This window comes from Haliotis asinina, chromosome 10, assembly GCF_037392515.1.
Source record: "Haliotis asinina isolate JCU_RB_2024 chromosome 10, JCU_Hal_asi_v2, whole genome shotgun sequence".
In the NCBI taxonomy this organism is placed as follows: domain Eukaryota; kingdom Metazoa; phylum Mollusca; class Gastropoda; order Lepetellida; family Haliotidae; genus Haliotis; species Haliotis asinina.
Window position 1 is genome coordinate 3815250 of NC_090289.1, and position 60948 is coordinate 3876197.

A 60948-nucleotide genomic window follows, 5' to 3' on the forward strand; every position below is an offset into this window, starting at 1 on the left:
GGAGGACATTGCTAATAAGCTTCACAATCAAGGGGTCGGAACTGTAACGCGATTTTCCAAAAAGAAAGACGATGGCGCCATAATCAAACTCAACACATATTTGTTCACTTTTTCACATTCCGTCCTTCAAAAGTCTGTAAAAGCTGGATGCTTCAATATCGGGATGGAGGTATATGTACCATACTTAGCCTCATCTAAATCATGTCCTTCCTATGAACGTGAGACAAAAATTCAACAAATCAAACACACTAACAATATTTCGTATTCTGCTGCAAGAAAGCTGGTACCCCTTTCTAACACTTCAGCACTGGGCACTTCATCTCCAGCTCCTGTTTCCAGACCTCCTATGACATCAACCTCATGTAAAAAATCCTTATCTTGGGTCACTCAACAAGTGACACTATTCAGGCATCTCAGGTTCTGATTGATGTATCTATATCAACTTCTCAGACAGAGGCTGTAGCATCACTGCCGTCGGTAGATGTGTCTTTAGAAGCACAATATATCGCGGAGGGATCACAGAGTCAGATCAAATCTTCAAAAAATAGAAAAAAAGGAAAAGAAACAATCCAAAAGGACCAGAACCATCCAGCATTTGGAAGAGCCTTCCTCGGAGTCTTCCCCTGTCACGGTTCACAACCAGTTTGAACCTTTAGAGATGGAGGTCAATCCGTCACTCCCAGTCATTGGAGGTAGACCCCACTCCAGATCACGAACTCCAGTTGAACCTCCATGAGCCGCTCAACCAACATCATCCAGTGGAATTGTAGAGGACTAAGGAACAATTTAAATGATTTACAGTTACTGATACATGGCTTCAAACCATCGGCATTTTGCTTGCAAGAAACCTATTTCAGAGATACTGACCTTATGGATATAAGGCAATATGATTCTTATAATTATTATTTTCCTCCAGGATCTAGAGCTAGAGGGTTTTCTTTCAATTTTGGTGAGGCAGGGTGTCATACATAGCCCTGTCCCCCTGAATACACCACTTCAAGCTGTTGCTCTCAGACTGACTTTAAATATTGTTTTCACTTTGTGCTCAATTTATGTATCACCATCTTTAACTCTTCAACAAACAGATATTCAGGATCTTCATGACCAACTCCCTAAGCCATGTATCACTGTGACTTTAACGGCCATGGCCATAATCCACTTTCGGGTAGTTCTCATACAAACAGAAATGGAAAGATATTAGACTATGAAACTAGACAATGAACTATGTATAGTCAACGTATTTACATCCTAACTGGCCTTTGTTCAATCTACTTTGCAAGGAGAAATTAATTCCTGATCGTTTTATTGATGTTCCTGATTCAGTACAATTATTATCTGATGAGCTCAACAACAAAGCCGATGAATGTTTTCCAAAGTCCTCTATAAATCCATACATACGTAAACCATGGTTTACTAATGACTGTAAACAAGCTAGGAAAGCAAGAAAAAAGCTGAACATTACTTCCGCCGCCACACAATGGTGCTTAATTTAAATAAATATAAAGTGTTAAATGCTAAAGCCGGGCGCACATTTAAGCAAAACAAGCGCCAGTCTTGGCAAAAATGTGTTTCGAAATTAAATTCCAGAACGCCGATGTCCAAGGTATGGAACATGATCCAGAGAATAAAAGGTACCAAATCAAGCATACATCATCTCAAAAATGGGGATCAGTTGTTAACAGATAAATCTGATATTGCAGACAAACAGGGAGAAACTCTTGCAAAACACTCTTCCTCGTCTAATTATGTTCCCAAATTTCAAAAATATCAACAAAAGAACCCAAAAAAAACAGCAGGTAAAGAACAAAATCAATTTTCATTCAGATAATGGGGAAGATTATAATGAAATATTTTCTATTCATGAGCTCCATACTGCTCTTGAACAATCTCACGATACAGCTACAGGAGCTGATAACATTCATTCTCAACTCTCGAAACATTTACCTGAGTCCTGTTGAGAGACACTATTGAATATTTTTTATGACATTTGGACATCTCGTAAATTTCCTCCATCCTGGCGTATTTGCCATTATTGTACCCATACCTAAACCTGGCCGTGACCATACAGATCCCTCTAATTATAGACCCATTTCCTTCACTAGCTGCGTTTGCAAAACCATGGAATATATGGTCAATGACCGATTAACTTGGTACTTAGAATCAAATAATGTAATCACAAATATACAATGTGGTTTTCGTACAAGTCGCAGTACCATCGATCATTTAATTCGATTGGAGTCATTCGTTAAGAATGCCCTCATTAACAAGCAACATGCAGTGCCAATCGTTTTTCATTTAGGAAAAGCTTATGACACGACATGGAAGCATGGCATTTTAAAAGATTTACATCATTTTGATTTACGGGGCCGTTTGCCTCAATTCATATCCGAGTTTTTAACTGACAGACAATTTCAGGTTCGCGTGGGTTCTACCCTGCCTGACCACTATACTCACGATCAGGACCAGGGCGTAGCACAGGGCAGTATTTTGTCTGTCACACTCTTTACTATCAAAATTAACAGTCTATGAAAGGCTTTGAATGATTCAATTAATGGATCACTCTTTGTGGATGATTTTAATATTTCTTGTCGTGGGAAAATATGCATACTATTGAAAGACAACTGCAGTTGTGTTTAAATAAAATAGGTAAATGGTGTCTCGAAAACGGCTTTAAATGTACGTCGAGGCTGATGAACCATCTCTTGAACAGAGACGTATAAAATTAGCTTTAGAGTATGTAACAAAACTAGATTCCAATGAGTCAAACCCTGCATATAACTGTGTCTTCAATCCTCTGTATGAGGATTTATACAATAAGAAAACTTCTCTTGGTCCGCTTCTTGGTTTACCATTTATTTCTGCTGCCAGCATTGAGCTGGATAATATAGCTCCTTCCCGTCTCCTTTCTTCTCCTGCTTCGTAATTGGTTAGGCCCCACGTGGACCTAACATTGACTACATTTGAAAACTCAGAAACGAATGAATTACAGTATAAACAAGAATATAATCAATTGAAACATAAATATAGCAATTATAAATCCTTATTTACAGACTGAAACAAGGACGGGGCGCAGTAGCTTTGTACGACTGTCATTGGATCCAGAACAATATCTTCTAGAATACCAGATATAACAGCTCTATTTTTACTGCAGAAGCTAACGCCATTTTAACAGCTCTTAAATATATTCAAAGACACCCTAAACATAAACAATGCATAAACCTTTCTGGCTCTCTTTCGTGCCTTTAGGCAATTAAAGACCTATCATGTAAACATCCACTTTTAATAGAAATTATTGAATTGTATAATTATCTTGCGACTGACCAATACGACATCGTCTTCTGTTGATTACCCAGCCATGCTGGAATCTCTGGTAACACTTTGGCTGACCTTGCTGCTAAGGCAGCACTCAACAAATCTGTGACACCACTTCTTATTCCCTATACTGATTATAAAGCTACCATTAGATCTTACACCCGTGATCTGATGCAGATGAAGTGGAACACCCAAGTAGGTATCAATACATTACATGCAATAAAACCATATGTTGGTTACACCTACTTGGGTAGCCGGTCCAGATTTGAAGAGGTCATTATACGACGATGTCGTATTGGCCACACAAGGTATACGCATGAATATCTTTTGAAAGGTGAGGATCCTCCGTTCTTCATCCCTTGTGATGAAATCATCACGGTCAAGCATGTCATGCTTGACTGTGATGAATATTCCATCACAAGGGACAATTATTTCAAATCAAGAACTATGAAGGACCTTTTCAGTAACGTAAGTTCTCATTTAATTATTGCATTTTAAAAAGAATTGGATTTATTGACTGACTTGTAAATAAATATTTTATGATTGGAAGTTGAATTAGTAACTGAGATTGTTAGTGGCTGTATCATCGAGGGGGGTTAAAGTAAAGTACAATTATTGTCCTCCTGAGAGGGTACGTAAGTCCCAAAACATTGGAAGTCAAATTTAGTCTTCCATTTTTCTTAGCCGTAGTATTTCTGTCATTTTAATTTGAGGTTAATCTTGCATACACTCGCCAGCAGCTGAGGGGATGGCGTAAGTACTGTAAGTCCCCATGGCCTCTATCTACCTTCAGTTGTTGGTAATCTATAGCCTGTGTTTATATTGTATTGTCTGAATAGTGATATTAGTTTTAACTTTAACTAGTTTTAACTAGTTTTAATTCTTATTGTGATACTCTGGTTGTTTTACTCTCCTTCGTCGACAGTTTTTTTTCCATATACATAAATTCCCTTTTCCAAGAATGTTCTCGTCACGATGTGGCTGCAATATTGCCGTTGTGGCGTTAAATATTAACTCACTCACTCACTTGTTGGTGTATATCCTTAGCGTGTTGAAGGACGGGGTGTACAGATATTTAACTCCAAAGTGTATCCTTCTGTACCATTGGGAAGAGGCCAACTAGAGTCCCCCACTTTAAACACGAATCAGCGCACAAAAGGTCAATATTCTTGGGTGATAATCGGAGGCTGTGATTCATTATGTGTAGCAGATGCGTTTGATGGTAATTTGTCCTCAAAGTCATAATCTGGATTGGTCAGAAAGATTAATCAGGGAGTCTATAGTATTGGGGCAGACTGACAAGATAGGAAGTCCCAAGTAACTGGTGGCTGAAGGCTTTGCAGATTTCGCATCACGGGCGGGCAATGACCTGTCAGATATCAGCAAGTATGGTGAATCTTTCAGGTACACAACATCTCCTGGTTTTATGGATATGTCACGGGGAACATGTCCACTGAGCAACTGTTTTAGGCCGCCTTGCATGTTCCTCGTCATTTAGATCGGAATCTGAGGATCTGAGATAGGAAATTGAAATTTCTAAAATTGGTCGCGCTGAAGCAACATGTCTTGAGAGGACAGGCATTGAGTTGAGTCGTAAGACAGCTATAACGAGAGCGAGCTGGCAGCATGTCCTTGGGGGTCCTGATTGAGTATTTCTAATTCCAATTGATGGATGTACGTTTCTCCTCTAGGACTCTTTATTAATAATTTTAACCCTTGCCAATGTTGTAATATTAGTTGGTGAAAAAACTATAATCCCGATGCAAGATCTAGGCATGATGCTGCCCAGTGGTGGAAATAGAGGAAAACAAAGTTTTCACACAATGTCACATGTTTCCATAGAGATGCTTTGTGTATCACTCCAGTTGATAGCCACAATGACTATAGCACACACACACACACAAACACACATACACACACACACACAGAGAGAGAGAGAGAGAGTGAGAGAGAGTAAGAGAGAGAGTACTTTTTATACTTTTAACTCATGGTGAAATAGTCAGCAATTCTGGCAGAACAAGATGTAGTCAGTAATAACTGACAGACCCTGATACAAATCCTCAGGGCGTTCATCAGGTTACAGACGAATGTCACAAAGGCCTTGAAAGTAACCTCCTGTTGTCTGAAGATTAAACATGTGGCGGGTAACTTGCCTTGTGCCTCTTATTTGCAGTCTCACTTAACATTAGCTGTGGCATGCAGACCTTTTGCCTAGGCACATTTTCACCATCGTCTTCAAATCTCCGTATGGGGTATTCATGAGAACGTTTCCGCCAAGTGACACTATGGATAAGAGGTGGCGGGGAAGGTAGGGTCGAGCGATAGCGTATAGAATACTTTCTGTCTCCAGGTATCGAAGGTAGTAACTGTTTTAGACGTCATTGTAGATAGGTCAATGTCTATTTGAATACCTGTCCTGTCAGGTTCACACGTTCTGGATACATGGCGGTCTCGTCGGAGGAAATCCCGCTGACACCCCGTCTAGACGACATAAACCAGTGACGATAGTCTTGTTGTTTATCGTCGAACGACAAACACACAGGTAACACCGAGAACAGAAAGTGAGTGAGTGAGTGAGTGGGTGGATGAGTGAGTGAGTGAGTGAGTGAGTGAGTGAGTGAGTGAGTGGGTGGGTGAGTGAGTGAGTGGGTGAGTGAGTGAGTGGGTGAGTGAGTGAGTGGGTGAGTGAGTGAGTGAGTGAGTGGGTGGGTGAATGAGTGAGTGGGTGTGTGGGTGTGTGGGTGAGTGAGTGAGTGAGTGAGTGAGTGAGTGGGTGAGTGAGTGAGTGAGTGAGTGGGTGAGTGGGTGAGTGGGTGGGTGGGTGAGTGAGTGAGTGGGTGGGTGGGTGGGTGAGTGAGTGAGTGAGTGAGTGAGTGAGTGAGTGAGTGAGTGAGTGAGTGAGTGAGTGAGTGAGTAAGTGCGGCTTTACGCCACCTTTTGTAATATTCCAGCAGTATCACGACCGGGGACACCAGACTTAATACATTGAACCCATGTGGGGAATCGAACCTGGGTCTTCAGCGTGACGAGCTTATGCGTGACAAGGTTATCCCATCGCCCCGACAACAAAGAGATGGCGGAAAACGAATTATAGCTAAACATGACTGAAATGGCACCGTGACTTGTGTCCTCGGTTTATGTCACCTGAGGAGAACAGGAAGTGTTTATGTTTAGGTATACAGTTAACTAAATTAAAGACATTATCTCAGGGTTCAAATTTACCGACAGGTTAACTGAGTTGAATACGATCACGGGTAAACGAAGTTGTATCTTACAAACATGGCCTGCGGGGTATGGTAATGGCCCTGGATCAACCTGGCTCTGGATTTCGTCGAAATCATTGCAAACCTCTTTCAAGTATCACGTTCTCGGTATGATAAATCTCTGCTAATTGATCCGTTAGGTTAACATGACTGTTAATTAATAAGGTCTGATCGTCTTTGGTCGAGAAATGCAACTGCCTTATTCGTAAATCGTTAATACAGTTGTATCCCTTATATCAGAAGGGAAATAGTCAGATCTGAAGCCTTTCTATTACCACCTATAGTTATGCTTCACATATAGTTGCTGAAGTTTCTTTCCATGGAATATTGAAAGGCCGGTGCATTCACTCTTTCAATATGTAGAGCCAGGGATTTTTCCTTGGAATCACTACAGTGACACTATCCTGACAGTGTCGACTTATAAAATACAAAAATACAAGAAGTGGGTCGCTACTGTTATGTGAAACAAGGACTCTTGAAGAATCTGTGCCTTCATAAGAGCAATTTCAAACTTGCAATGGAATGAGTGTCAAATTCTTTAGACAAATCATGAGAGATGAAGATTGCCATTGCAAAACAATCTGTCCAGCAAAGACAAAATATAACATTTTTTACATAAAACCATAAAATCGCATACTCGCGCACACGCAGGCAAATATATATTTGGTGGTACTGAACTGTAACCAAGAGTAATTTTGCTTTTGAGGATATTAGAGATCGACACAAGTACGATGGATGAAGATATTTCTCCATGTCTGACATGCCACTGTAAGTAACATCGACTCCATGAAGTGGCTACCGAAACATTACCAAAGAGGCATGAGTTGCATGAAAAGAAGCTTCTGGGTGATTAACGAGATTTAACGCTGTCTCACGAGACTTGAGTCGACATAAACTTGAACGATTGAGATGGAGGCCTTATAGAGTAACGACAAAGCCCTCTCGTCCTCAGCTTAGAAATTGCGAAGCCCAGTTTTTGCAACATTTCTCTTCGTCGAAAGGATCAATGTCACCTTCCTTGCAATCTTAAACACGGTTCTTTTTTTTCTTCGATAGTGTTCCTCCAGTAATTTGCTCATACGCTGAATTTTAGAGTTTATACAGTGACACTTAAGTGTCTATAAGGGGCACTCTATGTCAACGGTGTATTTCAGTTTAATTTATATGACTTCTTTGTTGCCATTGCTGATAAGCACACGGAAAGTAAATTTCAGTTAATCTTAGCCGAATTGGTTTCTTAGCATTTTCATCACTTTAATTCTTACACAATTCAGTGTTGTAAAAGGCAGTCCGATTTATGCGGATATTTTCTTAAATATCCATGTTTGGTTTGAGTTCTCATGTATTACGTAATGTGAATAACCAGGTTAAAGGTAATACGATTTAAATTGTTTGCATACGGGCCTGAAGCGGTTTAATATCGAACTTAGAGTTCGTGTCCATAGCGCCACTGGAACTGTCGTGAGTCGAGGATCTCTTATCAGATGATTGTACAGTGACAAACACCTAAGGACTGTTTAACGTCGAGTGTTTTTTTTTTTTTTTTCAAATATATCCCACTTCGTGTTATATCTGGTAAAGGCACGTGTACTTCCAGCCGGTTGTGAGGAGCCGCAACATTATGACTGCAGCGTTGATAGAACTGCCTCATTTTCATATATGATTGGACCTTGTAGCTCTAGAATAATCATACTTCGGTATTCAATCGAACATATTACCAAAGTCCGTCGAGATTACTCTATCACAATGCGTCGCTGATATGGTTTCACTACATAAGAGGCATCGAAAATTGCAAATCAAGAAGACATCTTCTGTCATGTTACCAAGAGCAGTGCAAATGAACGGAAACAGGACGCCCAAAAACTATCAATAAGAAGAAGCATGGTCATCTTTCATGTACAAGATCTTAAATGTCAGAGATTTTGAACGTACGAGTTATCAGAGATCAAGCAAAGGTCCAAAGAAGGATGATTTAGCTCAGCATCAAATTTCTTTGATGGTGTTTTTACTCAGTAACAAGTCAACCTGACCCTTGAGATGAGATATACGACTTCAATACGCTCGTGGTTAAATACGTGCGTCATACGTATCAGAATTATCTTACAAATTAAACTGTAACCGAAACATCGACTCGTAGATTTACCTAAGATCGTGTAAATAGGAAATAGGATCTTCACGAAAACTACAGATGAACATTGATAAGTTGTCAAGCACATTCTGCACATGTTCTGTTTGAGGCACAGATGTGCCCCCGATCGAGTAAGTGTTTTTCCTCTTTTCAAGAAAACGTATTAACAACTTGATAAATGTCTCTTCAATCTAAACATATGTGTGTAACTTGTACCTTTCAGTTGTTGTTACATGTTGATTCACTTGTTTTGTTGAGATGTGTTTAGACAATGTGTTTTCCTAGGCTAGTCTGAATATCTAAATGTTTACCCAGTGATAAATACTTAGGAGTATGACACCTTATACCCGTGTTGAAATCGAGTTTCAATCTGAAAGACAGGAAGACAAAGGTTCTTTCTATGTCATCAGTTGTAAATAGAGGATAATACAATAAACCTTTCTCTTCAAAGCAACATAAACCTGACCGGAACATTGTCTTGGAATGTGGAACATGTACTCGTGAAATACCTGTTGGCCAACAGAACACCTGTTCTTTATAACTTTAGATTCACAATTAATTTGAACAATGACTAAAGGGTGAGACCTTTTAACACTTTAAGACTTGGGCATTGTAAAGTTTCCTTTGAAATGCAATGTCACCGCAAAAACCACCCCACCCCCTAATAAAAACAAATAAAACACACACACACACCCCGAAAAAAACCCACAAAAAAACCAACCAACCAACCAACCAAAAAAAAACCACCACCACCACCACCAACAACAACAACAACAACAACAACAACAACAAACAAACAAACAAACAAACAAAAAACGAGAACCAAAACCAAAACAACAACCGAAAACAACCAAAAAGAAAAAAAAAGAAGTATCAGGGTCTTTTCCAAATAAGACTCATTTCTCCACTTATCTCTCATAACTGAAGTCCTTGTTGTTACGTTTCGTATCTGAGACTGTAGTCAGACCGAACTTTGTTTAACATCATATATTTTCTCATATCAACCACATAAATTACAGATATGAATGTGAAAAACCCCAACAAACATAAGCAGCAGCTTTCAACACAGATTGGGTAAGTGAGTGAGTTTGCGTCTACGCCGCGTTTTGCTATATTCCAACAAGAAGTGGGCTTCAAACATTTTACACATGTGCGGAATCGATTCGGTGTGACGAGCGAGCACTTTAACCAGTAGGCTACCACGTCCCTAGGGGTGTTTGGAATTGCGCCACTGTAATCAGTACTCAGCAACATGGGCAAAAACACATAGACGCTGACAGTCAGGTCGTAGACCTTCACCCGAGAGTGTGGTACTGACAGACAAAGGATTATGGTCATTACAAATCAAATGTAAACTGATCCTGGCGTTACACAGTGGTGCCATTGAGCACACCGCAATGTACAGATCCGTGTCAACCAACAGTCAGATGGTGGCCTACAGTGTTTTCTTTGGCAACGCCAACATGTAACAAAGCAGATTTTTACACTACTGCTTTGCAAGGAAGGGTGACAATACATGGATTACAGCCGTTACAACATTGCAAATTAACAATATGCTAAAATAACAAGAAGAAAAAAAATCTGAACTTGCACGAAAAGGACAACATAACCACACCATTAAAAGAAAACAATGTACAATGCCCGTCAGTGCTCTGGTATGGTCATTGTCTGGCGTCAAACACAAAAGCGACATCAGCTGAAATTAAACCGAAAAAAGATTTGCCTCAACTTGCATTTTTTAAGCTTCGAAGAGGCTTGTTTCCTTAGCAACCATAAAAAGTTGCAATTATATCAAGCAACTAAAGGTAATCGGTGACGTAAAGACATAACACTTGGCTGAAACCATAGCTCCAGGTTTAGAACGAACCAGCTGAACACACAGGAACTGCTTCAGGAAACGGATTGATGGAAAGAATGAACTTGCTGCTAGTTTTTCATTACAGCCATGATCAATATTTAACAATGTTTTAAGCTGGGTTTATGTAGAATTAATGAAATCTTTTCTAAGAATGACTTACTGATTTACACATTAACATGTTACCAAAAGGTTCTCTTCCTGTGTATCACTACCTATACGTATGGTCTTCACCCATGTTTAGGGAAACAACGTTCAGGAATGGATAACATTTTTGCACAGCATAATTATATTTGCGCGATCCTCGAAACATTTTTCTCTCTTAGTTTTAATGAGACAGTGTAATACGAGACTGTTATCTGATGTCTGCAGATATAGTCATCACTAAAACTGTAGTTAAGACGGAAATTGAGATTGCTAGTTCAGGTTTAGTTTCAAACATCCACATTACCTTTATGATGGTTCAGAAAGACACTTGGTTTAAAGCATTTCCTTCAGATGGTACAAAGACGTGACTTTCTAAACATATTAATAGACGGAATGAATGATGAAATATTTGTAAAATGGATTTTAGAAAATGCATTGATTTGAAAAGTAAATAGGTGAAAAATCGGAAACACTACAGTATTAGATGTGTTCTCTATGTTAATACTAATGCTTGATAGTAATTCCGTAATGGCGGCTATGGTTGTTGCTGACTTGGTTGACAAATGGCATCAGTTCCCAATCGTGCAGAACGATGTTCATGTTGTTGATCACTGGACTGGATGGTCGATTATTTAGAGACCTCCACCGTATAGCTAGAATATTGCTGAGTGCGGCGTAAAACGTAACCCACACATTTACTCAATTCCGTATTGTGTCGTAAAAGCGAGATAAAATCATACTCATCCACCTTCTTGTGCCCAGGGGATCTCTTACATGCATGGACTGATAGCCCGCAAACCTCACTTTCAAGTGGCGAGATGGCTGTTTGCCATGAAAAGTGGATCAGAGAGGTAATGCTGATCAAAGAAGCCAGTGTAGTTGGAAAATAAACACAAGAGACGGTCTTGGAAAGCCGCGGGAAGACGTACGTGTACCAAGACGATTCTTAATTAAGTCTAGCCCCCAGCAGGAGGAGATCGTTCCTTGTACAAGCCTCCGATACATCAGTCACACTCCAGAGTTCAACCTCATCCACCTACTTCCCCGTGGCCTTTCAATGTGGGACAGTTTTGTAGCGCGATCTGTAGAGCATGGTGTCGGCTTCTGCAAGCAATACAATTTATAAAATACTGATTCACTCTTTGACCTAGCGTTCTATTGCCGGTTACTTTGCTAAAACCACACTCACTATGTCAACCCTATATACCGTGAATAAAAAGTTAACCGCAACCCAGTATTTCTTTCAAAAATAGGCACATAGGAAATGTTTAAGAAATTTGGTTTAGTACGTTTAGTTTAAAGACAAAACCATTATGGAAATCATGTTTTACTTTCAACAGGATGCATGCGCTTTTGGAAAACATGCATTTTTTCTTCAAAAAGGTTACCTTCTTTTGAAAAGTGAACATCAGTAATGACTGTTATATGGTCACATGATCGTCACTTTTAACGAGTGAAACATAAATATAATAGTCTTGTATAAGCACAACAGGAATAGTTATTTGATTTAAAAAACAGTGTCATCGTATCTGTAAGAATATTTCCTTTAATTGTAAATCCAAATGATTATGACATCGCTGAAACAGTTACCGGATGAACCCTCTCTACCAGATGAACCCCCTCTACCGGATGAACCCTCTCTAAATATGGATTGGTCTTCCCAATACATTCAGTCTAACATTACTACAGCTTCACATCTTAGTTTTGAAATAGGCTGGCGCTTAACTCTTTAGTCTCGGTATAAAATGCTCAGTTATGATATATCAGTGTATTCATACTAATGATTCCTTTAACCATAGATACCTATCTGTCTAGTCTCTGTTCCATCTGCCCGCCAACACATCTATATCCCTTCTCCCCTAATGACATTAATTTGTCTCCGCCAATCGCACAAGAGCTGACCTTTATCTCGTCTTCCAAGCCTATCTCTGTTAGTCCCTTGTTTGGAATTACTCAATCCTGGCTGGTGATGACAGGGGAGAGAGTTGACAACCTACCCTATAGACATTATGCTATTGATTTCTATACGTCTCGCTACAATCCGCCTTTGATGTATCCCTGTGGTGGAGCCTGTCAACGCTCAGATCTAGCGATTGTAATGACATGGACCTGGACTTGATTGGGCTCAGGGTTGACTCGCCAACAGTCGCCATGCTGGACAAGGGTTTCTAAATGCGGTGGAGTAAACATAGTAAATCCCAAACACAGTTGCAGACATAATGTAACAAGGCATTGTTTGGCCATAGTTTCCTTGGAGATTTGACAGTCTCCCGCTGAACCTACATACGTTTAACCTGAATAACATGTAATTAGCCTGTGTCCACGGGCAAGTCTTCCACTCAAGTATCTAGAAATAAACATCTGGATCACGAGGAGGAGAGTAATGGCTTCATTGATTGTCTTGATTAAAAACTATTTGTGTATCTTTCCGTCTGTCTGTTGATAAAACTTGTTTGACACAATGCTTCTTGCATGTTCTTTAATCACTAATGAGTGAGTGAGTGAGTGAGTGAGTGATGTCGGATGTTCGCCAATTACTGTGGAGAAAGATAGGACAGTGGCCATCCATTGGAGTATCTCTTTAGGAACTACCTTCGTGACATTTAAATGTGTTTGTAGGTGGACGTCTTTGATCCATCCAGGATCTGACACCTGGTGTTTTCATGTCCGTTGAATGGAAAACATTTTTGTTAAAGTCACGGTGTCAGAGTGGTTAGTGCGTATGCAATCAAATGACTCTGTGAGTGTGGTTTCGAATCCCGAACAGAAGTGCAAGCCCCAGCATAAAATGTTGCATTTGACCACTTTCTAAAAGGCAGCATGCAATATATATAATAGTTTAGTCATTTAAAGGCAGGTATATCGCAGGTCTTAGAGGTGTTCCTCTGTGGTGACACATAGTGGTAAAGGCGTTCGCTTGTGACGCCCAAGATCCGGGTTCGATTCCCCATATAGCTCAGTATTATGGGCAAACACAACACAAGCTATAATAAATTATGTCCACTCAAATCCTATGTCAGTAAATCTGCTGATGTCTGCAGAATACCGGAGATAAGGGTGTAATCAAATAAATCAGTCTGCCCATGTAAGGATGACACCCCGTAATATGCCTGATAGAATGTTCGCTCGCACTCGGTCATTACGAACATACTGAATCTTGTAGAGATGTGATTGTGTTTAAATATGGTCAGCGTAAACTTGAATGACCCCAACGACACCACAGAATGCCCAGTGGGCTAACATCTTAAAAGGGAAAAATGACATGACATTATCAAGTGTCTGATTCCTCGAGGACATAACATGATTACTATCAGAATGTTAGTGCCAGTGTCAATCAATGAACTAGGTCTTCGTCCTGTCTCCCTGGTGTGTTGTTTATCTGTCTGTAGTTTACATATCTTTTAACATTTATTAGTCCTTCACCCATTCATTTGTTGGACAGGTCATGCTATTGTGCGGCAATATATATAGTCTATTATCCAGTGTATTAGAATTAATGTGAATCTAAAAACTAAATAACCAACATCCATTGCTGTTAATACGCCATAAGACCTTTTTCTTTTAGTTTACAGTATGTTGGCAGTTGGCTACCGTGGCCATTTTGGAAGCCCTCGCCAGTCCTGTTTCGAACATAACATGATGTACACGCCTTGGCTTTAAGAAGGCAACCATTTTTTTTAATGACACGATGCTAAAATAGACGTCTCATACATGTTTTGACATTATCAGCGTTCGACTTTGAGTGTTTCGTGTCGTCTCATAACCCACTGTTCCAACGCACTTACCTTCCTCCATCTGTCTTGGTTCTCAAGTTTCTAAAACCACATTAGAAATACTCTTCGATTACTATATCAGTGTACGCTTTGACAAGACCGAAGTTTGAGTGTGGATCGATGGTGAAGTCACGTTTAGAATATGCATTGCTTGTTCATGAAGTTGAGGATGTGTGAGAATGATCAGAGATGAAAGTGGTAATATTCACTTAACAGACGACGCAAAGTCTCTTTCAAGATTATTTTGCCGCTGTAGCTAGCATGATGGTGCTGGGCAGCCGTTACTAATCCGGAATTACAACAGTTGCTTGTAAGTCAGAATGTAGGAATCTGATGCGTATGTGTGTGTAAATAACTTTAACTGAAACTTAGACACAGAAATGCTAATATTATCGTGTGAACTATTATGACGCATTGAGAGACAAAAGACATCAAAGAGTAAAATATGTGGTGTGGCCTGCAGGCAGAAAATGGTTGCATTCATTTCAAGTCGACCCTCAACACTATCTTATCCAGAAGCTCTATCTGCATCGTTTTGCCTCGTTCATCTGACGAGAATCTATCCTTGTAGGATCCACTACACAACGGTTACATGACGAAGTACGTGCGTCATTATTGACCGGAAATAGATTCGAGGATCAGAACAGCTACAATTTAAACCATCACTTTCTTTGCTGATCATACATGTCCGCTACTTGGCCGATGCGCCGGAGATGATGGGTTACTGAGCAACATAATATGCTTCTTTTACATCATTGTGTCTTTCGCCTAACTAGGCATCATGGATATGTTAGATCTGAGACTGAATGGTTGCTCGGTATATAGAGCACCTGCCTGGAGAGCGGAGGATTGGGGGTCCAACGCCTGGTGGGGCCTTACCGGAATAAATTAAAAGATAGCACCTGTTGCCATCCTTAACATTAGGATAATGATCTTGGTGTATGAATGGGATATTGAGAGAGACACGCACACGCGCGTACACACACATACCCGCACGCACCTCACTGTACAAGTGTAATGATCTAGAACGCAACGTGAGACATATTTTATATCACCTTAGAGACAAGCAGATGCCAAAGCCACCAGACTGATTGTTCCTGTGTCTAAGAACGTCCTGTATTTCTGTCAGGACACGTTACTGACTTGACAAACCCTTGGACAGCCATTGTGAATAGATAGATGTGTAGACTGGGATAATGAGCCACAGTAATACTCCCTTCCAGGGAGGTTGGAGCAGAAAACATTAATTCTGATTCGAGCGATGTACACAACACGGCCGTTTTCGCTAACACCTGAAGTCACTGTAAAATAACCTATCCATTCATGAATGTCATTCACAGCCTTGTCTTTTACATACAAAGGAAATCTGAAATTATACTTAAATGCCGTTAAGTAAGCGAATGACTCACTTTGAAACTAGCAGGATAAAAGACCTTTGAGTAACATTAATAATTAAGATTTTATGTGTAAGTATAAGCGGCAAGTCCATGTTTGTAGATTAATGCAACACTCAACTATGTGCCATTTTAATTTTTTTTATAATTATCATGGTTTTTATCCTTGTTTTGCCGTGTCTCATAGTCCTACCTAAAGAGGCCGGATCCTGCACTTGGGATGTGACACATTGTAATAAACAATTTCTTCTATTTTTTCAGTGATTGACATCGTATGACAGAGCATCTGTCATCGTGGACACCCGTTATGAACATATGCCAAGATTCAGGAACGAATGGTAGAAGTCAAAGTAGGGAACCACATCGGACATCACTTTGTTTGTTATTTTGTCACTGAAACATCACAGTCTAACATAAGCATCTTGAAAGCTTTCCTTTAGCCCGGAATGTTATTACTTTGGTAGAACCACTTCTGAGCAGGAATCATCTGTGAAAGTGTATGCTCGACTGTACTCCAAAAGTTGTGGAACGTGATTATCAATCAAAGGCTGTACAGCTGGAACATTACTCGAAATGAAGAGGACACCAGAAACTGTACTAGTTTGTTGAATCGAACCGAACGAGCGAACTCTTTAAACAAAAGAACCTACCACCCCTTTTGTCATATAACTATGTTGAGAGATTTTGACACTCCGAATCCTACGGCATAGCACTAAATATGAAACGCACGAGTGGTTCATTTGTTTCCTCTATGTCAAGATGGGTAAACCACTGTAACGACATTCCATCTTCGGTAAACCCGAACGTTAAGTTAAACGTTTGAATATGAAGGTAACTGAGGCACGGTACTGTAGGTGCTCCAACACCGTTTCAGTGGAGATATCAAAACATCTATTAACGATTGAATCCAAATCTGATTATCTGATGTCTGATTATCGCCACCTTGTTGCCATCAGTTCGCAATCTGTATAATCAGTGAATGCCTAAATCGTAAGAAATCTCAATTGTCAGAAGTCTCGATTGTGCTATACTCTCCGCATTAGGATTCAGTATTAAGGCACGTCAAACGGACCAAGACGTACACAGGGCTACAATAGTCACAGATGCTGAGAAGACGATTCAGTCAATGGGACCTGGGCGTCAGAACCAGCATAATCCCTACTGTAAGAAATATAGCCTGTCCCATCTGCCTTGATGGTCTATTCCTGTGAATGACGGTCTAATAACGCCGTCCTTTGGTCGTGAGAAATATTTGCGAACATAGACTTAACTAGGTTTGAACTTCGACTTTTCTGCATGTGTTCACCTTGACCTGAGCTACGCTACATATGCATTACCTGAGCAGCCAAATGTGACAAACGGCAGGTCGAGTTAACTTCATTAAATAGGGGAGCAGAGAATGTTCTTATTGATGCGTTCTTGCGAAACATCTATACATGGATTCGTTACAGAGCTTCTCCCGGAAAACAACTCATCTGAAAACAAAAAGAATTACATGTTTTGATTGAACTGTTTTTACAGCCACAAGCTATCTAGTTTGGTTTACTAAAGTCAGTTACTTTCACAATCCGATTCACTGCTGCCTAAAAGAACGAATAGGAAACATTAAACCATCTGTAAGGAATGGTTTAAGGAAAGGGAGGACATTGCTGACGATTTCTCGACGCTGAGATGTCAAACGGCGAGCTCGGTGACTCGGCTGTTCGGTCACAAGGGTTCTGCGTGGAATATGTGTTTGAACAATAATTTTAAAAAATTAAAGTCTAGGCTTTTGCAAATGTTATGATTAACACGTGTTTCTAATTTGAACGAAATTGGTGAAGAAATGAATATTTTAGAAAATTCTATGGCTACAGGTATTGCATAAAACACAACTATGCAGTGAAATATATGTTAATCATAACATATAAAAACAGTATACTATTGCAAATGTTTTTATTTTTAAGAATGATTGTCCTGTGTGTTCGGACATGCTGACAATCAGCTAACAAAGGCATACCCCTTCACAGTAATAGACCCAACCAGTTGTGACACGGTCACGCAATGTATTTGTATTCACTTGATCAAGTCAAGCTGGAAAACCTGTAGTATGTTTTCATTGTGGGGATTGGCTGTGTTTGTTCAGGACTGGCCATTGCTTGGATAAGCCATATTTCAAAAGTAATTTCTATACTGTAATCCCGAAGGGTAGTATGTATAGATATTACTGACCACCTCTCGCAACACTTATAACAGGAACCATTCAAGAAAATGGAACAGGCATTTTCGTCCCTTTGTAAACCACAATCGTCAAGTCTTGGTTGTTTCTGCAACTACGGGATTTCAATATACGAGTGAGTGAGTTTAGTTTTACGCCGCACTAGGCATATTCCAGCTATATGGTCTGTAAATAATCCAGTCTGGATCAGACAGTCCAGTGACCAACAACATGAACATCGATCTGAGCAATTGGGAACTGATGACATGTGTCAACCAAGTCAGCGAGCCTGACCACCCGATCACGTTAGTCGCTTAATATGACAAGCATAGTCACCTTTTATGATAAGCATGGGTTGCTGAAGGCCTATGCTACCCTGGGACCTTCACGGGTCTTCAATATACACTTAACCCGTTTCCGGATCACCAGAAAGACCAGGACTGACTACCGCTACGATACACAGTTTAACAAGATGCGTCTTAATGGAATCGAGTGAGGAGTTCTAACTTATAACAACAATGACGAGAGCTGTCTCTGTGAACATGTCTACATCGTACCATTAGCAGATCAGCAAAATACTCGATATCAAAAACACATTAATCCCCATATGCCAGTTGATGTGTGACCCAGAACAGAACAGATCTGTGCATTTGTACACGAATACATGTATATCTAAATAAATAACTCCAATGTCAGTTTACAGTGCTACGACGAGGGCTAGACAAACACGACTCACAGTATGGATGTATGAGATAAGTCTTCTATAGATTGCCGTATTCCATGTAACCCACTAGGCACCAATGGAAGCTGCGAAGCAGGGAGCACGTCATTATTGATCACCAAAGTCCATACACCACGCTTATGAGGCGACCACCGCTACGACTCTGATAATGCGGACGGTGAAAATTATTCGGAATAATACATGTCTAGATCAAAACTGGGCGTAACAAGAAGTATATAGCATCAAGTATATACAACATGATAGTATTTGACCATTTTATACGCTAAGATGCAATGATGGGTTGTTGGTTGTTTGGCGTTACCAGACATACGCGATTCATCGTTAACAATAAGGATTCATTCAAAGGTCGTTCAAGAGATTAGGGTGTTCATATATCATTATAGAAAATATTTTGTTGTACGTCTAGCTGTATCATAAAAAGATGTATTTAGCTGTAGTTACAATAAAACCACAAGTTGTACCTGTGTATGCACAGAGAGAATTATATCAAATACCACACGTGGCTGCCTGTATAGTGTGTAAAATATTGAATATAAACCTCAGAAACTTCAAATAGACACAATAATGTAAAATATATTGTTTGTATGTAAACGTCGACTTGCAACTTGTAAAACGGTTCGCTATTGCCCAGTAAGTTTATAAATCTGTTTCAAATGTTCTCCACTAAAGGCAACACATCCAACCCACCCTCTTCGAATTGTAAATCAAAAGTCACAGTGTTTTGTTGTCTGCGGTTCCAAATGAATTCCCGTGCTTCGAATACTCAATAACAGCCGGAAATTAACACATGATGTTTAGCTCCTAAATAGATCATTCTTCATCGTTATGATGAAATCTGACAATGCCACACCAGAGGGAGGTAGGGGGTTCTTACAACCGTACGTTGTAGGGTGACGTAAACACCGTGTGGAATTAACGAAACAACAACCACGTAAGACGTCATCCCCGTTGTGCGCACGAAATACAGATTAGAACCACTCGACTTCGACCTACATTACGTCACTATTTGTCGGACGGCGCATCTGCAGCCGTCGTGCAGGTGGCCAGTGCTAACGACAGATCATCTAAGGTCAATGTCCAGATAGCCGACTAGCCTGGTCGTGGACAACACTTCTTTCAAGAAGGGTTCTCTTCACTTGATGTGTCATGTTTTCTCCTTCGTTGACTTGATGACTGGGCACGTGTTGCGGTGTCAAGGGGAACGTTACCTCAAGGCAGTTGCTGTTCAAGTCGATCGTTTTGAAAGTAGTTGCGCGATTATCTGACATGAAACCGTCACTGATGGACTCCAGCAATGGTGATTGATGATAAATACTGCGAGATACCGGGAAACAATTTTGCAAACAACAATGCAATACAATTACGTCAGTCCACATGCTGCTACGGTTGTGCTGCATTATCGAACAATGTCAACGTGTTTTCTTTGGATACAGAATTCTGTTATCTGTCAGCTGTGTGAATGGAGCAGCGTGTGCGACGACTTCCAAATTCTAACGCTGTGGGAACTCCGACGTTTCCTTCCTAACACCAAGGATACAAGTCCTCGTGTATAGTGTGCCAAATAGTTTCCAAATTTTGCTAGTCTGTCGAGCTAGCAATGCCTGCCAGTTACTACTGCGTGACAAGTATAAGATGAGCCAGCACAGTGAACGCGTTTGTGACAAGCAGGCGGAGCAAGTAATCTGGACGAATACACTTGGTTGCTACAGGTAGATTGCCCATTAAGCACGTGCAATAACTGGCGTGAAATCAGTACCGCTGCTGTTTAACACGTGTCTCGTAGAGCGACACAACTCGCAAGGGGAAATTGAACTTTTTAGTATTTAGACGACAACCCGTTTCCATCTCGTTTCAAATGGAATGTTCTGGAGGGCGTTCCCATATATGCAACTTGTGGTCATTTGTCAGGTCGTGGCTCATCTAGTATTTGTCAAGCAGTAGACCATGAAATAATTAACTAGTCTTAAATTTGAATGCATACTCGGGCTTCATTCATAACTTAACAAGTCGGGGAGAGGGAGTTATATATTCACAGAATGATCCCATGACAATTCACTAGCCATTCGGGCCAGTGACTATAGCGATATACTGGTCCGACTGAATTTTTACTGCCACGGGCTGGCGGGCCGGCAGAATACAAAATTGATATGACAACAAAGCCCGTGTATATGCCTCCTACACGCACCAGAATTATGAACAGAAGCTTTTGATATTTGCGAGACCTTTGAAACTTCGATATATTAATTGATGAATGCATAATTGTCTAGTTTTCGATCATGTAGCCATATTTCTGTGATGCACCTTTACATGTTATATACATGGGAGGCTGGATAGCAAACTGGGGCTCAGTTTATCGATACTGTGACCCGCAGTGGGGGCCTAACGTAACACAGCCTGTCCGTGTTACCACCTGTTGATAGGACATTCCAGTCCTGTCCATCTGTCATCTACAAATGTACGGGGGATCTGGTCACTCCCCAGGACCACATCACTCATTCACCCATGAGGTTCGTTTTAGGGTAGTGAGGAAATTCGCATGTTATGTTTCTAAACAACCTTTGGCATGGTTCTGCTCCCGTTGCTTCTGAAGGCACTTTCGCAAATTATAGAGGCATGTCAACAGCAAGCACTTACACATTGCTACCCTGTACATCGTCTGTATTGTGAGACAGGAATGGACCAGAATGCCGAGTGCAGAACCTTCTCTTATTTACTCATCTGTTATCTAATCTAGGCAAGGACGCAAACACAGACTTCAGTAAGTACACCATCTTGTTGCACCACCCGTGATCAAGTCCATTTGTAAGAAGAACCTCAAAACCTGGAGCAGACACTTCAGTCGCCGTTTGCGGACATAGAGTATTGACATGTATAAGGACGATGCCGCCTTTCAAAGAGTTTGGGTGATTAAGCATTCTCTGTTTGAATCTGACGGGTGGAACCGGTAGTATAAGAAATGCTCAACTTTCGGCGGCCGCCTGGCACCATCACTATATGATTCTGGTTCATAAACACACGCTCATGAACACTGACCAATTTAGGAGCGTGTTTTGCGAGTGGGTAGGTGGGTGAGTGAAGGAGCGAGGGAGTGAAGATTTAAAGTCAAGTCGGCAATATTTCAGCGATACCGTGTCTAAAACAAGTCATATATCGATAATATATACAGGTAGATCAAGAAACATGTCCACAAAAGACAGAAACAAAAGTACTTGTGATAAAAGCTTCAGTATCTGATTAGTGATGAGATATGTATCAACATCTGTTGTTAAAGAAATGTGCCGCATGTAAGTTAGGTGATGATCATCTTGCTAAAACGTTTTGAATAAAAGCGTATGCCGCATGTGTTGTGGGAAAGTGTACTTCTTCATTCTTCTACTTACTTATATTTTAGAAGCTGCTTATCTTCATTTTGATACAAACAGTAGGTAGGTTGCTATCTAGTTACTTCTTTATACAAGACTGGCTTTGAGGTGCAGTGATTTGTACCTGTTAGTTGTTAGCGAGCAAACCCAGTCCTTCATCACTCCGAGGATGTGGTTACAATGTTGAAAGCCCGTTTGTGGTTCCCCCGACATCTCGTTGCTGGAATATTCCTGAAAGTGGCGTAAAACCCCCACACACCCATTCACTTGGATTTCGCCCACCACTCATAGGAATCACGCTTCGTCTGGATCCGCTCATATGAGAATTACAAGGCAAACCCAAAACAAATATGGCGGTGGTCGATTTTTCAAATCATGGTGCTCCTATTAGGTATAATTACCATCATTGTGAGAGACGATTGTTTCTACTAACAATTGAATGAAAATGGTGAACGGATGGAGAATACATTAAAACCTGTAGTAAGAATGTGTGAGAAGACAGTGTTCATCACAGACTGTGAAACGTTGAATGTGTTGGCCATCATATGCTGACTTATTCATGCACCTTGTCTTGAGATGCTCCGTGGATGGGAGACGCTGAGGCGACAGATCATACACAGACAGTGAACCACAATAGTATTGAATCAACAATACTGACAGAAAAATAATATTCCACAGCCTCTCCTGAAAGTGACAAAATCACAAGTGATAACTGCAAACATTAGGGTGTATATTGTGTTTCCCTTTTTGCCGATAGACAGGTGCTTGGCTGGAATGTTGCTACTCAGCTTTATAAGTCAGTATTAACAGTTATTTTTCATGTATCTATGAAGTGTTCTCGGGTTACACGGCTTACTGTTACTTATGGACTATCACTTTGCCACTGCTGCTCCAGGTGTTGTGTAGGTAGCGTGAGTACCGCGCTTTCCATAATCTCGGTGTGTGGAATCTGGAATATTGCTACAAGTAGCGTTAAGCTGTACTCTTCGCACACAGCAATAGTTGGGCACATCGGCAGAAGTTAAACAAATCCTCAGTTTCTTGCTTTCCTCGTAGTGGGGCAAGTCTGAAAACGGCGATGAGAAAAAAATCTTCATCAGCTGAGTGGGTTTACGCCGCGTTAAGCAGAATTACAGATGGTTTACAGTCAGTTAGCTTCAAGCTGGAGCGATTAGCAGGTAACAGACGTTTACAAACTCGGTCAACCCACGAGGGACGCCATTGCGCAAACAAGGTCATTTCGAGGCGAATAGTGGGATTGAAATGCAATAGACAGTAGGTGACAGGAGAGTCTTCCACTTCTTTTCTGCCAGAAGTCTGAACTGAAAAATGCTGGCGCAATAATAATTCTACGGCACCTACTTTATCCATGGACAATCAATGAGGCCGTACATTTTCACTGCTGCAAGGTTGTTTCAATTGCGTGGGTGGTATTACGTCACATGTATGTGTGTCAGCCTCAAACCACGGCATATGGTCGGTGAGAAATGTCTTCCTGATGCTGAGCCAGAAGCCTTACAGACACACCACAGGATCCATTGAAGCAAGCCTGTCGTGAAGTCAGAACCATTTGCTTTCGTAAACGAGTTTTGATTTAATTAAAGATGTACAGAGCAAACCAGAACTGACAGTTTAAGCTGTAGGTGTGAGGGATGATGCTCCTTGTTGAGCAACAATCCACGAATGTTTGAGCGCGGAACTCAACGAATGGTCTGAACATAATACACGGTGGCCTAAATCGGAAATTTAAAGGCTTTAACAACCTGAGCAGGCCTGGGTCCATTTTGAGAAATTCGAACCCGGTAAAAGAAAACTCAATCGAGATCAATGGAGCTGGAGTCACCATTGAAAACCGTTTGACCATTCAGTCACATCACTGTGGCAGCTGTTTTGTGGGTATGTACGGTTTGGGCACCGACAAATTGTCTGTTTCCAGTGATCTGGGGGGATGTAGAACATCGTCACCCGAAGATCGATGCTTCAAGAGATGAGATGGTCTGCCACGTCCGAACATGACCATGTTCTTCCGAATGCTGGAATCTTGCGGTTTCAAACAACACTGACTCAGTTTGCTATCAGTGTTAAGTGTATTATTTACCACAGTATTTCCAATGATGATGTGCAATTGTAAGTCCTTTCATAGCGGCGGGAGAGGAATAAACCTGAAAAGCTGTATGCATTATGGGAATTGAACCAAAATAATCAACTGGACGAAAGAACACGTTCACTGCCTGGACACATACGTCCTTTCAGGACAACTAGGCGTGAAGCACTCGGCTATACTCGTCTCCTTCCGCTACCTAAGCACTGTTCGTGAACAACGTTCGTGATCTACTCGACTAATTCCGGAACGTGCCAAATTGAGAATCGTGCCCACCCATGACCATTCCAAATTGGCGTTTGAACATTCGAACTATTTCAAACAAGATAACGCGATTCCAGCAATAATAACTGTGACAGTGACACTCAACCATTGCTGCTATAGAACGTATATACACCTCCGTGATTTATTATAATAATTTAAAAGATATCTTCAGACAAATATTTATATTTTTTGTCAATGTGTATGTATATTCTTGATAAAAGAAACAATAAACGGTTTCAGTTTGTTTACGTTAAAATGTATTCCAATTTGATAGATATCCAAGAAAAGTAATTGTAATGCTTTCCTCTGCATGGGAAAGAATAACATTTATGAAAAGGTAGTAATATGTTCGACTGATAGTTGTAATGAGCCATAACATGGGTAGACGATCTTTCAAGATGTATAGAAGACAGTTTTGTTATCTATACTATTGAATTTCATTATCTGTTTCATTAAGTCGGTTCTGTCAGTATGAATTGCTATAAATGTAACATAGCTACCTTTAATAGTGACACATTTAGAAATTTCATTTTTCAAATTTGAATTTTAGCATACAAAAGGATAATTTCATATTTCAACATATTTTCAGATATACAATGCAACGGTATAAGCCAAGCTCAAGCATTTCCTCAACAATTGTTACAGGACGTGTTGTAATGTAACAGATCCTCAGTTTAATACAACGTTGATCTTAACGCACCCATTCACTCAACATGTGTAAATGCAGGGCGTATTCTGAGAGAGTGAGTTAAGTTTTACGCCGCACTCAGCAATATTCCAGCTATATGGCGGCGATCTGTAAATAATCGAGTCTGGACCAGACAATCCAGTGACCAACAACATGAGCATCGATCTGCACAATAGGGAACAAATGACATGTGGCAACCAAGTCAGCGAGTCTGATCATCCGATCACGTTAGTCTCCTCTTACGACAAGCATAGTCACCTTTTTATGGCAAGTATGGGTTGCTGAAGGCCTATTCTACCCCGGGACCTTCACGGGTGGGCGTGTTCTGATGTAACAGGTTTTCAAATCAACTATAAAACAATCTCACCATTTTGTTCTTATCTATAACATTGTACACAAACACACCAGTGACGTAAGGGAAATATAGACTTGTTGAACTGAGTTGTAAAAACCAGTATCTAACTATAAACCGATTCTTATATGCATACATTACTCTAGCGGAGGCATAAGACTTTATACAAGTCACGCATAAAGATATCCTTATTAAAATCATCTTTCCACTCCGATATGTCTTGTCTCTGTGTACAGATATGGGGCAGAATCTAAGGGAGGATATCAGGTTTCAAGTAGACTGACATAAGACATTGTTCAGTCGTCTGCTTATTATATAATATTTAATCTGCATTCAGATAATACAACCACGGCCGTTGTTTTCAGAGTCGATCATAACACTGACCAAAAATTGTTGATCTGCCGTCACTTTTGGGCGATCTTTGGTCCGTCTTTACATTTATTCATCCTAGTTTTATAGTCATGTCTGTGATACTCTAGTATTTTTACTGTCTATCTTCGACAAATCTTACTCTTCAGCATGTTTTCATCTTTATTGTATAAACTGTTCCCGTCCCGATATGGCTGAGACATTAACGATGTGGCTTTATATATTAACTCACTCACTCATCCACTCACTCACTCATCTAATCCGCTCAGTCTCACAAAAGAAGCGGGAGATATTCGAAAACAACATGTGATTCTACAGAGACACAAGCGGGTATGGAACGATGGCGACAGACAAGATGGGGAGGACGAGGTGTAACGTGACAATTAAGTAACGTGCTGGCAGGTGCAAACAACCAGGAACGACGAAAGCAGTGTGCCGTAAAAAATGCGAACGTGGCTTGATCAATAAAGGGACATGTCGCCACCATTTGTGAAACATCCTTTTCCTCGGCATAACGGGATCCGAATGAATCTCCCAACAACAATTTGAAGGTGCCTTGTCCTCTCTTCGTGCAGCGCCTCACCCAATGCGGCCAACGTAGGCGATGGCTTTTGACGTTGACGTACACGTCTTGCATCAAAGAGAACACTAATTTGGGAATGGTGGACCTGTCCATTGTATCCTGGTAATGTTTTGCCCCTGCAGATCGATTGCTGATTACGATTTGCGCTGGGTGTGCGCGACCGTTACTGCTCTGACAGACAAACCTCGACCTCGATGATGTGAAATAGAACGTCTCACTAATTCACCCCAAGCTGCTACAGACTATTTCTAATGCGATGAATTACTTCTGTGAATGTTGTCCTTGTTTCTGCAGAAACCCATGTTAATGTATGTTAACAGCGCGACAAAATCCTTCAAATCAAAGACTGGAGAATCAAAACTACTGGTTACCTCCCTCGGAATCTTGTCAGTTTGAATCATTCCAATATCCCCCAGACCTCCGCAACTTTGTAGGTTACGACTTCCTAATCGGATCACACATATTACAGCAAGAGTATTAATTCCAGTGTTCCTTTGGATAATGAAAATCAACAACAATAATTGCTCCGAGCGATTTCACGACCTTTTGCTGAAGTGCGTGAATCAAGAACTGCGCGGTCTATGTGTGCTGTTTCAGGTGTGTCGGGAGGTGACGCGCGGTTTGTACCAAAATCATTCTGTCTCTGGCAGTATGTTTTCAAAGTTCAACTTACTGTTGATGGCTGATCATGACCTTTACACGCACAGCGTCATTGCTGAAGGGCGCCTGGGTATATAGGGCGTCAGAGCATACGCCAGGAAGTATGTCCCTGTGTTTGCAATGTCATAAAACAGTTAACGCACATGTTGTGTAAAACCATGTTACACTTCTTTCAAGTTACTTATTAGTCTCCAAACACCTCACAACAACTATTAGAAACTATGGACAGTGTATGATGTAATGTCAATTGAGAAGCTATCGACAACTAATTAGTCTTAATACAACTAAATTTACCTAAATCTATTTGGCACGTTTCCATATTTGTGGGATGTAGATATGGTTAAATACCCCGTTATCACTGATGCAGTGCAAGTGCTTGTAGTGTCCACATTTCTATGAAAACCATACAAATATCAAACGCCAGAAAACAACTATTCACAGTCATCTGACAAAACTGATGCAAAAAGGGCAAATAACATTATTTGAATCGATCACTGTTAATCAGCGTTGACATCAGTGACCTAAGCATTCTCTTCAAGGACAACTTTCATGCCTAACATGATCTGCGCTAATACACAAAATATATACACAGACTGCTGGGTACAGGCTTTATATACCTTAGCGCAAGGTTTAGGTATAGGTGTGTTGGCTACGATACAAATATGTAATAATTATTGATGATGATGTCAAGATTATTAGAATCTGCACCGTACTGAAATATATACCTTACATTAGAGATACACTCGAGGCCTGTCGTTTACAGTACAGTGTGGTGATAACACAGAAGGATAGCACGAATTGTTGTTTCTAGGAGACCATAGATTACACTCACACACTCAATATCACACACACATGCACGCACAGACAGACATTACAGAGCTATTTATACATAAAATTACAATGACGTAGGTCTACACGACACGTGTTGCGTGCTGTGACAGTGAAATTAATGTAATATGTCCTGTGGTTTGTGATCACTGTAAAGAGTGAGTGAGTTTATTTTTTCGCCGCTCTCTGCAATATTCCAGCTATATGGTCTGGACCAGACAACCCGGTGATCAGATCTCAGGAAAGAATATATTCAACTATGTTATTGATTGTAACCATCAGTAACAAAATGCGCATAGTTACTGAATCTTTTTGCATGTCGACACCAGTGTAATTTACTTACAACTTTCACTATAAAAACACTATAAATACTATAAAACCTAAACTAATTGGTTACTGTAAGCTGCTTGTATACATTCGCCTCATAAATGTATACACTTACTCACACTGTATCCTATATACCTGTATCTATGTATCTAAGCGTCAAAGGCGGTGACGTAAATTCATAAACAGAAATTGATTGAACTGATATATAGCCCAGTCCATCTCTTTCGAAGTTGATACCATTCCTCATGCCATTATGAACGTGAGATCTTTATTCAGCCTCACTATGGAGTCATTCTACCTTAAACACAAAGCGACATTGTAACATAATTACTGACAAAGTTCAACCCCGTCTGTGATAAGCACTTGAACAATGTCAGAATGACAAAAAGAAAAGCCACACAAGACTACTCACCTCCTCCAATCAACCTGTTGATGACAAGCAATACCTTGCGGTCAAATAGAAGCTTAGGAGACTAAGAGTCCGGGGAATACAAGCGCTCACTCGTGTTCAGCTTCCATTGCACCAATCTACTCTGATTTTCATCAGCGGTGTCAGCACCTGTTAGATTAACTTCTAGTGTAGTGGGACACAGCAGGTTGAGATTGCGTTCCTTCCTCATGTGTTGTGTGCACAGTCATGATGGAAAGAGACGAGACGTTAGCTCGGGTAGCAAGTGACGCAAGGTTCGATCGACCCTGGTGGCGTTCTCTGTGGTTGTGGCGAGTTCAGTTGACAATACAATCGATGGCTGTGGGTTTCATTACCGACGCATGGCGATTGCAAGCACGGATCTGCAAACCTTGCATGTATTTTGGTGAGATAAGCCTAATAACATAATCATTGGTTGTTATTCCTGACATTGTGAGGTAACGTTGTGAGGATCCTTCTCCAAGTGCTGATTTGTCATTAAAACCAGTGTTAGTTGCCCAGCAAAATGCCTCCAGTTGTATTGTGATCACGTCAGGAGTCTCCAGTGTCTGTGGGCACTGACGTTTGGCTGATACTTAGCCGGGCTATTACTCGCTGGACGTGTATGGTTAAGTTATCGGCCTGTCAGGAAGTTTGAGGTGAAAGTATTTTAGGCCTATAAATGTGTCTGTTGTCCCATGCATGTTAGCATGAATATATTAACAGTAAATTAATGTTTAATTTAGGTCCCCGTGACCCACCGGCGATGACAGAAATACATTAACAACAACAGATGAAGAAAGGGAGTTTATATATTAGGTTAACAATAACACACAGCACGGAAACTCATGATATTCAGATCGACATTGATTGATTGATTAACGTCGCACTCAGCAATATTCCAGCTATATGAGAATAGTCTGTAAATACTAGAGTTTCGACCAGACAACCCAGTGATCAACATGATGAGCAGCATCAATCTACGCATTTGGGATATCAACCAAACCAGCAAGCCTGACAACACGATCTCGTTAGGCGCCTCTTAAGACAAGCATGGGTTGCTGAAGACTAATTCCTACCCTGATCTCTACAGGCTAAGACCAACAGACAGAGGTAGGGTGTTAAATGAGAATGGTGAGGAATGATTTCAAGCATAAAGGACAAGTTCAGAAAACGTCATGAAAGGATGATGAAACAACAACAACACTATATGAAAATACACTCATAGGCTATGTTATATTACATCGCATAGGACATCATATTGTATCGACTGGCAAATAATATACGAGAGATTGGGGAATGTTTAAAATTGAACATGCGATTCCAAATCGAAATCCATGTAAATACAAAAACATAGCGATAACGACATGAAATCTGAGGAGCAGATATTTACCACAGCCATTTGTCTGGCTCCTCTGGCAAACAGAAACATACGATTCATACGTGAAATGTGTACCGCTATTGTCGTGTAACGGTGGTGCATCGGATCGCAGTCAGCACCTCGCCTCGTACCTATTCGGCGGATACGTAACTGTGTGCACACATCACTGACCACACAAGACACAATTTCATTCCACTCTCATGCTCCACGAACAAAACAGACCTACCTCTCGTATGCTGAAACCGAAGGATATAATCAGGCTTTCACCGGGCTCGGCTTTCTCCTATCCAAGGGATAAAGTTTGTCGTCTTCTGCCTGTACTCTTGGTTACCGTAATGTTCCACGGATTACATATATACTCGCAGCTCAGTTTTCCTGCGCACTTAAATCAAGTTTACGACTGTCACGTCTGTAGTTCGTTCACAATGAATATAATTTCTGTCATGGAATACGAACAAATTATGGTTCGAAATGTGACAGCTCTTTGACTTGATGATGAGTTTAATAATCCATGAAGATCCGGGTTAGAATTGGTCTTAGCAAGCCGTTAGAGGCGACTGACGGGATCGATTGGTAAGACTCGCTTAGTTGGTTGACACACATCATCGTATCCCAATCGATGCTCATACTGTTGATCACTGAATTGTGTGGCCCAGACTCGAGTATTTACAGACCGCCACCATATAGCTGGAACATTGTTGAGTTCGGTGTAAAACAAACTTACTGTTACTGTGATTAGTTTCTTAGCTCCAAGAGAAGTGTATGCACTATCTGATAAAGGATACGGGTACATCTGATAAAGGATACGGGTACATCTGATAAACCAAAGGATCTTCTATGTCAATAATATACGTGTGATATTAGGATCACATTTGGTTTTATTTGAAGGTGTGACTTACTGATTTTAACAAGTATATTATGTAACAATCCTCTTCAAAGTTTAGAATGTTGAACATATTTTCATGTCGCTGTGCTGGAGCCGCATTAACATAAGCCATCTGCTTGCCCGACATGTCATTGTAAAATATATAATTATATATGTTTAAGCTGGTAGAAGAAGTGCTCATTGATACTTCAAACAAATGTCTTCACGTCATGAAAGCTAACTGAGTTTAGAAAACCTTACTGTGTTCATATACTAGATGGATCAAATTAAAAACAGTTCCAGTTAGGAACGCAAACGCAAACATCATGTGCTTTTAACATTCCTTTAGCTATAATTGTTAGCCTATGTTGCTGTGTTACCTTTGTCTTAGTACAATGTGAAGCTCATTTCTTTCGTGATATTGCTGGAATACCTGAATTCACTCCCTCTCTCATACTCAACGGTGTCTCAAAGGAACGTTCTCGCTTATTGTTCTCATTGGTAGACCGAGAGAGGGGGGAAGAATACTATGGTTTGTTCACACAGTGAGTGTAACTGTCTCTCTTTCTTCAGTTCATGTACCATGAAGGAACAGGATCACCACGCAGACAGTACTGGCTTCTCGTGTTTGCGTAAACTTGGCCACGGCTCTAGTTGAAATTCAAGGAAATAATTCGCAGCGCATTCGAATAGTGGAACCATCACAGAGTATAACCTCAAATATACGCACGCCCCCTGGCGGATTGGTACGGCGGTACGCCCCATTCAAACAGAAAACATAGCACAAACATCACAGAACCTGGCCACGGAAAATTTTCAAGTTATGAATCAGCATCACCATACGGAACATCTAAACCGGTTTCATCTTCCGGCCAGCGTTTCTAGATGACGATTGGGTAGTCCGGCCAGATTAATTATTTCGTTCGTGTGTGAGAGTACCACCTGATTCCGGAGTTCGACGACCACTTCCACTTCCGGATCTTCAGAGTGACTACAGACGTATTAACCATTAAGCTACCCTATCGCTCCCAGAATACAAACATCCTATGGTTAAAGGGCAATGGCCTGGAGAACCTGGGAGGTCCGTTGTGAGGTTGTAAGAGGCGTGCATCCAGGATTCTGATGTCAGCCATCTCATGATGCAGCAGGTGAACATATGTCCCTCATCTGACTGGCAAACCTGGCGCATGTGGCGTGTTTGTAACTGAACCACATCCTTAACTCGCATGAAGAACCCGCGTGACTTCTAAACCCGAGTGGGGTAACCTAGCAGTTAAACCGTTCGCTCGTCACGCTAAAGTCCGGGTTCGATTTCTCAATATAGATACAATGTGTGCAGCCAGTTTCTGGTGTACCACCCTTGAAAATGACCCACTCACTCTGAACCTGAACGGAAGATAAGAACGTCCGTCCTTCGAGTTAACATGACAATGATGGTTTCATTTCCTGTGTCCTGGCAGGATTCTCTATTACGGATGCATGTACAGGTGACAGGTGTAAGTCATGTGGCTTGAATTAAGTGTTAAACTTCAGGGTCAAACCTATATTTTACATATTGTATATTATATAGCGGGAATGTTGCGTAGTTTGGTGTAAGTCTGAACTCTAAAATATTGTCAGTGTGACATGCAAGTGAAACTCACACATTCACTGATAACAAGAAGTGAACTAAGACGTTTTCACTGCGACTAATGGTTGGCGAGGCATCGGGAATACAGGCTGACGCCCCTGTTGTCAATACAGTAATGAGTTAAGTACCACGATATCCTGCTTTGCACTCTCCTGATATCAGATGTAAGAGAACAGTACTTGGCTATGAGACTAATGTGCTTAGAACTGTCGACAATCAGGCGTCAGCTCCGCTGTCAAGTGCTCGATCTCAATCACAGAATGCGCACGAATTGAAACTGTCGGGCACGTAATGAAGATTGAAGTTAGGACAAAATATCATGTGACTCGTGAGTTTGACAGGCAATTTCTTCTGTTAGTGGTCACAAATTGGATGAAGCGCTCATAAAATACAGAATGCACTGTTTGTTTTGGTATCAACTGCTCTCAAGGTGCACGCATCCATGAATCTTAACAGTGCAACCTTCGTCCTTCCCGGTAAATCACACTGATGACAGCTGTTTGAAACATTCTTGGACGAGGAGTAAGTGAGTGTAGTTTTAGGCCCACTCAGCAATATTCCAGCTATATTTTAACTAAAGCGAGTCTTGATCAGACAATCCAGTGATCAACCGCATGAGCATCTATCTGCGCAATAGGTAACCAAAGACATTTGTCAACCAAGTCAACAAGCCTGACCACCAGCTACCGTTAGTCGTCCCCTCACGGAAAGGGTTACTGAAGATTAATTCTGACCCGGATCTACATGGTTTTTCTTGACAAGGAATCCTCGCATACTTTCCACACTCGACGATGGATTAGTGGCCAGTCAATAGAAATAACTGTTCTTAAATCAAGCAGTTTATCATTTGTCTCATTCAATAATCGTTGCCAAGTAATTTTAGGTTTTCGGGATGGATTCTAGTCGAACTATCAGGTGTGAAATCATCAAATGACCTCCACAAAATATATATCCGTCCTAGCTGTGCTATTTACACTCAATTCATGAGTTATGATTACATGATGCCATTTAGAAAGTGGTCAAATGCAACATATGTACATGTCATATTTGGGATTTCGCTCTCTTAGTAAAGTACAAATTCTAGTACTTTTTTGGTTGAGTCCCATCCGTGATTCGTTCCCGCACCCTCAGGGTCAGGCACCTAATCGCCAGCACACTTTGCGACTTTGTGTGCACAAGCATGGACTGCTGAAGGCCAAATCTAATACGGATCTGCACTGGCCAGTCTCTTGTCAGTCAAGTTGGTGTCATAAAGGACATCAAATATGTAGATACAAATGATTCGACAGTATGGGAAAAATGGGAAAGTAAGGCTTGCTGGCCTAATCAAGAACACTCGCCGGGTCATGATAGCTAGACAACCCGGAAGGTTGGTGCATCGATGGAACCGATACCACAATGAAACATTTACTGCTCGGACTGTTCCTGAGTTAAACCTATCCTATCACTGACAGATACGTTCACATCCGGCTGGGGGTTCAACATCCGACCGTGACGTCCTTCGATATGACCAAGGTTGATTCCGCGTCACTGCCAAACACGTCTAGCTTGGTGCTGACAGCATCCGTGGTTTAAGAGATACAGTTCTGACAGTAGACTGTTCACAGATGAGCCAAGTCTCGGTGGGGCAGCAATGATTATCTTGTAGAGTTATTCGGGCGCCGGGAAGAACGTTATAACGGCCGTCACGTTACTCAGTTAACAAAGCTGGGGATGTGTAACGGTATAGCATTACAACACGTGGGATTCAATTCTTGGGGAAACTTTGCAGGGTGTAGTCGTCCAGCACGACATCATTCGAGATGATGTTCTGCCCTTTGAGCAGCTGTGATGATTTCACGTTACATTGCAAATTAGGTAATGTCCACCCGGGTGATATAACGCGTGCTGTCCGTGTATTTGCTATGATAACGTATTGATTCTTCGTTCATCAAATATCACATTCGTCACTGCTCGACCCTCTTCGTGACCTGCAAGAACCGATATCAGGAATACATTCTGTGTAAGGCCAGGTTCGATTTCCCACACGGATGCCTTGATATTGCTGGAATATTGCTAAAAGTGACGTAAAACTTCACTCACTCACACCTTGATATTGCTGGAATATTGTTAAAAGTGTTATAAAACCGAAGTCACTCACGCATGCATTCGGTATGTAACAAATTACAACATGTAGCATGGTTCCCTCATTACACGATTTGTTTTGTTTTAGTTTTTTGTCTTTTAGTATTTTCTTTTAGTGATGTATATTTTTATGTTTTTGTTTGGTTTTGAATTATATATATTTTTGGTGGTTCGCGAGGCGGCGAGTTGTGTTTCAAAAGTGGAAAACGGACTCAGTGGAAAAAAAACGTCAAAGATGTTCTCAAACCTTATCTTTTAACCCCAATACATAACGCTTGAGTATGACGAGAGTAACGGAGACCGAGTAATCACGTGCGGATCTCCAGCTTGTTCACCTTGACCTGAACTACTCTACGTTGACCTGAACTACTCTACGTTGACCTGAACTACTCTACATATATGCGTGACCCGAGAGGTCCAACGGCGCGAACAACAGGTCGAGTTAACATAATTCAATAGGGGAGCAGAGAATATTATTAATGTTGCGTTAGTGCAAAGCATGGATACGTGGAATAGTTACAGAAAGTTCCTGGAAAACAACATTTCTGAAAAAAAAAACCCCACAATCATTTCATGATTTAATTAAATTGTTTATACAGCCACATGCTATCTAGTGTGGTTTACTAAATTTACAGGCGTCAGTTACTTTGACAATTCACTCGTGCTGTCGCTTTCTACACCTAGTTCAATGATCACTGGAAACACCTATTGTTGTTGCTGTCTTCTGCCCAAAAGCCCTAATCGAAAACATCAAAACCTCTGTAGATTCTTGTTTAAAGAATATTAAGACGTTGTTGACGATTTCTCGACACTGAGATATCACGCGGCGACCTTCTCTCATCTGTCCCGACAATCAACTAACTAAAGTGCACCCCTTCACAATAAAAGACCCAAATCAATTTGGACACGGTCAGGCAATACATTAGTATTCCACTGATCAGGTCAGGCAGGACAAAACTGTAAACTGTTATATGTGCTGGGTGTGCAGGCCATATGGTTAGACTTCAAACGTGTAGCAGCAGAATTTACTGTCAGATGTGAAAGATAGCTTTATGCAGTAAGTCAGGTCTCGTCGATTGTGTAATGGATTTCAACAAAAACCAGCTGCTCCTCGTTGATGTATGATCATTTCTAGGCCGTACTGCATCTGATGGTGTGTCGCTTTTTGCATCTACATACTGGTACAGGTAATTGATCAGTGAGCGATAGAGTAGGGCCTCTTTGCAAACACGATCGGCATTTTCTTTTTTTTTTTATAATAGAAAAAAAAGATTGTTTGAAGCTAGACGTTTTACTTCGTGATGAATAGCAGGTAATTTCGTGGGATAAGAAGTGAAAGGTAATTGTGTGGGAATCAACTTCTTGCCAGAGTCAACATCTGCACTTCTACCCGGACTGAGTAGGCTCTATTTCATTGTCCACGTCCTGTGATGCATATAAACTGTTCTTTCCCGTGAACTTTATAATTTAGTAATGAAAGTTATTTTGATAATACGCCCATGCCGAGCAATGAAGGCATCATATCATTATATGATCATAGTCACATGTGTTTTACGCCGCACTCAGCAGTATGCCAGCTGTATGGTGGCGTTCTGTAAATAAATGAGTCTTGGCCAGACAATCCAGTGATCAAGAACATGGGCGTCGATCTACGCAGTTGGGATACGAGATATGTGAAGCAAGTCGGCAAGTCTGACCACCGGGTGCCATTAGGCGTTATAAGATCATAAGATCAGTGTCTACTCACATTTCATTCTCGGCTCCTTGAGAATCATACCACCAATGCAGCCTTGTGAAATACAGAACGTTTCGCACTTATATTACATGATTCTACAGATTATATTTTCAGCTGACTCTCATGTGCCAGGCTTCCTGAAACAGCTACTCATTCATCTCGTCACAGCGAGCAGCCACACTTAACTTGTTTGGCTCCTGTGCAATAGTCCGTGCGTGCAGTAGCTTATCCACGTGCCGCCATATTTTTTATAAAAAAATGTATAATATGCAATCTTAACTTAACTTGATGACCTATAGCGTGATGTAAATGTTTGTTGTATTATTGAAACTTTTTATTTGATGTAGGATGTCCCTGACGTACCCTACTAACCTGATAGACACGCAGTTACAAACACAAAAGACTGGTAACTGCACTGAATTGATGTTTACTGAAAGAAACACGTTAATTGTCTTTCGCAAACGCATTACTTGTAGCTTGACAATGATCGATTGCGAACTGCCTTTTTTTACATTTTCAACACGGAATACAAATATTTTTCAAATGAGAGGCGAAAAACCTGGACTTTGGAAAAGGATAAGAAGCTGTAACACCATTGTTTATCAGATATCTTGAGTAATGTTACAACTGCCAAATACCGTTTTGTACGGATCGATCATTATTAAAGCTTTCATATTAAACGTGGAATATATTCATACGTGAAGATGACATTATTTGGTCACCAGAAATGGGCTTACACACAGTACCCGTGTGGGAAATCGAACCCTGGTCTTCAGCGTGACGGTCGAACGCCGATTATACTGGTAAAAATGTTCGTACCGGTACATTTTTTGACCAGTAGGCTACAGATCTAGAGGTGCGGTTACTACAGCAGGTAATCGGCATGTCGTTGCCATTACGTTTTAATAGCTAAACGAAAGGAGCCAAATCTCTTAACTTTCAGGAACTGAACAAAAATCGATACAACTCAAATTAGCATGGACTTTATGGGAGTGTTCGCATATACATACTTGTTACGGAGTTGATGAGATAGTATACTCGCCACCATAATGTGTTGTCTCTGTTCGGTGTGAAGGGCAGTGATGGTGACACTAGCTGACTAACTACAAAACCATCGCATCGGGATTCGAACCCCCAGTCAAAGGTTTCTGGGATGTTCAGATGCAAGTGACGCAGCTGTGATCAGAGAACTGAGTTGGGAGCAGCAGGGTAGACCACACAATCAATGTAATATGTACACGATGTCGTTCTACTGCTTGATTGTATCTGTCGAATCATTTGCGTAAGAAACCGAAGAAATCCCTCCTTCTAAACGATGAGTTTAAACCGTCAAACATGAGGGACAACGTGTTGTTTTGTGGGATTTTAAGGACGCTTCATGTTTCACCCGTCTCCCTCATTCCAAACCCACACCCTAACTACATGGGTTTAGGCAGGGAGCCTATATAGAGATCCCTGGTTTAGGACGGAACAGAGGGTATTTGTTCTTGCAAAACATGTCAGTTTATTGTTGTAACTAATAATGACGAAAGCCGTAGATTTATACCACTGTTGTGACCTTTGTGACCAGTATATTTAGCCACAAAAGTTTGAATCACAATCCTTAAGATTCCATGATCGATTATTTAAGTTCATTAGTCAGTTAAGGGCCAGACATGCATAGAAAATGAAATTCCTTAAGGAAATCGTTGGAGTTTAAGTAATAGTGTAGGGAAATTTATAATGGAATTATGTCATATCTAATAAAATTGTCTGCAACAGTTTGGTTTTGGCATATGTGATTAATACACTTTGCTTTTCCGGAAAATATTTCAGTAAAAATTGTGAAAGGTTTGTGATTATCAACTATATTTCTTTTAGGTTCTTCATTCATAGAACCATAGAATACATAACCCGCTTTTTTAGTTTCGAATGTTTAATATAGCAATATAATATATGCTTGTAATCCAAGTTAGTCCCTGTGAAGCACAACGAGCGGCTGTGATTATGCATACTATTTTATCCCTTTGTACTCTAGGTGGTTTGTGCCACGACCCGCAACATGTACAAAAGTTGATTTGACATTCAAATATCGTCAGGAGCAAGTCTAGGGCTACGCTTTTCCTTAACCAATCGCAAGCTCCGTTTCATTTAGGGATGACAAGAGCCAAAATGGCGGACGTAGATAAGTGGATTGAGGTTGCGAAACAGTGCAAATATTTACCAGAAAATGACTTAAAGGTGCGATGTGGAAATCATGATTCTGTGTGTTTAACATCTAGTTAATATCTGTGAATATTTGTAGAAAGTCACACGTTTCGTTGAATCGTTCTTTGAAAGTTGTGTGTCCTGTTTTCGATCAGTTTTCCTAAATTTAGATATGATAACACAACGTAGGTATGAAGACTAATTCTATGCTTATTCACTGGTGGAAGAAACAGATCCAAGGAATTATATGAATATAGAATTGAAAGGATTCTTTTGTTTTTGAAAAGGCAATACCTTGCTCTTTAGAAACCAGGTTTGTGCCAATTGCATTATGGTGTTCTGTTGGCTGATTAAAAGCAGAAATAAGCGTAAAACTGAATGTCACAAACATTGATACAAGTGCATGTCACAAAATGCTTTTGTAAAGATAAGTCAGATAATACACATTGTGATATTTTTTTGTGTGTGTTAGGGGATATGGTAAAAGAAATATAACAAAAAGTATCATTTTATATATCTATGACTGCAAAATTATCAAAGTGGATTATGATTTGGTCTATATTTGAGGAGAAAATGTTTTGGAAAACAAAAATGAAAATGACTTTGACACTATAGTTGATGGGGTCGTTATCGGCACAGGTCATGCAGATATGTACCCATGGTTCTTTTCTGTATACAGAAATGTACCCTAAATGACATCAAAATACAGGAGCATACCCTATACCCTACATGGCGGATGAGTCCATATTCTGCAACTCAAAAACTGAAACCATATGTAGCTGTCCCCGTTCATCTGACTGCGAGAGGTATTGTGCACAGGGAAACATTTGTTACTTTGTATGCTCATTTCTTATATAATGCAGAGAAATGCATCTAGTTCAACAGTATGACGGTTCTGATCAAGAAAATTGTACAGTGTTGGCTGTCACAGTGCAGAATCAAATCATCCTTGGGTATGTTTTTGTATTCAGATTTTGGCTATGGTATGTTTAAATGTATGTAGAAACATGCCTGAGGTACATATCAGTAGTACCTGTGCTGACAATGACCCATTTAGCGGTACTACATGATGACATGGGGGGGTGGTCAAAATACCATATATTAATTATATGCCATAAATACATATTATTTGTCAACTTTGAAATTATATTCTTCATATACATTTATAGAGTAATATTTCTGATAAATGTTGTAATATTCTATTTTAAAAAACTTGCCGTGTGCTGGGTGACGTTACACAATTGGCGTATGCCACTTCCAGAAATATGCGAATGACTTATTAGTTTTGCAGGATTACTCTTGACGAAGTAGGCAAAGTTTTCATTGATGCAAGGTACAATGGTGGAAGGGGTGATGCTAGTTTAAAAATGTTACAAAACTTCAGTAGAAATGAATCACTATTTCATATGCAATGAACTGTTTTTGTGTAATTTGCTTGAATGTAAACCCTAAACAGCCGACCTATGATGTGGTGTTTCTGCTTTCCCAGTGTTTTCAAGTGCCACAAAAATAGAAGGTCCCAGTATGCATCAACGTAGGATATTTTAAAAATATTATGTTGGACAAATGACGGATGGATGGAAGAAACTAATGTTAGACAGAAATAATCAACTTTACAAGTTAATACAACTTGAAGAATACAAGGTTCATCCATGGTTATCAATACAGAGCAAATGACGAAAGCCTGAAATCTGTGACCGAGAAACCACTGTATTCACCACTGTCAAGCAACCACCACACTTGGGGATTTTACCCCATACCGTGTTCGCAACCAATTGAGTTGGTTCCACGGTGATTGAATTAATTACGGTGAAGCGCTTCAGTTAGTACCTTGGAGCACACCGTCTTGAGAACAAAAGACGATTGGCTGTCTTGTGTATACATTACATCTTGCACTGATTAGTGAAGTGATAAGAGCAAAAGTAATATTCCTGCATAGGCAACACTGTAATATCAATAAGTTACATGTTATTAATGCTTTTGTAAAGACGTACATTGAATTAAATCAAATGATTGTATAATCACAAAGTATGGTACATTATACCTATAAAAAAAATCTGAAGCTTTTGCTTATCTGTTCTTAATCCGTGGTAAAGCTATTTAGTCCTCTTTAAAAAAAAATGTTTAAATTGTTTCGTTATGGTGGTACTGCTCAGTACAAATAACGTAAATGTCATTATGTTTATTACTGCTCAATACTAATAACGTAAATGTCATTATTTTTCACATAAAGTCAGTTAACTGTGTGCTTGCATTCTTGAGGTAACCAACACATCATATGCTGTGTATTAGTTGTTGTTTGGGAAATGTGATGTGCACATAACTATGATGGTTAGTCATGGACTAAGTGGCAGTTGAGAGATGCTCCATTTTGTCTTTTTTTAGGATCTGTCATGCTTGTCTTAAGAGGCGACTAATGGGGTTGTGTGGTCAGGCTTGCTGACTTGGTTGACATGTCATCTCTTCCAAACTGTACAGATCGATGCTCATGTTGTTGATCACTGGATTGTCTGGTCCAGACTTGATTATTATGAGACTGCCGCCATATAGCTGGAATATTTCTGGGTGTGGCATAAAACTAAACTCACTAACTCACTCAAAGGCCGTAGATAGTTAAAAGTATTGTTTTAGGGTAATAAACATCTTTTATGGGGGAAACTTTAATCTAGATAAATATTATGTCGTATTGTCCATTGTTTTAGTGCAGAGATCTCCATTGTTTTATGAAGAATATACCAGTGATGACCAAATGTACACCTTCTCCCTGTGGGTCTGTGAGACACACAAGTCAATAAAACAGCTCAAAACCATGTACATTATTTGAAGCAATGCATGTTATCACAGACTATGTTGTGTTTGGATTGCATTTTTTATGTTAGGTGATTGTCTTGAGAATTAACATGTTTTCGGTGTACTTTAAGAAACTCTGTGACATGGTGTGCGAGCTGCTACTGGAGGAGTCGAATGTCCAGCCAGTGTCCACCCCAGTTACCGTGTGTGGAGACATTCATGGCCAGGTGAGTCAATGAATCATCACAGGTTTCACCTTCATGTGAACTCCACATTAGAATTGGTCCCATTCTGTACTGATCTCTACATGGGGATTCGGGGATGGAATAAGTCTCAGCTTACTGCAAGTAAGAAAATCCTGAGTCTTGAAATTGCTCATAGTGGGTATGATGGTACCAGGCACAGGCATTTTATGGTGATAGTGTTAACCAAAATAATAGCAGTTGGTTCATCCAGCTGCGGTTAAAGCTGATCTTCAAAGCAATCAAAAAATACCTGCCCATCTGCTTTGCTATGGTAATCATCATCAGATTTCATGGCCTTAGAGACAAAGTCACTACCCCCACTCAGTCCCTTGCTATAGGTTCCAGCATACAAGCTGATCTGGCATCTACCTTTGCCTGATGGTAACACTGGCACCTTAGAACAATCTGAGGGAAGCCACATCTGATCGATTGAGTGATATTTATTACATTAGGTTTCATGAAGGTATATAATTTGAAACACCAAATTGCGGTATTCTTCAGCTGTTCTGAGATAGCTGATCTCATGGTGGGGATTGAATAGTTTTCTCTAAACACAACTCTGTTATCTCCTCTTTCAGCGTACCTGAACCCCATTTCTACCAGAACTACAATAACTGTTGTTTTCGAGACATTTAATGTAACTTTCATCTTGTATTTGAGCACGTCAGTGGGATTTGTGCGTTCATACTGTTTATAAACTGGATGTTGTATGACAGCCCTATCAAAGCTAGCCGGTTTGATTCCCACCTGGTTTTGATTTTGACATGACCCCTGATGCGACTGATTTGTTTTACCTTTTTTTAACCTTGTACACCTGACTATGTCAAATCAAGCCTGATTTAAGGGCTTTACACATTCTTTAGTAAACATTGTTGTGGCTGACAAGAAGTTTCCCTTTTGTTTCCCCAGTATGAAATACTGGTATAAACTTGAAATTAATTGTTCTGCCGAGATTAGAAGTTGCATGTTGCCAGTCGAGTGCTTATTCATAAAATGAAACTTCTGTGGGTGAAAATGTTTTATGTAATTATTTTGAATGTAACTACTACAAGAGTTCCATCTTTTTCATATATAGAAGTTTAAAAAATCCCAAAACTTTTTACAGTCATTTATGCAATTTGATTAATTGAGGCTATATGAATACTTATAGTCTGTATTTCAAAACTAAAGTTTGTACTTAGTATATTTATGAATGTTGTTAAAATGTGAAAATTTCCTCCTGTGAAGTCATCCCTCAAGTGCATTTTTTTCATCAGAGCTTTCATATCCAACTAGATAGATACATAAATGTATCATATATGTACTTATGGCTTGTGTCAAATTCATCATATTGATATTGAAGCCAAAAAGCATGGTCCAAGCATTTCCAGCATCACTTTAGTTCATAACAACTAACCAGTGAAAAAAACTGTTTAGTATAATGTTCATATTTTCCTTGAAAGGTTGTAAATGCAGATAAAAAAAACCCCAGACATTTGGGTTCTCTGTTTCTTTGTAATTATTTTGAAATAACACGAAATGCATATGCAGATTTGACATGCAACTTAAATAATGCAGTGTGCTACTTTGATCTAATTGCTAATATATCATGAAATATATTACTTCCTGGAGTCTTCAAGAAACCTTCAATCATAACTTTTCAATAATTGAAGTGTGTTCTCTCAGACATGTTGAACTTCTAAACAGTAGGCATTAGTAACTTTATTACCAATTTACAAGTTCCGTCTCTGTGTGTTTCTGTGTTAACCACTCTGACATATATATACCTGGGCCTGCCTTTTCTATTCATTGGAACTCATTTTAGTGTCATATGTATCATTATATGTGATGCGAAGTGATAAAGTAATCTTTCTTATCTGGAGATTAACACATTTTCAATGAAAGCTGCAACATGCAACATTTTTTATCAATTTGAATGCTATTTCTTTTTATTATGATGATTATATTGTATTTTACAGATTTTGTTTACCATGTTTATCTGGCTTGGGAAGAAGTATTTATTTATTAGGTAAACATTAGGAAGCATAACACATTGTTTGAGGTACAAATTATGGAACCACTGGAATAAGGGTACAAGACTACATGTATCTTTACAAAATTTGCAAAACCTTACCTTTTGGGTTTACACTTTGACTTAGTTTAATTATTTAATCATGTCTAAGTAATATTTGGACAATTTTGTTTTGTCTTGTCAGTTTGTTGTGTGGCATATTATCCAATATGTTCCTAAGACTGAGGCAAAGGTTTAGCCAGCATACTGATGTTTGACCTTTTTCATTGCCAGTTGCTCTCAAAATAAGTACTTAAAGGGAAATAAATTTAAACCTCTCATAAAACTTAATATGTTTTAAGTGAAATTAAAAACACAGATGTAATATTAATGCTATCTACGTATTTTGCCACAACAATTAGTAATCTTTGCTGATATACTTATTCCACTTTGGACAGATATGCACATATGTTTCCTGAAAATCTGTGTATTGCAAGATTTGATATCCACCTTATGTTGTAGAGTAATGTCACTTACGCTGGTGTCACCATTGATGATGAGTTGGACAGTAAATTTCAGCTGGCTTTCAAAATGGTGATGTCATTGTTAAGCTGTGAATTTGAGAGTACCACTAACAGTTGAATGGTTTTGAATCATGTGAACTGGTCAATTTTGTTGCAGTTACCATTATATGAACCATGGTGTGTGCTATTCTTTTAATTTTAGCAGTGCCACCAAGGTGCTTTGACAATATTTCATTCAGGTCATTTCAATATTTTCCATGACATGGCTTCGAATGAAGCACTATTTGATTCCTGAAAATGAATGTGGCAGACTTTATGAATGTCAACTGCAGTTTTTTGCTGAGAGGCTGCTGATGAAATGAAACACATTAAGTTTGAAAATGTATCTGGAGTGTTTTTCCTTTACATTCTGACATACACAAATAAACATCTTTTTGTTGGGACTGTCTCTCTGTTGGGGAGTGTGTTTCTTTTCCTGCAAACTGTTGGAAGGAGTTTTGTTCATGCTTGTTGGATGCATATTGGCATCTTGACAGGTGACAAGTGACTGAAATGGCTTCTGTGAAGCATGAGTATTTGATGGGACTACATATAAGGTACAGAAGTTTAGATGGATTCGCATTCTAGGACATTGGCTGATGTACCTTGTGATGACCTCCTTATGTAAGACTGATATCCTTCCAATAGTGCTTCATTAGCATGATTTGTGACAGCCCATAACAAAACCAAGGAACCAATTTCATCATTAATGCCTGTTGGTGTTAACAGGATTACTGCCTTATACATTGTTAGGACTACCACCTCTGTATGCATGCTAATATCGTTATTAGTTTGATGTCTGCTTGGATGACTATATTGACAAAGAGTCTTTTTGCCCTGGCTTTACATAATGTAAGAGTCATACATAATGTTTGATTGTCGCACATGCCAATATGGAATACTTTTGTCTATAGTTGTTGAGCTAAATTTTTATCATGTGCACTAAAGTATTTTGAGTAAACACGAGAAATGTCTGTTTCTAAGGACAGTGAACATGGTACAGAACTCTAGAAACTATTCCTGTTTTGTAACAAGGCTTGAGATTACAGCCAGGCAGACTGACTACATCATATCTTGCTGGTGGGTTTCAGTTCTATGACTTGATGGAGCTGTTCCAGACTGGTGGGCAGATGCCAGACACAAACTACATCTTCATGGTAAATTCACATGCAGAAAACATGTAGCAAACATGTAGTGCTACTGTAATTGTATAAACCTTTTCCATGTAAATGTATTGTTAGTGTATGTTAACCCTTCATACAGTGTGGCCGTGTTGCCTGTGAACTAAATAGAGACTTTCCTGTAATAAACTGTACATTATATCTATGGGTCTTACAGTCTCTTATGAATGTAGTGTACATTGCAGTCTGTGTCATCATTTGATATCATTCTGACAGTCATGTAATCTGTATTATGAGTTCATTGGCTATGATTCATTGAAGAGTCTGGAATGTTTCAGGGGGACTTTGTAGACCGTGGGTACTACAGTCTGGAGACCTTCACCTTGCTTCTTACACTCAAGGCCAAGTGAGTTTGTACCATCATAATAAGTTTGCTTGATGATACTGATCTATTGGTTATCAAGGTGAAACCATAGCTGGTACTAATCTGTGATCTTCTGATGTCCCTTTAAAGGTTTTTGCTACATCGTTGCACCATTGAATCAGAAAACTCACATACCTGGTATCTTGAAGTTGAAAACTAAACTGAAAATGATTTCATTCTAAAGTTACCCACAAATCCTCTTCATTTGAGTGAAATGATACATGCAATGGAAGCAGGTCATTATATCCACCATTCCATTCCAGATGGCCTGACAAGATTGTCCTGCTGAGAGGGAACCATGAAAGTCGTCAGATCACACAAATCTATGGGTTCTATGGTAAGGCTCACTTCCCTTACAGCACCCTGGCCATTCGAGCTATGTAGAAATCCTAAAATACCAATACTGCCTGTCATAGAGTCCATGTTGTTGTCATGTCCAAGGGTTTACTTGGTCGTCTCTGCTTGTGACATCTGGTGAAGTATGCTTTTGGAGTGCATCAAACTTTGCCACTGTAAATTACAACTTGTTGTAGTCACTTTCATGAAGCTTAATGCTGTCATTACATTTCACGTCTTTTGTGTGCTGATTTCTTGTTTGATAATTTATTTGACAGAATGAGGAAAAGCTTTAAATGGACACTGTGTGCCTTCTGTATCTTGGTAGCATTGACACATTAGCTACTTATATTCTGAGTGCAGTGCTTGAATGAATCTCTTTGGTCAGAGGATGATGGAATAGCCTGGTGGTTAAAACGGTTGTTCATTTCGCTCTAGACCTGGGTTTGATTGCCCACATGGGCACAACGTGTAAAGCCCGTTTCTGTTATCTCCCACCTTGATATTGTTGGAATATTGCTGAAAGCAGCGTAAAACTAAGCTCACTCACTCACTCACACAGTTTGGTTAGATGGTGATGTGCAGAAGTTGTGTGACTTCAGATCAGGTCCTTGGTTTGTATGTCCTCATGGCAGTTTGAAAGCCACAAAAAAATCACTGCAATGTAAATGTAGTTTACGCCCACTCTCAATGTGCATGTCGATAACATGGTATTGATGGTCAACTTAAGGATGATGTCATTTTGTTGTGCAGATGTGTCCCTTTAACGTACCAGAAGCCCGAGACTGTGAGATTGATTTCAAGTTCACTCAGATTGATTCTTGCACAGTGGCCATCATCATGGCTTTAACGGAAGTGATGCTAGGACTACTGTCAGTAGTGATGTTAAACCATCTCACATTCTCTTGTGTTGTGTATTCAATGTTTGTGTCAAGCACCTTACATGTTGATATTATCTCCAGGTGTCACTCATAAAAGGTGATTGTGCTTGTCGTAAGAGGCGACTAACGGGATTGGATGGTCAGGTTCACTGACGTGGTTGACATGTTATTGGTTCCCAATTATGCAGATCGATGCTCGTGCTGTTGATCATTGGATTGTCTGGTCCAGACTTGATTATTTACAGACCGCCGCCATATAGCTGGAATATTGTTGAGTGCTGCATGAAACTAAACTCAATCCAGGTGTTACTGGTCAGTAAATGCTTGCTGCTTGTTGTTTGTTCTGTATCGAGAAATGCTATCTGTTTCAGACGAGTGTCAGACAAAGTATGGGAACGCCAATGCTTGGAGATACTGTTGTCGGGTGTTCGACCTCCTCACCATATCAGCTGTATGTATACAGAATAGCACAAAACGGAAGCTATGTTACAAGTTACCACTCCACTATATGATAAATAGTCCCTCCTAGGCCTTAAGCACTCCCTCTGATATAAACCTTCGAGCTCAAAGCTGATGGAGGTGACTAAAGATATCTGGCTATTTGTTTATTACATCTATTGGATGTTCATGTTATTCAGCAGTGCTGGAATATAAAATGAAAGTATTTAACGCCTTAGATTACTTGAACACAGAAGAAATGCTTATATCTGCTTTCATTTTCGAGATCAAGACATGTTTGTACACCCTGCATGCAGAAACATAAATCTCTGTACCTCTTTAACTTAATCATCATCTCAGTTCAACGTCAGATATAAGTACTTGAATACTGTAAATTGGTTAATATATGCTCAGTGTCTATTCTAGAACTGAAAATCCAGGGGGGAATTGTCGCCCCCTCACAAAAAAAGGAGGGGGGGGTGGAAAGTGTAGTGGGGGAATACCTGTATTACCATCTTTCAAAATAGTGTGGATGTACGAAAGTTATTGCGACCACCACCAGTGAAACTATTGCTCATTTTATTTTGTCAGCAATAGTCACATAGCACCAAGCTCATTTTGAGAGAGCCATGGCCATTCTTTCAACCATTTTTTCTGAATTTTCTGGCTTGTTTTTTATTAGTGTCGGAAGGACCGGGGTCAGTCTCAGGGTTTTGCTCTCCTTATGATGCACACGTCTCCTTAACAGATGTATCGGTATGGGGAGACGTGGCTGACACTGTTGCTTTCTCAGTGGTATTTTGTGCAAAAAAGTCAGTTATTTGCCTTCATTATTTATGCCAAATTACCACGAACCATTGTAAATAAGAATTTCATATTCATTTGTCGTCTGCAACTTCAAGTGATAATATTGTCTGATTTCGAAAACGAAGCTAAAACGAACTGATTTTCTAAAAAAGATGACTAAATTGTGTTTTGCAAGTGCTGTACACATGCACTGTTTTGAGTTCATAGTCCAACGTTGTCAATTAATTAATTAATCAAATCATAACTTCATTGAAAAATGTGATCTATTTTCATACTGATGTGAATGGAATTTCATTTCCCCAGTGCAGATAGTGGTTTTCACCAAGGGAGGTTACTCTGTTATGTTTACATGTTGTTACTCGAACTTGTCAATATAAAGCTTTTTTCGAATGTTTTTTTGAAAGGTGGGTGTGGAACAAACTACTATGATTTGATCATTATTAGCAGGAATCATGGGTCCTAGAATAGACACTGTATTACTTACTGTATTAGCTAATTTAATATAAGAAAACCTAGTAGTTAACATTTGATCACTGGATTGCCTGGTCCAGGCTCAATTATTTACAGACTGTCGCCTTATAGCTGGAATATTGCTGAGTGTGGTGTTGAAAAAACTCACTCAGTCACCCGGTATAGTTCACAAACACTCCTAGTCACTGGATGATCCTCATCTTGGCATGTGATGATGGTGATGGTGATGGTGATGGTGATTGTGATGGTGATGGTGATGGTGATGGTGATGGTGATGGTGATGGTGATGATGATGGTTTGTTTCATGTTTCAGATCATTGATGAATGCATTCTATGTGTACATGGTGGCTTGTCTCCAGACATCAAGACAATTGACCAGATCCGTACCATCGAGCGGAACCAGGAAATCCCTCACAAGGGAGCCTTTTGTGGTATCCTTTTAAAAACTGCATGTTGGAAAACACTTCCCAAATCTGCCAATACATAACCAAATATTTTTCTGCCAAATACAAGCACTTTTTCATCCTGTTCATGGTTATAAGTAATGTTGGGCTTGTAGCAGATCATAGAAAACTATAGATCAGACAGACTGCTATCCTGAACATGCTCATCAACTTTCTCAAAGCTCTTTCTGAAGCTATTGCATCGGTTTATATACCTCCTCCTCATTAAGATACTTATAAGCGTGAGGGAGTTAATGCATGGTTTATTAAGGTTATCAAGTGTTTGATCTCGTTAGTTCGATCTCTTAGTCTGATTTTCTGTTGCAAAATGTGTTATATGATAATGTACTATTTACCGATGCAGCAATGGATTACGCTGATTGTCCTGTCAGAAATTATATATCTAAACATGTCCAGTTTTAAATGATATTTACAGCTGTTAAGTCTACGATACGACCTCAAACTTTGTTGGCCTTAACTCCTAACACAGACCTGGTCTGGTCCGACCCTGAAGATGTTGACACATGGGCTATGAGTCCAAGAGGTGCTGGTTGGCTTTTTGGGGCAAAGGTTACCAATGAGGTATGTGGAAAATTGAGATCAGTTTTGAAAATTAAGGGTGATGGCCATGATGTTTGTTCATGTATGATTTTCATTCTGGGAAGCCCTGTAATCTCCCTGATGGTTATAACATGAACATATTTGCTTTGCTTGTTTAAGCTCAATACCATTGTCTTCCCCTTATGCTTATCTTCAACAAATATAGCCCGGTACTCTTTGGAATCTCATTACGTTGCTTCACGTCATCCTTTTATTTTGGATGGTGATCAATAGGAGGTTGAATATGTTTTCAGCTTAATGTGGCTTCAAAATATAACAGCAATCAAGGCTTTCATGTTATGTATTATGAAATGCATTTTACAGTACACACAAATGTGTAGAATGGATGCAGAAAAATGATGTATTGCAGGGATGGACATAATTCTTGGATTGCTAATGTACCCAGTACAGTGGCACTTCTAAAATCACTTGCCCTGATAATGTTTTCACAATACCAGCGGATTCTTTTGTTTTTCTTATTTAAATAAATAACATAATTAACAATGGAAAGTCAACTGGACACAGGTACAGCATGATATACAAATTAGCTTGCCCAACAGAAAAAACCACTAGACTGGGACGTTGGGCAATGGGTTATTTCCACCCCTGTGTACTGCAACGTAAGTGATAAGCTGTAGAATTCTAGGTACTCCATGTGGCATTGTCTCCTCCCTGTTAAACATCACATTACCTATGAATCTAGAAAAGCTCAGTTTTTGTGTTTGTCTATTTTGAAAAGTTTGTTTCCAACCAGTGTTTGATTACATTGTCACCAAGATTTCCACAATAAATTGAATTGAATTGAATTGATTTCAACTACTGTACTCCATTTTCCCTTAACATGATTCCTTCTGTTTCCAGTTTGTCCATATCAATAACTTGAAGCTCATCTGCCGAGCTCACCAGCTGGTTCATGAAGGTAAGAAGCTCCCAATGGTGACAACATTCCATATCACTGTCCCATCTATGAGGTCCAGTGGTGATACGGCTTCAAACAATTCCAGTAGCATGGTATCTAAGTTGTCCAATACCTGTAGTGTAATGTAGCCAGCAAGGATCCTCTGCTGTTGGTTCTGTCTCAGATAGACTCTCATATTTCTCGGTTTTTAAAATAGTAAAACATTTTACTTTTGGCTTTTCTCCTACATTAATCTGAAGGATCAGATATTACCAAAGTTCTGCTGTGATTCTGGGTGAGATTTTGTGTCCAGCAAATGTCCGTTTTGGCCTGGTCCAAAGCTGTAATATTCAGACCTTATTACTTACAAGGATGATCTGCTGTTATATAACAAATGAAAGAAGCATTGAAAAATTGCTTAAGCTGCTTAGGTGGCCAGCTTCCAACTCAGGTTTGGGGATTGGGCTGTTGAGGTTGCCTAGTGACCAAAGGATTTGCTCTTGATGGTGCCATCCCACAAATGCATACAATGTATAAAGCCCATTTCAGATGTCCCATGCTGTGATATTGGTGGACATTGCAATAACTGTACTCACTCACTTTTCCAGGGTACAAATACATGTTTGATGAAAAACTGGTGACTGTGTGGTCAGCGCCCAACTACTGCTACCGTTGTGGCAACATCGCTGCTGTCCTCTCCTTCAGCAACCCTGACACTAAGGAGGCCAAGCTGTTCCGCGCAGTTCCAGACAATGAGAGAGTTATCCCCCCTAGGACACAGACCCCATACTTCTTATGAGCAGTATGTTATAATAAGAAATAATAAGTTATAGTGCTTCATACACTGGCATTTGATTTATTGGCAGTGAAATAATTCAGGATAAACCACTGCGAGAATTAAATGAAAAATACTCTTTATCAATGATGGAAATATTAACATTCAGAAGTGAGATTATAACATTGCATGCCTCAATCATAATTGATACAGGCATACTAATGAATATGTATTTTATCTGTTTAGTGTGTTTGATAGGGACACAATATGATAAGATTCAATCTGACCAGCCTTCAGATGTTTAATGTAAAAATGTACATGTAACTGAAATTATTGAAAAAATGTTACCCTTAACTTGCAACTTTCTTTTGGTGTTTTTGGATGTATGACACAGTAGTGTTGAAAGGTGTAACTAAGAATGTTAAAGACAGGATAGAGGGAAGTCCTTGTTTCAACCGGAGTTAGTTCTTGATGTGGTTAGTTAACTTTTGATAGATTCTTGCATATGTTTATGTGTGCTCACTGATAAGTCTTCAAACCACTGTACAGATGTGATATAGTGCTGCAGTGGACCTAATGTATCACATTTAGGAACCATTTCCATCTGTCTCAAAAGTTAGAAATGGAGGAAATTGTGTTTTTTTAACAAATTTGACTCATATTTTACCACTTTGACTGATGCGTTGAATGTTTCATTCCATGTGCTCACAGCAAAACTTTTGATTGGTGTTTTATTACCAATCTTGCATTTGGAGAAAGGTTACTTCAATAATTAATTAAAAAAATATTCAGCCCTTGGCTGAAGTTGCAAGGAAATAATCCCACCATCCCTATTTGTCTCTGCGTGCTGTTTTAGCAGCATATGTTGAACACAAGCCCTCCAAATCAAGGGTGTTTATCTATGCCACAGAAGGTGTAATGTTAGACTTCAGGTATAAATTATGACATTGTTTCCTCATTTTCCAAACTAACAATGCAGTAATGTCCACAATAAGATTTTTTGTTTTGTATTCTAAAACATCTCATATTTCTTGTTATCTCCAACACAGTGATATTTTAAACAATCTCATTACAATGAGATCTTTTCCTCAGGCTTTCAGAGAGAGGTGTTATGATGGATTTAACATCAGGTTTTAGTGTGATTGATATTTTGAAGAATGTCCATGTCGTCCTCGTTGATTGAATGTGAGCATTGCTAAAATATTCATCATGTTTATTAATTGATAAAATAAATGTAAATATTTTTATAGTAGTTAATTTGATTTACTGATATATTATGTTGATTGTAAATCAGGTATAAACATTTTTTTGTGTTGTCTGAAAGTTATAATCATTGTACAGACAGTTCATTCATTGCATAGTTGACAAATTGAGGTCCACCACGAGTCAGAACTTTCTCATTATAGATCATAAAACTGCACGTATGTTCAGTGATGTGGTTAATTGTATGTGGCTGGGTAATTTTGAAAATCGGCATTAAAGATCTCTGTCAGCTATGAAGAGAGACAAGTCTGTTGACATTTTTGTATACCCTGACATCATAACGTTCTTGACAAGATAAGATTACTGAATGAATTGTTAAATTGACTGAAACATAAAATAAGTCAGTGATTGTTTGTGTGGATAATTACTAAGACATTTCTTGGCACAACTGACTAACATGACCTGAATTAAGTTGCATGTTCAGCTAGCTGCAGACAAGATGTATAAGATGTATGCTACTAAATGAAACTTTTACTTTACTTTTATTTCAACTACTATATTTTAGACTTGTATCCCCTGTATGGTGTCAAATAGGAGCTGTGGAAATATATTTTGTGTTCAAATACTTCAACTCTGAGGTTCTGTAGCATTTTCTCATTTACTGCTGGAGTTTGAGGGCAGTTGGGATTATTGAAGGGATCAATAAAAACTGACAACGCAGAAACGATGGCTATTAAGTATTAGCCCCTGACAGGGACCTGATGACCTGAAAAATACTTTCGTAAAATTATATCTCATTGATAAGCCGAACCCCTTCTACAGACTGCTTTTTTTGTCCTCAAAATTCGGCTTATACACGGTAATATATGGTATGATATGGACTTGTTGGGAAGTAGTGTAGGGTATGGCTTTGAAAAATTGTTTAGTTCTGATTTCAGGAAATATATGTCGTGACTGTCAATCAGGGACTGGTTGTTTACTACAGAGAAGGGAGTCATGAATTAATTGATTCATGAAAATAGTGTAATGAGCAGTGTCTCATGCAGTCTGCATGCCCCTCCGACCCCAATCCCTCAGATTCTGATTCCACTACTTGCTAGCCAAGGTACATGACTTTCAAGTTTCTTACCACTGACAGTGTGTGTAACTTGCTGATATGACCAGTTGCTGTTTTAAGAGAGGTAGTACCTGGGGGTCTTCTGTAACACAGACAGTCACATTACTCCATACCTAAATGCTCTCCTGTGCCTAATATAGAAGCAATGCGATGGTGAGATGTCACTGGAGACCAAGCGCTTCTTGGTCTCAACACTTGGCGTTTCGTCTGCATATAGAACAATGACTTTACAGCACATCTTTACATATTAACAGCTGATGGAAGAATGCATTGTATTGAGACTGGTGAAGATCTGAGAATGAGCCACAGCATTGCTTCCTTTGAATTAAATCTGTCACATGTCCTTTTTCAACATAACATAGAAAAACATGGAAAAGTCCAGACTGGCGAAGAAGTACACAATATCTACCTGAAGATGACTATGGTGGGTACAGGCATGGCAGGGTATTAAGATGGTACTAGTAAATTGTCAATCAGTGCCAAAACTTCCTGAACTGTTCTAGTGATTATGTGTTATTATTATCACGATTCACCTTGATCCTGTTCCTTGGTTGGCACCTTACTGATGTCATGGGTTGTCAATATGATAAATATCAAGTTCCTTTGTTGGGATGAGTTTATCAATATGATAAATGTCTAGGGCAGTTGTTGGGCTTCCCACTCACATTCAGCTGACATTCAGGGTTAAGCTGATTGGTCTTAACTGGACTGCTTACTTTATGAACATACTGAAATGTGATGTCTTGAGCTTGTGGAATAACTAGAAGAAATCACAGCAATATGTACACATTATGTTTTTAGTTGTTTGATGATTGTTAGATATCTCTAGGCTGCATATACTAGTATTGATGATAGGTGTATTCCTTGTCAACTGATGCACAATCAAAATGGTAACATGATCTTATGACAGTGTCTTCTTTCGTCACATGCTATGTAAAGGTTATGACGTATGCATTGATTCCAACATGAAATGACCGGTTGTACATATTTTTGTGTTATAATGTAACATACATGTTTTGTAAAAGAAAAGTACATCTGTAGTTTCCAATAAATATCACAAATTATACACATTTGTTTGTTATTTTACGGTTGTGTTTTCAACCATGTTCGATTCGTGTCAGTGTCTGAGAATTAACACGATCTAGTGAGAAATCACGATAATCTGCTTGGTATAAATTTCAGTGAAATCATCAATATTTACATATCGGAAATAAACATTGGACTTCACCTTACCTTAATGTGTAGTATATTATTTAAATTTGTCCTGAATCAATAAAGCTGAAGCAAGTGAGTGCTTCCGTCCGGGTCCGTAGACAATTGCATTGTCTGACCCGAACTCTGAAAATACACACAAGGGTAGAGCGAACTTTATTTCTATTCTGAGAAGTCCTTTGTTTTGTTTTTGCTTAACATTTTTACCGAATGCCCATCTGAGGGGAAGAGGTGCAAACATGATAATGATACTTTTAAAGAATTCACATCCTTATGTTCCATGAGAGAGACAACATTCACAGAACTAACGCCCACCTACTGAAAAGGACCATTAAGTAATTGAGTAGATTACTGATGGTTTGTTTACGGGATTTGATCACACTAAAGCCTCCCCTGACCTTTCTTTCATCCTCCTTTGGAACCGTTCAATCATGGTAGTTTTATATTTATTCATTATCAATCAATTCTATTGCCCTTGCTAAAGAAAGAAGGATAAGAAAGAATGACATTAAATGGATGAACCTCTTTGTTACACGTAAGAAAGAAGATAACTTTATGGGTGAGCAACTTCTTTATTTAGGTGGAGTGACGTTTCGATACAGCTTCTTGTATCGTCGAGCAAGTGAGAGGCAGATAAGACAGGATGGTACATATACACACACACACACACACACACACACACACACACACACACACATATATATATATATATATATATATATATATATATTCAGTCGCTCTCCAGTCTTGTACATCTCTATTGGCCTCTGTATGCAGTCTATCGTTATGGCTTCCACATGTTGATACTGTGCTGCCCAGTTAGTTCCTGGTGTTGATACTGTGCTGCCCAGTTAGTTCCTGGTGTTGATACTGTGCTGCCCAGTTAGTTCCTGGTGTTGATACTGTGCTGCCCAGTTAGTTCCTGGTGTTGATACTGTGCTGCCCAGTTAGTTCCTGGTGTTGATACTGTGCTGCCCAGTTAGTTCCTGGTGTTGATACTGTGCTGCCCAGTTAGTTCCTGGTGTTGATACTGTGCTGCCCAGTTAGTTCCTGGTGTTGATACTGTGCTGCCCAGTTAGTTCCTGGTGTTTTTGTTAGTTATTTACTGTGTGTATGTATATGTGGAAGCCATAACGATAGACTGCATACAGAGGCCAATAGAGATGTACAAGACTGGAGAGCGTGGACATGTTTGTACAAGTTCTTAGCGTAGTAGATAGGTAGTATGGAAGTACAGGAGTGATGTGATGACAAGGGATTACATGTAGAGGCCAGTGACATTAGGTGGCATACTGAGACTAGTGGGTGGTAGAGGGCTTTTTTTCGTTGATGAGTTTTTCATATGCTGACGGGATGAAGTAACCTTGATCTCTGTCGATAAGGGGTCGGTGTCGTTTGATGTGGATGGCCAGTGTTAATTTCCGTTTGGTGAAGTGGGTTGGTTGGTGGACAGTAGTGTGTATTCAGTCCAGTTGATTTGGTGATTGGGGTTGGACTGAATATGTTCTGATATAGCTGATTTGTTGTCGGATTTATTTGTTGATGCCTGGTGCTCTTTCACTCTGGTGTTACGCCCATTGGCCTGTTTTCAGTTTCAACAGTAAATTGGATGCGGGGGTGCTGATGGTTATGGTCTTAGTGTCAAGGAGGTTGTTTGACTGAGTCTGAGCTGCGCGGAGGGAGAAGGTGTCGGTATCAAGAGTGGAGCTGAGTGTGTCAAGGTGTCTGGTGATGCTGTTGAGGGTTATGGCCTTGGTCTTGCGGTGGTGGCTCATGCGCTCCTTCACTAGTAGTTTGGAGGCGGTGTTCAGAATGGACCTGGCTGCTGGCGAGTTGATAGGTGATGAGAGCTTCAGGCCGTTGGGGACGATGCTTATGTCTCTGCATCTCATCAGGAAAGTGAGGTGGTTGCTGGCTTGGATATGCTTCTTTTCCAGGCGGCTGATGGAAAGAAGGGTGGAACCATCACCACCCCCGCATCCAATTTACTGTTGAAACTGAAAACAACTAATCTCCTCACCTATAGCTCATGTACCTGTATATAAACTGTTACACCCTGTCCTCCCATATGCTTGCAAACGGTACAAGAATCCACACCAAAACGTTGCCTTTGTGAAAATAAAGAAGTTGATAATCCATATAACTTGTTCCTTCACCTTTACACTTGTTACGTAACCACCAGCGACATACGTTCAGGGATTTTTCGAGGAGTTTCTCGATATAGTCTCCCTGCTGTAACATATACATTGGGCCCATCACAATCCTGATCATGGAGTTACTTTGGGGGTCATATTTTTTTACCATTACGTTGGCGATGTTACAGCAATTACATAATCGACAGTATGTTGTGGACAAACTAGTGGCTTTAAGGGTGAAGTGCACAAGGTCATGTTATCTTTGATAAACAACGTATCAATACGCAGCAAGCAAAGATTATTTTGTCATTGACGGTTTCATTTTATTTTCTGCAAGGTTTTTAAAGTGTATTTTTGTGTGGTGACAGTGATTATCTGTAAAACAGGGAGAGCAAGTTGATCAGCATCTCTTGAGATCCTATAGCGTTTTCTCAACAAAATATTAGGACTCCTGAATTATACACACTAGAACCTCAAATTATGTGTCAGTGAAACCAAGTGGAATATAACCAGAATGTAAATAATAACAATCACACTGATGTTTTACGAGTATTGGTCACACTATGTCGTTTACATCAACATCAAACAGGCAATATGGTGGAGACAATGGTCATATTTTAACTGTTTTTCCTTGTGCTAAATTTCCATAACGAGGTGATCAGGAATTGAAGCCGGAAAGAGGATTTCAATGCTGACGTCTGATTGCAATGGGAACCCAAACATCTTTCAGTAAAATTGGGCGGCCACGCTGAACACCCGTCTTCGTTTCACCTACCATGTTTCATGCCAATCTGTTGTGTTCCCAGCCATGATGTTGCTGGAATATTGCCAAAAGCAACGTAAAACTAACCTCACTCATTAGGTTGGGCGGCCAAAGTTTATTTGGGACCGACCCTGAGATTTGCCAGGCGTGTACCCAGTGTTTTACCGAATCGGAGTAAAACTTTCCCTACCTATTAGGTTTAGCGTCACCATGACCATGACGACGTGAGTCGGTGCTCAGAGTATCAGTCATCGGATTACCTTGCCGGAGTATGAAAAGGTGACCGTCGTATATTGAGCGAGATGGTTTTGACACTGCTCTTGATTGTGTTCTTCACCATGTTCCAGTATACGCGAGGTATTCAGCTTGTTGTTGGAGGGAAGCTCGTCAGACGTGAACTACCTAGGTGAAACCACGAGGACGGTTATTGTACTGACTCACCGAGAAATATAATATGGCGGACTCGGAGCAGACAACACGCCGGGTTCTTGGTCTCTAGATTTACAACAGTGCACAACAGTGAATTCCGTGATGTGGCACCTGAACTGACTGTGTGACATGTGCCTCCTCCACATCATGCACGTAGCTGGAATATTGCTGACATACTTTCGCCGACTTACAAATTCCTTGAGACAGATGTATGCAACACTCTTACGGTGGCGATCGCATTTCTGGTAAGGGTTCTATACAGAGATGTTAGCGCTGTTATCAGAGTCCGTTTGAATATAAAGTTAGCTATATTCAGCATCATGTCAACACAAACGCCACTCTTTGGGCATTAGCCTTTGTATAATGTTTCCGCCGAGATCACCTTGCACGTGGATTTAAGATAATTATCACGATTGTCTTTATAACATCAGTAATAGAAAAACATCATGCAAAAGGCTTTATGTCCTTAAAGTTTGGCATTGCGTTGAACGATTTCCACTGAATAGGTAAGCTCAGAGAACAAATCCCAATACAAGAACTAATTTGAATGTGAACATTGTGTATTTCTACCCCCACAATAGTCCAAAGACAAAGCTAGCAGGTATAGCAGGAACTGGTTTGCCATCAGAAACAATTTTAATCGGAAAGAAATTGTAAGACAGTGTAAACTCCCAGCAGCGCATTAGTGCAAACGGGACTAATGGATTTGTTTAATTAACCCCGTAGGGAGCTGTGGCAAGAATGGCAAGCCAACTGACAGTTAAAGAAAATATCACATTGATTTCTTGCCACAATGTACAATGGTGGTCTATTGATTCGATCATATATAGTTCGTCCATTATCAAATGAAAAGCAAAGACTAAGCAATACACTGAACGTTGTTTATATTTTTGCTGTTATTATTGTCTTAACCAGAAATATGACATATGTTAGTGTGTGCTGTACATGATAGTTTGTCGATACCAGAAGACGAAAGTCGGTCTCTGCACCTTTGTTTCAACTTTCAAGACTGATAAAAACTAGTTTTGCTCGTTGGCAAACTTATTCCTGTCATAAAAAGTATCGCTTTAATGTGATAAAACCATAATTCAGCATAGGTTACCGCCCTTTTGTTTTCAGGAATGTATATCAATTTGTCATACTTTTATGCGTTCTAAGTGCAAGACATTGGTATGTCGTTAATCTTTGATAAAATATGATCTTTTTATTAAAACAGTGTCTGTTATAAAGTATAGAAATGTGATTAGTACAGATTTATTGTGAAGCTGTATAGACAAAACCCCGCAGGAGTGAGGTCACTAACGAGATGGGAGGGGTCAGACTGGCTGACTTGGTTACACATATCTCATCCATGTAAACCGACATTTATGTAGTCATGTTGGTTAGAATTGGTCTTCAGCAACTCATGCTTTGGGATCGGTGACAGCATCTGTTTCAGGTCATTAAATCGAACGAGTAGCCACATATTTGCATATACTCTTAAACAAGTAGTGGAACAAACAAGTAATTTACGATTGAACAAACTGGGAGATATTTCGAAGTCAATCGATGTTGGTATAGAATTAATGAATATTTCGAGAGAGCATCGCCACCTACACGTGCTTAAAACTAGTTGTTTGTCGTTTAATCGCTCTTGAAAGACGTTTGGTGTCTGACGTGAAATTTGCATGTGCAAAGTTTTCATTAAAAATAAACCCCACCAACCAAACCAAACCAAATGATTAGAAACAAACACTAACAACTGTGATTTCCATGCGATTGTCAAAATTAATGGTCTGTAGTGATTTATCGTCCTTTATGAAAACCGTCAAAATCAAGAATGACACATCATGCTTGTGTATGAGGCTACTGCGTTGTATTTAGGGGTGGTGGGGCGCTCAGAAGATTCTTTGAAATGTTGTTAACGTTTATTCTTCATATCCAAACCAAAAGTTCAGGTTCCCCTACTTTTTTATAAGAGTATACTGGCAGTATCACAAATCAAGAACTCTTGAAGATCACATATACTGTCAGGGGTACAAATGCATAAATAATTTATTTACATCGTTATAAATGAAACCACGTCATTAAAACTACACATTTCTACATTTAATTACCTTAAATCTACCTGACAACAGTGCACAATTCTGTCCCGCAAACAAAATTTCAACCAATCAAAGGGGCGTGTCTCCGTGACGTAATATGGGCATACCTATGTGGGTTGTTGTAGTATTCATGTACATTTCCGGGGGTAGATTATCTTACTTATAGGTTTGTCCAAACCTGCATTCGAAACAATTCTTTCGAAAAATGAAGCTCTGTGGTTTCACAATCTCCTGCCATTTAATCGTGTCACCTGCTTTGTTTATTTTCCGAGATACAATTTATTTTCAAAGACGAGTCTTTAAAAATCTCTTGTTGATATAGTGGTTCCAAATACATGGTTCTTGTAGTACTGATACAAGCGATGTCCTGCAAAATCTTTTGGTCATGGTTCAAAAACATATTTACTTATGAGAAGGAGTAGGTTGAAAACAAACCATAACCTCATTTATTCTCATACTGACTGTAGACCCTGTGGCCACGATTTTAAGAAATAGCGGCGCCCTGTCGCGAACATCTGCCAGTCTGGGAATGCTATTTAGTATTGTT

General features: G+C 39.7%; 1 protein-coding gene across 1 annotated transcript; it reads left to right on the top strand.

The window, feature by feature from the left end:
* Positions 1-38605: 38605 nt before the first annotated feature.
* Positions 38606-54844, top strand: LOC137298159 (serine/threonine-protein phosphatase 6 catalytic subunit). Its single transcript, XM_067830294.1, has 10 exons — positions 38606-38709; positions 41598-41693; positions 45356-45421; positions 45724-45791; positions 46073-46146; positions 47398-47477; positions 49056-49173; positions 49676-49767; positions 50647-50704; positions 51292-54844. The coding sequence occupies exons 1-10, from the start codon at positions 38626-38628 to the stop codon at positions 51480-51482; spliced, it is 927 nt and encodes a 308-aa protein (XP_067686395.1). The 5' UTR covers positions 38606-38625; the 3' UTR covers positions 51483-54844.
* The last annotated feature ends 6104 nt before the right edge of the window (positions 54845-60948 follow it).

Bases quoted from the DNA above. Each gene is read 5' to 3' on its own strand.
- LOC137298159 (XM_067830294.1), top strand. From the start codon at position 38,626: ATGACAAGAGCCAAAATGGCGGACGTAGATAAGTGGATTGAGGTTGCG. The intron at 47,478-49,055 runs GTATGTATACAG...TTCATGTTTCAG, and splicing joins ACCTCCTCACCATATCAGCT to ATCATTGATGAATGCATTCT. The intron at 49,768-50,646 runs GTATGTGGAAAA...TTCTGTTTCCAG, and splicing joins GGGCAAAGGTTACCAATGAG to TTTGTCCATATCAATAACTT.